Source organism: Oncorhynchus mykiss, unplaced genomic scaffold, assembly GCF_013265735.2.
Source record: "Oncorhynchus mykiss isolate Arlee unplaced genomic scaffold, USDA_OmykA_1.1 un_scaffold_289, whole genome shotgun sequence".
Taxonomy (NCBI): domain Eukaryota; kingdom Metazoa; phylum Chordata; class Actinopteri; order Salmoniformes; family Salmonidae; genus Oncorhynchus; species Oncorhynchus mykiss.
The window spans coordinates 112,511-184,152 of record NW_023493741.1 but is presented as its reverse complement, the minus strand read 5'-3'; the positions used below and the strand labels follow the sequence as shown (position 1 = coordinate 184,152).

At 44.7% G+C, this 71,642-nt stretch overlaps 3 protein-coding genes and 1 long non-coding RNA gene across 8 annotated transcripts in view; 3 read left to right on the top strand and 1 right to left on the bottom strand.

Moving 5' to 3' along the window:
- Nucleotides 1-8,100: 8,100 nt before the first annotated feature.
- On the top strand, nucleotides 8,101-21,931 carry LOC110531313 (phosphatidylcholine:ceramide cholinephosphotransferase 2). The gene is made up of 6 exons (XM_036973671.1): nucleotides 8,101-8,243; nucleotides 11,280-12,046; nucleotides 12,909-13,026; nucleotides 16,749-16,902; nucleotides 17,940-18,106; nucleotides 21,415-21,931. Exons 2-6 carry the CDS (start codon nucleotides 11,511-11,513, stop codon nucleotides 21,607-21,609), a joined length of 1,170 nt encoding a protein of 389 aa, XP_036829566.1. The 5' UTR covers nucleotides 8,101-8,243; nucleotides 11,280-11,510; the 3' UTR covers nucleotides 21,610-21,931.
- A 17,898-nt stretch (nucleotides 21,932-39,829) lies between these two features.
- Nucleotides 39,830-60,683, top strand: LOC110531311 (calcium uniporter regulatory subunit MCUb, mitochondrial). 2 transcript variants are annotated; one of them, XM_036973665.1, is made up of 9 exons: nucleotides 39,830-40,138; nucleotides 43,360-43,429; nucleotides 46,529-46,699; nucleotides 47,232-47,336; nucleotides 53,916-54,070; nucleotides 55,411-55,517; nucleotides 56,476-56,572; nucleotides 57,634-57,750; nucleotides 60,423-60,683. In XM_036973665.1, the coding sequence occupies exons 1-9, from the start codon at nucleotides 40,034-40,036 to the stop codon at nucleotides 60,498-60,500; spliced, it is 1,005 nt and encodes a 334-aa protein (XP_036829560.1). In that variant the 5' UTR covers nucleotides 39,830-40,033; the 3' UTR covers nucleotides 60,501-60,683. The 2 variants fall into 2 exon arrangements, with proteins under 2 accessions (XP_036829560.1, XP_036829559.1); XM_036973664.1 differs by having other exon boundaries at nucleotides 43,360-43,438.
- Nucleotides 47,471-51,955, top strand: LOC118949072. 4 transcript variants are annotated; one of them, XR_005042242.1, is made up of 3 exons: nucleotides 47,471-47,794; nucleotides 51,325-51,520; nucleotides 51,657-51,955. It is a non-coding gene; the product is annotated as an uncharacterized LOC118949072 (long non-coding RNA). The 4 variants fall into 4 exon arrangements; XR_005042243.1 differs by lacking the exon at nucleotides 47,471-47,794 and adding an exon at nucleotides 47,795-47,824; XR_005042241.1 differs by lacking the exon at nucleotides 47,471-47,794 and adding an exon at nucleotides 47,826-47,854.
- Nucleotides 60,684-65,211: 4,528 nt separating the features above from the next.
- Nucleotides 65,212-71,642, bottom strand: part of LOC110513604 (caspase-6) — a 17,435-nt gene continuing 11,004 nt past the window's right edge. Inside the window, exons 7-9 of the mRNA XM_036973674.1 lie at nucleotides 66,910-67,063; nucleotides 66,245-66,423; nucleotides 65,212-65,625 (exon numbers count right to left, since the gene is read on the bottom strand). Coding sequence (XP_036829569.1) covers nucleotides 65,566-65,625; nucleotides 66,245-66,423; nucleotides 66,910-67,063 — 393 coding nt within the window. The 3' untranslated portion in view covers nucleotides 65,212-65,565. The remainder of the gene's footprint in view (nucleotides 65,626-66,244; nucleotides 66,424-66,909; nucleotides 67,064-71,642) is intronic.

The window sequence follows — 71,642 nt, the reverse complement described above, 5'->3', positions numbered from 1 at the left end:
ATCTACAGATGTAGGATCATAATTTGATCACTATTTTGTTGCTGAGAATTTCCTATCAGGATATGCAAACTTGTAAAAAGCCTCGTAAAAGTTTGTAATTTCCACTTTAAAATGTCCGATATGATTTGGTCTCAACGAAAAACGTATCAACCCCTACAAAACATTATAGCTGGATTATGTAACTTTTTTTTGGGGGGGGGGGGGGGGCGACCCCGACCAAATTCACATAGAAATGTGAGTTATAGATCTGTCTCATTCAAAACCAGTCTAAGAAGACAGTTCTATGTGCATTATTTCTACGCTTCCGCGCTCAAGTTCAGTTTTAGATTTATTTTTTTTACTCTAGGTTTTGTCCACCAGCTTTAAACAGCTAAACAATATTTTATATATAATATTTTGATATTTTTGGGTTATGGAAAATATATTTCACAACGGTTTAGATGATACAATGTTGGTTAAGGGGCTTGTAAAGTAAGCATATTCACGGTACGGTCTACCGGTTGTGACAAATACATTTGACAAATTTAATTTGATTTGATTCTCTACACAATAACTGCTTGTTTTGCCACACAAACTGTAACTAGGTGAATTAGTAAAGTTTTGGTAACCAGGAAATGACAAGAGTGATTTCTGCATATAGCACCTTTAATTATAGCCATATCCACATGATAATTCACATTTCCTGTTGCTGCAAGGATTATTTTCCTGCTGTCGTTAACTGGCTCAAATTAAGAGCTTACATCTGTAGGGGGAAGATATGGGGAGACGGGGGACATCGGGACTAAAATAAGACCGCAGCTGTTCTTGAGACCAGAAACTAAGACATCCGTATCTTAAAGAAAAGAACAACTCGCTGGGGCGCACACTGGTTGAATCAAGTGTTTCATTTCAATCAAATTACGTTGAAACAATGTGAAATAGACGTTAAATTGACGTTTGTGCCCCGGTGGGAAAGGTCAACAGGCCTCTAGGTGATATTAAACCTGCTAATACGTACAAGTAGTTCACCTCTATCTCTCTCCATCAGGGTTGGGGTCAATTTGAATTGAAGAAAAAAATCTTTGACGTAAATAGTTTCTCCATTTGAGCTTACTAAATAAGAAGTCATTCAAATATACACTAACATCCCGGAGTCGCCTCTTCACTGTTGACGTTGAGACTGGTGTTTTGCGGGTACTATTTAATGAAGCTAGGGAATTTAGGGAATCTGTTAGTAGCTAACAGCTAGGCATAGTGTTATAGTCTGGATCTGGAGGGAATCTGTTAGTAGCTAACAGCTAGGGATAGTGTTATAGTCTGGACCTGGAGGGAATCTGTTAGTAGCTAACAGCTAGGTATAGTGTTATAGTCTGGACCTGGAGGGAATCTGTTAGTAGCTAACAGCTAGGTATAGTGTTATAGTCTGGATCTGGAGGGAATCTGTTAGTAGCTAACAGCTAGGTATAGTGTTATAGTCTGGACCTGGAGGGAATCTGTTAGTAGCTAACAGCTAGGTATAGTGTTATAGTCTGGACCTGGAGGGAATCTGTTAGTAGCTAACAGCTAGGTATAGTGTTATAGTCTGGACCTAGAGGGAATCTGTTAGTAGCTGACAGCTCGGTATAGTGTTATAGTCTGGACCTAGAGGGAATCTGTTAGTAGCTAACAGCTAGGTATAGTGTTATAGTCTGGACCTGGAGGGAATCTGTTAGTAGCTAACAGCTAGGTATAGTGTTATAGTCTGGACCTGGAGGGAATCTGTTAGTAGCTAACAGCTAGGTATAGTGTTATAGTCTGGACCTGTAGGGAATCTGTTAGTAGCTAACAGCTAGGTATAGTGTTATAGTCTGGACCTGGAGGGAATCTGTTAGTAGCTAACAGCTAGGTATAGTGTTATAGTCTGGACCTGGAGGGAATCTGTTAGTAGCTAACAGCTAGGTATAGTGTTATAGTCTGGACCTGGAGGGAATCTGTTAGTAGCTAACAGCTAGGTATAGTGTTATAGTCTGGACCTGGAGGGAATCTGTTAGTAGCTAACAGCTAGGTATAGTGTTATAGTCTGGACCTGTAGGGAATCTGTTAGTAGCTAACAGCTAGGTATAGTGTTATAGTCTGGACCTGGAGGGAATCTGTTAGTAGCTAACAGCTAGGTATAGTGTTATAGTCTGGACCTGGAGGGAATCTGTTAGTAGCTAACAGCTAGGTATAGTGTTATAGTCTGGACCTGGAGGGAATCTGTTAGTAGCTAACAGCTAGGTATAGTGTTATAGTCTGGACCTGGAGGGAATCTGTTAGTAGCTAACAGCTAGGTATAGTGTTATAGTCTGGACCTGTAGGGAATCTGTTAGTAGCTAACAGCTAGGTATAGTGTTATAGTCTGGACCTGTAGGGAATCTGTTAGTAGCTAACAGCTAGGTATAGTGTTATAGTCTGGACCTGTAGGGAATCTGTTAGTAGCTAACAGCTAGGTATAGTGTTATAGTCTGGACCTGTAGGGAATCTGTTAGTAGCTAACAGCTAGGTATAGTGTTATAGTCTGGATCTGTAGGGAATCTGTTAGTAGCTAACAGCTAGGTATAGTGTTATAGTCTGGATCTGGAGGGAATCTGTTAGTAGCTAACAGCTAGGTATAGTGTTATAGTCTGGACCTGGAGGGAATCTGTTAGTAGCTAACAGCTAGGTATAGTGTTATAGTCTGGACCTGGAGGGAATCTGTTAGTAGCTAACAGCTAGGTATAGTGTTACAGTCTGGACCTGGAGGGAATCTGTTAGTAGCTAACAGCTAGGTATAGTGTTATAGTCTGGACCTGGAGGGAATCTGTTAGTAGCTAACAGCTAGGTATAGTGTTATAGTCTGGACCTGGAGGGAATCTGTTAGTAGCTAACAGCTAGGTATAGTGTTATAGTCTGGACCTAGAGGGAATCTGTTAGTAGCTGACAGCTAGGTATAGTGTTATAGTCTGGACCTAGAGGGAATCTGTTAGTAGCTAACAGCTAGGTATAGTGTTATAGTCTGGACCTGGAGGGAATCTGTTAGTAGCTAACAGCTAGGTATAGTGTTATAGTCTGGACCTGGAGGGAATCTGTTAGTAGCTAACAGCTAGGTATAGTGTTATAGTCTGGACCTGTAGGGAATCTGTTAGTAGCTAACAGCTAGGTATAGTGTTATAGTCTGGACCTGTAGGGAATCTGTTAGTAGCTAACAGCTAGGTATAGTGTTATAGTCTGGACCTGTAGGGAATCTGTTAGTAGCTAACAGCTAGGTATAGTGTTATAGTCTGGACCTGGAGGGAATCTGTTAGTAGCTAACAGCTAGGTATAGTGTTATAGTCTGGACCTGGAGGGAATCTGTTAGTAGCTAACAGCTAGGTATAGTGTTATAGTCTGGACCTGTAGGGAATCTGTTAGTAGCTAACAGCTAGGTATAGTGTTATAGTCTGGACCTGGAGGGAATCTGTTAGTAGCTAACACCTAGGTATAGTGTTATAGTCTGGACCTGGAGGGAATCTGTTAGTAGCTAACACCTAGGTATAGTGTTATAGTCTGGACCTGGAGGGAATCTGTTAGTAGCTAACACCTAGGTATAGTGTTATAGTCTGGACCTGGAGGGAATCTGTTAGTAGCTAACAGCTAGGTATAGTGTTATAGTCTGGACCTGGAGGGAATCTGTTAGTAGCTAACAGCTAGGTATAGTGTTATAGTCTGGACCTGGAGGGAATCTGTTAGTAGCTAACAGCTAGGTATAGTGTTATAGTCTGGACCTGGAGGGAATCTGTTAGTAGCTAACACCTAGGTATAGTGTTATAGTCTGGACCTGGAGGGAATCTGTTAGTAGCTAACACCTAGGTATAGTGTTATAGTCTGGACCTGGAGGGAATCTGTTAGTAGCTAACACCTAGGTATGGTGTTATAGTCTGGACCTGGAGGGAATCTGTTAGTAGCTAACAGCTAGGTATAGTGTTATAGTCTGGACCTGGAGGGAATCTGTTAGTAGCTAACACCTAGGTATAGTGTTATAGTCTGGACCTGGAGGGAATCTGTTAGTAGCTAACACCTAGGTATAGTGTTATAGTCTGGACCTGGAGGGAATCTGTTAGTAGCTAACACCTAGGTATGGTGTTATGAACCCTACTAGTTTAAGTAGTACAAGTCTTCAATACTCACTTGACCTCTTCGTCCCAAATTACTCCCATTTCCCTATATAGTGTACTACTTTTGACCAGGGTGCACTATATAGGGAATAGGGACACATTTGGAATGGAGACACTATCATTCTCTAAAGATATACTGTTTAGTCCTTCCTCATCACTCAGTGAACATCAGCTTGCCTGAGAGAGAGAGAAGGGGTATAGGGGTGGCAGGTAGCCTAGCAGTTAAGAATGTTGGGGCCAGTAACTGAAATGTTCACTGGTTCGAATCCCCGAGCCAACTATGTGAAAAAATCTGTTAATGTGCCCTTGAGCAAGGCACTTAACCTTAATTACTCCTGTAAGTCGCTCTGGATAAGAGCATTTGCTAAACTACTAGAATGTAACATTTAGTGAGGGAGGGAGTGAATACTTAGGTTCCATGTGTAATTGCATGGCACAGTCTGTTCAACACTCCAAATGTATTTTTCATTGACCAATGGCGCCCTCTGATGGTGAAAATATCACAATGCCTCAAAACTCATATCCTCCCTCTTCACTGTATTGAGCCCCCTAAAGGTCAAAAACAGGGGAATGGTTCCAAACCTTACTCCTCCATTAATTTTTTCATAGGGAATTTTTTTGAAACACTTAAAATAAGGGCTGAGTTTTGTGAAGGCTTTACCCTGACCCTTACCCTTTCATGTCAATATCTTTGGACAGGGTGACTTTTATCAATATATTCGGCTCTATTTACTCTCAGATTTGACATGGTAATCAAAACGCCCCGTCAGGGTAGACCTACACGAAACACAGCCCATATTTGAAGTGCTTCTAAAATCCCCTATGGGGGGATATTAATGGTGGAAAAAACAATTGGAACTATTTCCTTGTTTGACCCCTAGGATTTATGGGTATTATGACTCATACTGTGGTACTCTTTAAGTATGCAGTCATATGGTCTATTGTTATACCCTGTAGGTCGAAGCCATAGACATTGAAACCAGTAGCACGTGGTCCTGTGTGACGACAAATGTCAGAATGGATCAGTATTTAATGAAATATCTAGTAGTCAGAATGGATCAGTATTTAATGAAATATCTAGTAGTCAGAATGGATCACTATTTAATGAAATATCTAGTAGTCAGAATGGATCATTATTTAATGAAATATCTAGTAGTCAGAATGATCACTATTTAATGAAATATCTAGTAGTCAGAATGGATCATTATTTAATTAAATATGTAGTAGTCAGAATGCTAACGTATAGAATTGTTTTAAGATGGTCATAAAATAGATCATTTCGACATTTAATGTTTTATCTTAGGACCCCTGTCGGTACAAAAATATATACAAACAGGCCTCCCGAGTGGCGCGGCGATCTAAGGCAATGCATCGCAATGCTTGAGGCGTCACTACAGACCCGGGTTTGATCCCAGGCTGTGTCACAGCCGGGCCGTGACCGGGAGACCCATGAAGAGGCGCACAATTCGCCCAGCGTCGTCTGGGTTAGAGGAGGGTTTGGCCGGTCGGGATTTCCTTGTCCCATGGCACTCTAGCGACTCCTTGTGGCGGGGCTGGGCGCCTTCAAGCTGACTTCGGTTGTCAGCTGGGCGGTGTTTCCTCCGACGCATTGGTGCGGCTGGCTTCTGAGTTAGGTGAGCAGTGTGTCAAGAAGCAGTGGGGGTCGTGCTTGGCAGGGTCGAGCTCTCGACCTTCACATCTCCCGAGTTGCAGCAAGACTGGATATCATGAAATTGGAGGGGAAAAGGATAAAAGTACACACAACAAAAGTATATATAATTATATACAGTACCAAGTAAAAGTTCTAGAACACCTACTCATTCCAGGGTTCTAGAACACCTACTCATTCCAGGGTTCTAGAACACCTACTCATTCCAGGGTTTTAGAACACCTACTCATTCCAGGGTTTTAGAACACCTACTCATTCCAGGGTTTTAGAACACCTAGTCATTCCAGGGTTCTAGAACACCTACTCATTCCAGGGTTCTAGAACACCTACTCATTCCAGGGTTTTAGAACACCTAGTCATTCCAGGGTTCTAGAACACCTACTCATTCCAGGGTTCTAGAACACCTACTCATTCCAGGGTTTTAGAACACCTACTCATTCCAGGGTTCTAGAACACCTACTCATTCCAGGGTTCTAGAACACCTACTCATTCCAGGGTTCTAGAACACCTACTCATTCCAGGGTTTTTCTTTATTTTTACTATTTTCTACATTGTAGAATAATAGTGAAGACATCAAAACTATGAAATAACACATATGGAATCAAGTAGTAAGTAACCAAAAAAAGTGTTAAACAAATTAAAATATGTTTTATATTTGAGATTCTTTCAAAGTAGCCACCCTTTCTTTGCCTTGTATTACTGACAGTAAACCCTGTATGACTGACAGTAAACCCTGTATAAACCCTGTATGACTGACAGTAAACCCTGTATAAACCCTGTATTACTGACAGTAAACCCTGTATGACTGACAGTAAACCCTGTATAAACCCTGTATGACTGACAGTAAACCCTGGATGACTGACAGTAAACCCTGTATAAACCCTGTATGACTGACAGTAAACCCTATATAAACCCTGTATGACTGACAGTAAACCCTGTATGACTGACAGTAAACCCTGTATGACTGACATTAAAGCCTGTATGACTGACAGTAAACCCTGTATGACTGACATTAAAGCCTGTATGACTGACAGTAAACCCTGTATTACTGACAGTAAACCCTGTATGACTGACAGTAAACCCTGTATTACTGACAGTAAACTCTGTATTACTGACAGTAAACCCTGTATAAACCCTGTATGACTGACAGTAAACCCTGTATGACTGACAGTAAACCCTGTATTACTGACAGTAAACCCTGTATTACTGACAGTAAACCCTGTATACACTCTGTATGACTGACAGTAAACCCTGTATAAACCCTGTATGACAGTAAACCCTGTATAAACCCTGTATGACTGACAGTAAACCCTGTATAAACCCTGTATGACTGACAGTAAACCCTGTATACACCCTGTATGACTGACAGTAAACCCTGTATAAACCCTGTATGACAGTAAACCCTGTATAAACCCTGTATGACTGACAGTAAACCCTGTATTACTGACAGTAAACCCTGTATGACGTCATCGTGCAGCCATCTTGGTACTTCCAAGGGGTTTTAAACTCTCGTAGGGGATCTGCTTATACATAATAGTCTAGGTCTGATAACTCACCAGAGTTGGATTCATTCACCTCTAGGAAAAGGATAAAAAAAAAACAGCCAACACTGGAGTCTAGTCGAGGCTACTTTCAGTTTCAACAACCAATAAGAACAACAGTTGACTCCTCCTCATGTTATTCTGTCATTATAACCTGGGAGTGGGCTGCTGGTCAGGATGTGTCACACAGAGTTGTTGGTTATTTACTGGAAATGAGTTATTACCAAATGGCACCCTACATAGGGCTCTGGTCAGAAGTAGTGCACTATATATAGGGAATATGGTGCCATAGGGGTCTGGTCAGAAGTAGTGCACTATATAGGGAATAGGGTTCCATTTGGACTCATGGTGTTGTCCAGTCAGTCACGGGGGTAGCCTCATCTGAAACTAAATTAGAGAGCTGAGGTGAAACGTTAACTAAACAGCTGATCTGAGTGACTTATATTATGCCCCGGAGTCAGGGACAAGACAGTCCCTCATGATGACGGTGAGTCATTTGAGCTCGAGCTTCAACAACGTTCTGGAACGGGCGGATCGTTTAACGAGAAGTGACTCACTGAGAGGGGAGTGGCCTTGGTGTACCTTATTTGGGCCGGGAGAACCAGTTATCTGCAATCTTTTTTTTTAAAGACCTTTAAATTTAATCGACACCTTTTTATATGAAATTGGGCTATTATAAATATATATATATATATATAGAAATGCACATTCTGAATAGTTTTGAAAATGTATCAAATGTAATAGGAAGCTATAGGGGCGTGTTTTGCTGAAGAGGGCGTGTCTTGTCTGACAGGAGGGGAGCTGTGATTTACACACCCAAGGTAAGAGAAGACAACTCAACATAGAGGAGGAAGACAAAAAAGGTCACAGACTTGTTTCGAACTTTCACGTTACTGAACACAGGTAAGCTGTTTTTTTTTTATGTGGGGATACATTGTTTAATTAGCCTAACTTGAGAACGTTTGTTGGTTTCATTTCCCTAAGAGCGCAGGTAAAAAGTTTTAAGAGTTAGAGAAGGTGTTGTCGGTCGCCATAGCTCACCTTTCAACAGGTGAATTGCTTCCGACTGGCTTTGCGGGTCGAATATCCAGTTAATATTAAAGACTTAACTATTTCCAGTACTTAAACACAGAGGACTCCTAATTTATATTTCACCTACGTAAATCCTTCATGTTATTATCGCCCGGTGAGAATGATAATATTTGTTATATACCCGTATGTTGTGATGATGGCGGCGAGAAGGGTTGCTTACTTTGAGCCTGTTCCATTACGCCGATTATGTTGCAAAACGGAATGCCACGGGGAGGGACCTAGCTGAATGTGTCCAATAGAAACTCTGGTTTTGTTTTGTTTGGTTCTTAATTAAACTGTAACCGGTTTGCGTTATGTTTACACTCCTCTCCCTTTGACTGTGGCGTGTGAATGATGCCGCGTTCAAGACAACCGGGAACTCGGTACTCTCCGAATTCCGAGCGTTCAAAACAACTGGGAACTATTTGAATGGTCATCCAACCCACAACTTGGGAACTCGGGTCTTTTGACATTCTAATTGATATTCTAATTGGCATTCTAGTTCTTCTAAACATTCTAAACTATGAGGGAATAATGTGGACATTGCCTGACTATATAGATTGGTTCCTTGGTGATGTTTCTATGTGCCCAACACAGGCACACATAATAAACCCATGAATAGTGGTAGCATTAATCTCACCATTGCTGTTTTTGTCATCACAAAGTGACCAAGGGGGTGATTTCTCAGGGCTATGATAATATCCAGAATCATTATTAGGAAGAGCCTTTGGTGTTGCTGCAATAGTCTATCCGGACAGTAGACGTAGTGTCCAATCCATATGAAAATATGGAGTAATTTACCTTGATGCTGTAAATCAAGCAGACAACAACAGAGGGCCAATATCACTAGGGATCCAGACAACAAGATGATCACTATCACTAGGGATCCAGACAACAACAGAGGGCCTCTATCACTAGGGATCCAGACAACAACAGAGGGCCTCTATCACTAGGGATCCAGACAACAAGATGATCACTATCACTAGGGATCCAGACAACAACAGAGGGCCAATATCACTAGAGATACAGACAACAACAGAGGGCCAATATCACTAGAGATACAGACAACAACAGAGGGCCAATATCACTAGAGATACAGACAACAACAGAGGGCCAATATCACTAGAGATACAGACAACAACAGAGGGCCAATATCACTAGGGATCCAGACAACAACAGAGGGCCAATATCACTAGGGATCCAGACAACAACAGAGGGCCAATATCACTAGGGATACAGACAACAACAGAGGGCCAATATCACTAGGGATACAGACAACAACAGAGGGCCAATATCACTAGGGATACAGACAACAACAGAGGGCCAATATCACTAGGGATACAGACAACAACAGAGGGCCAACTTGGGGACTTGTCTGACAACTAGATCCAGGACTCTTTCAGGGTTCACGTTCACTGCCTAATTTAACTGATTTATGCTTCATATATCAGCTGTACAATGTGATGGAGGAAAGCACTGTGCATGCAGAGGGTTGCACTTCCATTGAATGGCGATAGTTTAACCACAATATGCCACAAGACCTAGAATTGGGGACAGTTTAATCAGAATATATATATAATATATCATAATATACCACAAGACCTAGAATTGAATTGCCTCAAGTTTGCAACCCTATACAAGAGTAATGAGATAAAGACGGTTTATATTAGATGCATGGGAGGAAGACAGACGGTTTATATTAGATGCATGGGAGGAAGACAGACGGTTAGAGGGGGGGTCAGTCACACATTAACACGCAGGCCAGATATGATATGGAGAAAGAGGATTTGTAGCATGAGTACACTCACTCAGTCACTCAGTCACTCACTCACTCAGTCACTTACTCAGTCACTCACTCAATATGCTTTCCTCCAACACTGTGTGTGTTACGTAACGGTGTTGTTTAGTTACCTAGGTAATGTAATTGTTTTAGAGGATTGCATTGGGATTCACATTCTATGAATAGCCCCTCCACCCCTCCCTCCACCCCTTCCTCCCTTCCTCCACCCCTCCCTCCCTCCACCCATCCCTCCCTCCCTCCACCCCTCCCTCCCTCCACCCCTCCATCCCTCCCTCCATCCTGCCAGTTGTTGTAGCAGTCTGAACTCCTCATTGTCCTGCGTCAACAAGACTATTAAAGCACACAGAGGTGTGTGTGTGTGAAATCACCTGTGGTTTAAAGAGTGAGGAATGTGTGTGTGTGTGTGAAGTTAAGGTGTGGCTCTTTCTCTCTGCGCTCTCTCTCTCTCTGGTTTCTCTGAGTCAAAACCAACATTCCTACAGGTAGGATCGGAACATTTCTCACCTGTGTTGACTGAGTGTGACTGTACAGAGAGTGCAGGTAGAAGAGAACACACCTTGTTACCTGCCTGTCCTCTCTGACCACTGATGGCTGGTTTCCCCAGACACAGATCAGTCCAGTCCTGGTCTAAAAAAGCATTTTAAATAAGTTCACAATCCTAGAACTAGGCTTAAAATGTGTCTGGTGAAACTGCCCCCGAGAGCTCTGAAAACAGCCTGTCTTTCTGTGTGTCTGTGGAGGCTGTTGGGGGGGAGGACGGCTCATTATAACGTCTGGAACGGAGCCAATGGAACGGCATCAAATCATGGAAACCATGGAAACCACATGTTTGATGTGTTTGATCCCATGGAAACCATGTGTTTGATGTGTTTGATCCCATTCCACTGACTCCGCTCCAGCCTTTACCACGAGCCCGTCCTCACCAGCCTCCTGAGCTAGCTAGCCTGTCAAACAGGTTTTCACCCCTTCCTCCTCTTTGTACATTTCAGTTCCTTTTAGTTGATCAGGTAGAAACAGGTTCTCGTCTCCTGGACAGTCTCTGATGTCTGTGTATTTGTGTTTTCCAGGTGTTTCCAAAGGTCTCTGACATTGTTGATGACCTCAGAGCTGATAGGATTATTGATCACATTGATCAGGTACCTCTAACCCGCCAAACATTATCGGAGGTCGGAGGTCACACCTTGCTGGAAGTTTCTGGATTATATATTTGTTTTTGGAGGCTGCTGATTGGTTAAAGGACATGTTTGGAGCCTGCTGATTGGCCGGTTGAGTGTCTCAAAATATCCACCCCAGAACTGATGCACGAAAACGAGGCGAGACCGACTGGAGGCCACTCCCACTTTGAGGTCTCCGTGACAATGGAGTCCCAGCCGCCGCCACCAGCTCCTCACATCGTCTCCAACGGCAACCCTCACGGCAACCCTTCGTCATCAACGATAACGGACCACATCCCTAACACTAAGTCCAAGCATAACCAGGACGACCGACGGACCAGCGGCAAATCCAGCCGACTGATCCGGTCGCTTAGCAACGGTCTCCGGAAACACAGTGACTACGTCAAGATTTCGGTACCGGAAGGCCGCGGCAACCGGTTGCCGCGGGAATGGTGGAAAACAGGGGTGGCGTTTGTGTACGCGTTATTCAACCTCATCCTGACCACCGTCATCATCACCGTCGTACACGAACGGGTACCGGATAAATCGGTCAGTCCCCCGTTACCGGATAAATTCTTTGACTATGTGGACCGTGTACCGTGGGCGTTTACGGTCACCGAAGTCAACGGGATGGTGTTGGTGGGACTCTGGTTCATACAGTGGCTGTTCCTCAAACACAAGTACTTTCTTTTCAATTCAAATAACTTTATTGGCACTGGAAACGCATGTTTACATTGACAAAAGCAAAGTGGAAAAAAATTAAATAAACAATAGACCTTAAATATTACACTCACAAAAGTTTTTCAAAGGAATAGACATTTTTAAATGTTATATTATGTCTGTATACGTTGTTATAACCACTGTGACTGAACTGTGTTTTTCGACTATTGGTTTAGACTGCAAGGCTATTGGTGTAGACTGCACGGCTATTGGTGTAGACTGCACGGCTATTGGTGTAGACTGCACGGCTATTGGTGTAGACTGCACGGCTATTGGTGTAGACTGCACGGCTATTGGTGTAGACTGCACGGCTATTGGTGTAGACTGCACGGCTATTGGTGTAGACTGCACGGCTATTGGTGTAGACTGCACGGCTATTGGTGTAGACTGCACGGCTATTGGTGTAGACTGCACGGCTATTGGTGTAGACTGCACGGCTATTGGTGTAGGCTGCACGGCTATTGGTGTAGGCTGCACGGCTATTGGTGTAGGCTGCACGGCTATTGGTGTAGGCTGCACGGCTGTTGGTTTAGACTGCACGGCTGTTGGTTTAGACTGCAAGGCTATTGGTTTAGACTGCAAGGCTATTGGTTTAGACTGCAAGGCTATTGGTTTAGACTGCAAGGCTATTGGTGTAGACTGCACGGCTATTGGTGTAGACTGCACGGCTATTGGTGTAGACTGCACGGCTATTGGTTTAGACTGCAAGGCTATTGGTGTAGACTGCAAGGCTATCTGCAAGGCTATTGGTGTAGACTGCTGTTCTAATTGTGGTGACTTGGTTTAGACTGCTGTTCTAATTGTGGTGACTTCCCCCTCCAGGTCCATCATTGGTCGGAGGTGTTTCTTCATGATCGGAACGTTGTACATGTACCGTTGTGTCACCATGTACATCACCACGCTACCTGTCCCTGGCAAACACTTCACCTGCGCTCCCAAGGTACACAATGATTATCAAATGTATTTATATAGCCCTTCGTACATCAGCTGATATCTCAAAGTGCTGTACAGAAACCCAGCCTAAAAACTAAAAACAGCAAGCAATGCAGGTGTAGAAGCACGGTGGCTAGGAAAAACTCCCTAGAAAGGCCAGAACCCAGAAAGAAACCTAGAGGAACCAGGCTATGTGGGGTGGCTAGGAAAAACTCCCTAGAAAGGCAGGAACCAAATGATGATTCATGATTCACATAGAGACTAGATGACTGATGGGGCACCATTTTGTAAAATATATTTTGAAATCTACAGAAATGCATTTATAGTGAACAAAAAAGTCAACATGCAACAATTTCAAAGATTTTACTGAGTTACATTTCATAATAGGAAATCAGTCAATTTAAATAAATAAATTAGGCCCTAATCTATGGATTTCACATGACATCTGTTGGTCACAGACACCTTTAAAAATAAAGGTAGGGGTGTGGACCAGACAACCAGTCAGTATCTGGTGTGACCACCATTTGCCTCATGCAGCGTGACACATCTCCTTCACATAGAGTTGATCAGGCTGTTGATTGTAGCCTGTGGAATGTCGTCCCACTCCTCTTCAATGGCTGTGTGAAGTTTCTGGGTATTGGCGGGAACTGGAACACGCTGACGTACACGTCGATCCAGAGCATCCCAAACATGCTCAACGGGTGACATGTCTGGTGAGTATTCAGGCCATGGAAGAACTGGGACATTATCATCTTCCAGGAATTGTGTCCAGATCCTTGCGACATGGGGCCGTGCATTATCATGCTGAAACATGAGGTGATGGAGGTGGATGAATGGCAGGACAATGGGTCTCAGGATCTCGTCTCGGTATCTCTGTGCATTCAAATTGCCATTTATAATATGCAATTGTGTTTGTTGTCCGTAGCTTATGCCTGCCAATACCATAACCCCACCGCCACTATGGGGCACTCTGTTCACAACGTTGACATCAACAAACCGCTCGCCCACACCATGCCATACACGTGGTCTGCGGTTGTGAGGCCGGTTGGACGTTCTGCCAACTTCTCTAAAACGGTGTTGGAAGTGGCTTATGGTAGAGAAATTAACATTAATTTATTTGCCAACAACTCTGGTGGACATTCCTGCAGTCAGCATTCCAATTGCAAACTCCCTCAAACCTTCTGACATCTGTGGCATTGGGCTGTGGGACAAAACTACACATTTCAGGGTGGCCTGTTATTGTCCCCAGCACAAGGTGCACCTGTGTAATGATCATGCTGTTTAATCAGCTTCTTGATATGCCACACCTGTCAGGTGGATGGATTATCTTGGCAAAGGAGGAATGCTCACTAACAGGGATGTAAACACATTTGTGCACAACATTGGAGAGGAAGAAAAAATAATTGTGCTCATGGAACAGTTCTGAGATTTTATTTCAGCTCATGAAACATGGGACCAACACTTTACATGTTTGTTTATATAATTGTTTAGTATGTATATATGTCTACATTTAGTTTTAGTCACGCGTTCTATTCCAGAGACACCTTAATCCTTCTAAATTAGATTGTGAGATATACAGTGCCTTGCGAAAGTATTCGGCCCCCTTGAACTTTGCGACCTTTTGCCACATTTCAGGCTTCAAACATAAAGATATAAAACTGTATTTTTTCGTGAAGAATCAACAACAAGTGGGACACAATCATGAAGTGGAACGACATTTATTGAATATTTCAAACTTTTTTAACAAATCAAAAACTGAAAAATTGGGCGTGCAAAATTATTCAGCCCCTTTACTTTCAGTGCAGCAAACTCTCTCCAGAAGTTCAGTGAGGATCTCTGAATGATCCAATGTTGACCTAAATGACTAATGATGATAAATACAATCCACCTGTGTGTAATCAAGTCTCCGTATAAATGCACCTGCACTGTGATAGTCTCAGAGTTCCGTTAAAAGTGCAGAGAGCATCATGAAGAACAAGGAACACACCAGGCAGGTCCGAGATACTGTTGTGAAGAAGTTTAAAGCCGGATTTGGATACAAAAATATTTCCCAAGCTTTAAACATCCCAAGGAGCACTGCGCAAGCGATAATATTGAAATGGAAGGAGTATCAGACCACTGCAAATCTACCAAGACCTGGCCGTCCCTCTAAACTTTCAGCTCATACAAGGAGAAGACTGATCAGAGATGCAGCCAAGAGGCCCATGATCAGTCTGGATGAACTGCAGAGATCTACAGCTGAGGTGGGAGACTCTGTCCATAGGACAACAATCAGTCGTATATTGCACAAATCTGGCCTTTATGGACGAGTGGCAAGAAGAAAGCCATTTCTTAAAGATATCCATAAAAAGTGTTGTTTAAAGTTTGCCACAAGCCACCTGGGAGACACACCAAACATGTGGAAGAAGGTGCTCTAGTCAGATGAAACCAAAATTGAACTTTTTGGCAACAATGCAAAACGTAATGTTTGGCGTAAAAACAACACAGCTCATCACCCTGAACACACCATCCCCACTGTCAAACATGGTGGTGGCAGCATCATGGTTTGGGCCTGCTTTTCTTCAGCAGGGACAGGGAAGATGGTTAAAATTGATGGGAAGATGGATGGAGACAAATACAGGACCATTCTGGAAGAAAACCCGATGGAGTCTGCAAAAGACCTGAGACTGGGACGGAGATTTGTCTTCCAACAAGACAATGATCCAAAACATAAAGCAAAATCTACAATGGAATGGTTCAAAAATAAACATATCCAGGTGTTAGAATGGCCAAGTCAAAGTCCAGACCTGAATCCAATTGAGAATCTGTGGAAAGAACTGAAAACTGCTGTTCACAAATGCTCTCCATCCAACCTCACTGAGCTCGAGCTGTTTTGCAAGGAGGAATGGGAAAAAATGTCAGTCTCTCGATGTGCAAAACTGATAGAGACATACCCCAAGCGACTTACAGCTGTAATCGCAGCAAAAGGTGGCGCTACAAAGTATTAACTTAAGGGGGCTGAATAATTTTGCACGCCCAATTTTTCAGTTTATGATTTGTTAAAAAAGTTTGAAATATCCAATAAATGTCGTTCCACTTCATGATTGTGTCCCACTTGTTGTTGATTCTTCACAAAAAAAATACAGTTTTATATCTTCATGTTTGAAGCCTGAAATGTGGCAAAAGGTCGCAAAGTTCAAGGGGGCCGAATACTTTCGCAAGGCACTGTATGTATCCTTGAAACTTTTAACTGAAATACTGTAGTATTCCATTCATTCCTATTGGCTCCTGCTGGCCAATTTTGCTGACCGGTGGCTTCAACGCCTCTCATTGAATACCACATTATGAGTCATAATACCCATGAAACCTAGCGGTCAAACGGGGAAATAGTCACCTTTTTTACTCGGTTATCAAAACGCCCCGTCAGGGTAGACCTACATGAAACACAGCCCTTATTTTAAGTGTTTCTCAAATCCCCTTTGGGGGAAAATTTAATGGAGGAAAAATTATCTGAACCATTACCCTGTTTGACCGCTAGGTTTTATGGGTATTATGACACCTCCGCTGTGGGGCTATATTTGGCCAATACATAGCATCAGCAATTCAAGGTTTATATATGTCATTGTTAATTAAGCCAGGATCAGTCCATTGCAGTATGTTAATTAAGCCAGGATCAGTCCATTGCAGTATGTTAATTAAGCCAGGATCAGTCCATTGTTAACTAAAACTCTACCCCCCCCCCCCTCCTAGCTTTATGGTGACTCTGAAGGGATGGTGTGGCGTATCCTGGGTCTGATTAGTGGAGGAGGCCTGTCAATCACCGGGGGTCACCTCATGTGTGGAGACTTCCTCTACAGTGGACACACTGTAACACTCACACTGGCATACCTGTTTATCCAAGAGTGTACGTATACACACACACACACACACACACACGTACACACACACTCTCTGTAACACTCACACTGGCATACCTGTTTATCCAAGAGTGTACGTACACACATACACACACACACACACACACACACTCACACTCTCTGTAACCCTCACAATGACATACCTGTTTATTTAGTGTAAGAAATGAGATTCTTATTTTATTAAGGAAATAGAGAAGTGTTACAGAAAGGAGGCCACCCCTCTAGTGGGACCGGGTCGGGGGCCTCTCTAACCTGGGACCGGGTCGGGGGGCCTCTCTAACCTGGGACCGGGTCGGGGAGCCTCTCTAACCTGGGACCGGGTCGGGGGGCCTCTCTAACCTGGGACCGGGTCGGGGGGCCTCTCTAAACTGGGACCGGGTCGGGGGGCCTCTCTAACCTGGGACCGGGTCGGGGGGCCTCTCTAACCTGGGACCGGGTCGGGGGGCCTCTCTAACCTGGGACCGGGTCGGGGGGCCTCTCTAACCTGGGACCGGGTCGGGGGGCCTCTCTAACCTGGGACCGGGTCGGGGGGCCTCTCTAACCTGGGACCGGGTCGGGGGGCCTCTCTAACCTGGGACCGGGTCCGGCGGCTGTAGTCTCTCTAACCTGGGACCGTTCTAGATGATTCTGTGCTTCCAACTTTGTGGCAACAGTTTGGGGAAGGCCCTTTCCTCTTTCAGCATGACAATGTCCCCGTGCACAAAGCGAGGTCCATACAGAAATGTTTTGTCGAGATTGGTGTGAAAGAACTTGACTTGCCTGCTGATTGGAAGCAAGTCCCCACAAAAATGTTCTAATATCTAGTGGAAAGTCTTCCTAGAAGAGTGGAGGCTGTTATAGCAGCAACTCCCATGATTTTGAAATGTTTTATGAGCAGGTGTCCACATACTTTTGATCATGTCGTATATTTACCAGTCCTGTGAGGCTCTGAAAAGTGTATTTTGAATTGGGGGAAAATGGGTGGCAAAAACAATTTGACACATGAGGTTGTGTTGTAACTACGTTAATTTGTTTACCTCCTCAGACTCCCCCAAGAAGATGTGGTGGTACGTGTGGTTGTGCTGGTTGCTCAGTGTTGTGGGCGTGATCTGTATCCTGATTGGTCATGAGCATTACAGCATTGATGTTGTCTTCGCCTACTTTGTTACATCACGCCTCTTCTGGTGGTATCACACCATGGCCAACACACAGGTAAGATATATATATATATTTTTTATATTTTATTTATTTATTTTTTATTTTACCTTTATTTAACCAGGGAGGCAAGTTGAGAACAAGTTCTCATTTACAATTGCGACCTGGCCAAGATAAAGCAAAGCAGTTCGACACATACAACGACACAGAGTTACACATGGAGTAAAACAAACATGCAGTCAATAATGCAGTATAAACAAGTCTATATACTATGTGAGCAAATGAGGTGAGAAGGGAGGTAAAGGCAAAAAAGGCCTTGGTGGCAAGGTAAATACAATATAGCAAGTAAAACACTGGAATGGTAGTTTTGCAATGGAAGAATGTGCAAAGTAGAAATAAAAATAATGGGGTGCAAAGGAGCAAAATAAATAAATAAATTAAATACAGTTGGGAAAGAGGTAGTTGATAGGGCTAAATTATAGGTGGGCTATGTACAGGTGCAGTAATCTGTGAGCTGCTCTGACAGTTGATGCTTAAAGCTAGTGAGGGAGATAAGTGTTTCCAGTTTCAGAGATTTTTGTAGTTCGTTCCAGTCATTGGCAGCAGAGAACTGGAAGGAGAGGCGGCCAAAGAAAGAATTGGTTTTGGGGGTGACTAGAGAGATATACCTGCTGGAGCGTGTGCTACAGGTGGGAGATGCTATGGTGACCAGCGAGCTGAGATAAGGGGGGACTTTACCTAGCAGGGTCTTGTAGATGACATGGAGCCAGTGGGTTTGGCGACGAGTATGAAGCGAGGGCCAGCCAACGAGAGCTAGGAGAGCTAGCTATTTAACTAGGAAAGTCAGTTAAGAACAAATTCTTATTTTCAATGATGGCCTAGGAACAGTGGGTTAACTGCCTGTTCAGGGGCAGAACAACAGATTTGTACCTTGTCAGCTCGGGGGTTTGAACTTACTAGTCCAACTCTCTAACCACTAGGCTACCCTGCCGCCCCATATACACACACACAGGTAGTGTGTATGTATATATATATATATATATATATATATATATATATATATATATATATATATATATATATATATATATATATATATATATATATATATATATATATATATATATATATACTGCTCAAAAAAATAAAGGGAACACTTAAACAACACAATGTAACTCCAAGTCAATCACACTTCTGTGAAATCAAAATGTCCACTTATTGATTGACAATAAATGTCACATGCTGTTGTGCAAATGGAATAGACAACAGGTGGAAATTATAGGCATTTAGCAAGACACCCCCAATAAAGGAGTGGTTCTGCAGGTGGTGACCACAGACCACTTCTCAGTTCCTATGCTTCCTGGCTGATGTTTTGGTCACTTTTGAATGCTGGCGGTGCTTTCACTCTAGCGGTAGCATGAGACGGAGTCTACAACCCACACAAGTGGCTCAGGTAGTGCAGCTCATCCAGGATGGCACATCAATGCGAGCTGTGGCAAGAAGGTTTGCTGTGTCTGTCAGCGTAGTGTCCAGAGCATGGAGGCGCTACCAGGAGACAGGCCAGTACATCAGGAGGCCGTAGGAGGGCAACAAACCAGCAGCAGGACTGCTACCTCCGCCTTTGTGCAGGGAGGAGCAGGAGGAGCACTGCCAGAGCCCTGCAAAATGACCTCCAGCAGGCCACAAATGTGCACGTGTCTGCTCAAACGGTCAGAAACAGACTCCATGAGGGTGGTATGAGGGCCCGACGTCCACAGGTGGGGGTTGTGCTTACAGCCCAACACCGTGCAGGACGTTTGGCATTTGCCAGAGAACACCAAGATTGGCAAATTCGCCACTGGTGCCCTGTGCTCTTCACAGATGAAAGCAGGTTCACACTGAGCACATGTGACAGACGTGACAGAGTCTGGAGACGCCGTGGAGAACGTTCTGCTGCCTGCAACATCCTCCAGCATGACCGGTTTGGCAGTGGGTCAGTCATGGTGTGGGGTGGCATTTCTTTGGGGGGCCGCACAGCCCTCCATGTGCTCGCCAGAGGTAGCCTGACTGCCATTAGGTACCGAGATGAGATCCTCAGACCCCTTGTGAGACCATATGCTGGTGCGGTTGGCCCTGGGTTCCTCCTAATGCAAGACAATGCTAGACCTCATGTGGCTGGAGTGTGTCAGCAGTTCCTGCAAGAGGAAGGCATTGATGCTATGGACTGGGCCGCCCGTTCCCCAGACCTGAATCCAATTGAGCACATCTGGGACATCATGTCTCGCTCCATCCACCAACGCCACGTTGCACCACAGACTGTCCAGGAGTTGGCGGATGCTTTAGTCCAGGTCTGGGAGGAGATCCCTCAGGAGACCATCCGCCACCTCATCAGGAGCATGCCTGGGGAGGTAGGGAGGTCATACAGGCACGTGGAGGCCACACACACTACTGAGCCTCATTTTGACTTGTTTTAAGGACATTACATCAAAGTTGGATCAGCCTGTAGTGTGGTTTTCCACTTTAATTTTGAGTGTGACTCCAAATCCAGACCTCCATAGGTTGATAATTTCTGTGTGATTTTGTTGTCAGCCCATTCAACTATGTAAAGAAAAAAGTATTTAATAAGAATATTTAATTCATTCAAATCTAGGATGTGTTATTTTAGTGTTCCCTTTATTTTTTTGAGCAGTGTGTGTGTGTGTGTGTGTGTGTGTGTGTGTCTCTTTGTGTACACACACACACACACACACACACACACACAGGTAGGATATACAGTGGGGCAAAAAAGTATTTAGTCAGCCACCAATTGTGCAAGTTCTCCCACTTACAAATATGAGAGAGGCCTGTAATTTTCATCATAGGTACACTTCAACTATGACAGACTAAATGGGGGAAAAAAATCCAGAAAATCACATTGTAGGATTTTTTATGAATTTCTTTGCAAATTATGGTGGAAAATAAGTATTTGGTCAAAAAAATATATATATATGTGTATGTAGTATTATTATTATTATTATTATTTTTTATTTTTTTTTACCAAATAGTTAATTATATACACACACACACACACACACACAGAGGTAGGATATATATATATATGTGTGTATACATACATACGTGTATATATATCTCAACCATAATGTCTAGTAATGATGGTTGCTGTGTGAATATAGATAGTTTGTCACACAACAGCCTCAACTGATTTCAAAGCGTTCTCTTTAGTTCAGACTCTGATGAACTCTGACCTTTATGATTTACATCGGTCTCTAGGAATCCAATGGCTTATTATACGATTGTCCTTTAGAAAATAAACCCCTCAATATGTATATTTATTGGTTTTGAAAATAAACAACAATTCTAAACCAATTTTTACATTTTGTGTTCAGGCTCTACGCGGGGCTTCTAACAACTACCTGTCAAGGACCTGGTGGAACCCTGTGTTTAACTTCCTGGAGCGCAACGTCATGGCAACCGTTCCCTGTGTGTTCTCCTGGCCCGTCTCTCTGCCCTCTGCATGGTGTAACATTAACCCCTGTGAGAGATACTCTATGGTAGAGGGGGATGGGAACAGAGACCAGTAGAGGGCCTGTCTCTGCCCTCCTCGTGGTAACAACAACCCCATGGTAGAGGGGGATGGGACTGGAGACCAGTGATCCATTTTTCTATCCCTCCCTCCCTCTGTTCACAGATCACAGGCTGTAGCTTGTAATGAAAGAAACCTTCCTGAAGGCTCGGTCATTACTACCTCTGGTGTTGTTCAGCACGGACGCTACAGGCCAACACACCTGTGTAGGGGATAGGGTTGCACTGTGTAGGGGATAGGGTTGCACTGTGTAGGGGATAGGGTTGCACTGTGTAGGGGATAGGGGTGCACTGTGTAGGGGATAGGGGTGCACTGCGTAGGGGATAGGGGTGCACTGCGTAGGGGATAGGGGTGCACTGCGTAGGGGATAGGGGTGCACTGCGTAGGGGATAGGGGTGCACTGCGTAGGGGATAGGGGTGCACTGCGTAGGGGATAGGGGTGCACTGCGTAGGGGATAGGGGTGCACTGCGTAGGGGATAGGGGTGCACTGCGTAGGGGATAGGGGTGCACTGCGTAGGGGATAGGGGTGCACTGCGTAGGGGATAGGGGTGCACTGCGTAGGGGATAGGGGTGCACTGCGTAGGGGATAGGGGTGCACTGCGTAGGGGATAGGGGTGCACTGCGTAGGGGATAGGAGTGCACTGCGTAGGGGATAGGGGTGCACTGCGTAGGGGATAGGGGTGCACTGCGTAGGGGATAGGGGTGCACTGCGTAGGGGATAGGGGTGCACTGCGTAGGGGATAGGGGTGCACTGCGTAGGGGATAGGGGTGCACTGCGTAGGGGATAGGGGTGCACTGCGTAGGGGATAGGAGTGCACTGCGTAGGGGATAGGGGTGCACTGCGTAGGGGATAGGGGTGCACTGCGTAGGGGATAGGGGTGCACTGCGTAGGGGATAGGGGTGCACTGCGTAGGGGATAGGGGTGCACTGCGTAGGGGATAGGGGTGCACTGCGTAGGGGATAGGGGTGCACTGCGTAGGGGATAGGGGTGCACTGCGTAGGGGATAGGGGTGCACTGCGTAGGGGATAGGGGTGCACTGCGTAGGGGATAGGGGTGCACTGCGTAGGGGATAGGGGTGCACTGCGTAGGGGATAGGGCATCATTTGAGACTGATGCGTTGTGTATTGGGTCAGAGATTGGAACGTCAGAATTGGCAGTGTATTCCCTGTGCACTGTATAGGGTGCCATTTCAGACACCCCACTGTGAGCGAACCCAAGGACCAAATATTTATGTAATGACGATAACATGTTTAAACATTTATGTAAATATTTTGTTAGCCTGATCCCAGATCTGTCTGTGCTCTTGCTAACTCCATTGTTGTCATTGTCAAGCCCACTAGCCTGATCCCAGATCTGTCTGTGTGCTCTTGCTAACTCCAAACTAAAGACGATTTCCGTAAGGAGCAGAAACCGATCCGGCTGTTTTTTGGTTCAGTAAAACACTGAATATAAAGCCGTATCAAATGTAATCCATGTTACTGAAATATGTTTTTGTTCTGTTTTCATTCTTTTTAATCCTATTTAAAGTTGTCGTAACTTGATTGTTGTAATATAATGTTCATTTTGAGGGGAGGTGGTAGGGGGGGGGGGGGGGGGGGACTGAATAAAATGGCCGAACTCGCCTTCAAGACCCGTGTGTGCAGAGATAAGACAATGAAAGCTCTTCAGTGAATCCACAGTGCATTACCGGTTTGTCCGGGACCAAGTTAACAACCTGTTTCATATAAGAAAGGAATGACCAGAATGCCTTTTAGGGAAAGAAGATAGATTTTATTAAATGTATTAAATTGTGAGTTTGATCAATTCCAGTCCTGTTGCCGAGGGGATCCGGGGTACTCCCAGGGATAACTTTTATGTAGAAGGACTGAGAAGCTCAGTTCTGGGGACTTTTTGGAAAGATGTTCTACTCTAAAATGAACCTATAGCCCAACTGATGCAGCATAGTGGCTAGAAAAGGTCCAGAAGCCTGGGGTTGGTGTCACTTCCTGATTGGTATTATATTATTAAAAGGTACAGAAGCCTGGGGTTGGTCTCACTTCCTGATTGGTATTATATTATTAAAAGGTACAGAAGCCTGAGGTTGGTCTCACTTCCTGATTGGTATTATATTATTAAAAGGTACAGAAGCCTGGGGTTGGTCTCACTTCCTGATTGGTATTATATTATTAAAAGGTACAGAAGCCTGGGGTTGGTCTCACTTCCTGATTGGTATTATATTATTAAAAGGTACAGAAGCCTGGGGTTGGTCTCACTTCCTGATTGGTATTATATTATTAAAAGGTACAGAAGCCTGGGGTTGGTCTCACTTCCTGATTGGTATTATATTATTATAAGGTACAGAAGCCTGGGGTTGGTCTCACTTCCTGATTGGTATTATATTATTAAAAGGTCCAGAAGCCTGGGGTTGGTCTCACTTCCTGATTGGTATTATATTATTAAAAGGTCCAGAAGCCTGGGGTTGGTCTCACTTCCTGATTGGTATTATATTATTATAAGGTACAGAAGCCTGGGGTTGGTCTCACTTCCTGATTGGTATTATATTATTAAAAGGTACAGAAGCCTGGGGTTGGTCTCACTTCCTGATTGGTATTATATTATTAAAAGGTCCAGAAGCCTGGGGTTGGTCTCACTTCCTGATTGGTATTATATTATTAAAAGGTCCAGAAGCCTGGGGTTGGTCTCACTTCCTGATTGGTATTATATTATTAAAAGGTACAGAAGCCTGGGGTTGGTCTCACTTACTGATTGGTATTATATTATTAAAAGGTCCAGAAGCCTGGGGTTGGTCTCACTTCCTGATTGGTATTATATTATTAAAAGGTCCAGAAGCCTGGGGTTGGTCTCACTTCCTGATTGGTATTATATTATTAAAAGGTACTGAAGCCTGGGGTTGGTCTCACTTCCTGATTGGTATTATATTATTAAAAGGTCCAGAAGCCTGGGGTTGGTCTCACTTCCTGATTGGTATTATATTATTAAAAGGTACAGAAGCCTGGGGTTGGTCTCACTTCCTGATTGGTATTATATTATTAAAAGGTCCAGAAGCCTGGGGTTGGTCTCACTTCCTGATTGGTATTATATTATTAAAAGGTCCAGAAGCCTGGGGTTGGTCTCACTTCCTGATTGGTATTATATTATTAAAAGGTCCAGAAGCCTGGGGTTGGTCTCACTTCCTGATTGGTATTATATTATTAAAAGGTCCAGAAGCCTGGGGTTGGTCTCACTTCCTGATTGGTATTATATTATTAAAAGGTACAGAAGCCTGGGGTTGGTCTCACTTCCTGATTGGTATTATATTATTAAAAGGTCCAGAAGCCTGGGGTTGGTCTCACTTCCTGATTGGTATTATATTATTAAAAGGTACAGAAGCCTGGGGTTGGTCTCACTTCCTGATTGGTATTATATTATTAAAAGGTACAGAAGCCTGGGGTTGGTCTCACTTCCTGATTGGTATTATATTATTAAAAGGTACAGAAGCCTGGGGTTGGTCTCACTTCCTGATTGGTATTATATTATTAAAAGGTTCAGAAGCCTGGGGTTGGTCTCACTTCCTGATTGGTATTATATTATTAAAAGGTACAGAAGCCTGGGGTTGGTCTCACTTCCTGATTGGTATTATATTATTAAAAGGTCCAGAAGCCTGGGGTTGGTCTCACTTCCTGATTGGTATTATATTATTAAAAGGTACTGAAGCCTGGGGTTGGTCTCACTTCCTGATTGGTATTATATTATTAAAAGGTCCAGAAGCCTGGGGTTGGTCTCACTTCCTGATTGGTATTATATTATATTATTAAAAGGTCCAGAAGCCTGGGATTGGTCTCACTTCCTGATTGGTATTATATTATTAAAAGGTCCAGAAGCCTGGGGTTGGTCTCACTTCCTGATTGGTATTATATTATTAAAAGGTCCAGAAGCCTGGGGTTGGTCTCACTTCCTGATTGGTATTATATTATTAAAAGGTCCAGAAGCCTGGGGTTGGTCTCACTTCCTGATTGGTATTATATTATTAAAAGGTCCAGAAGCCTGGGGTTGGTCTCACTTCCTGATTGGTATTATATTATTAAAAGGTCCAGAAGCCTGGGGTTGGTCTCACTTCCTGATTGGTATTATATTATTAAAAGGTCCAGAAGCCTGGGGTTGGTCTCACTTCCTGATTGGTATTATATTATTAAAAGGTCCAGAAGCCTGGGGTTGGTCTCACTTCCTGATTGGTATTATATTATTAAAAGGTCCAGAAGCCTGGGGTTGGTCTCACTTCCTGATTGGTATTATATTATTAAAAGGTCCAGAAGCCTGGGTTTGGTCCATCTGCATTTACCCCACTGGACACTTCCTGATTGGTATTATTCATATTTTATTATAATTAATTAATCACTCAAATGTTAAACATTTTTTTTATTTTTTTATTACAAATTTATGTTGCCCTTTCTTTTTTTTAACACCTTTGTCCCCTTTGAGCTCTGTGGCATAGTAACAGGCATTCCGAGTCTGTTCTGTGAGCCGTTCAATTAAGAGTCGTTCGTTTGGCTCCGCTCAACTGAAAGAGTCGTTCGTTTGGCTCCGCTCAACTGAAAGAGTCGTTCGTTTGGCTCCGCTCAACTGAAAGAGTCGTTCGTTTGGCTCCGCTCAACTGAAAGAGTCGTTCGTTTGGCTCCGCTCAACTGAAAGAGTCGTTCGGTTGGCTCCCAAACGGGTAAACGGTTCACTACAGGCTTAGAAATGGATAAGCCATTAATAAATAGTCTAAATTTAAAAAAAAAAAAAAAATACTCTGAGAAAATGAGTTTAGATCAGAATGAGGTTCTCTCCTGTCTATATTGTTCCTGCACTGAGGAATTACCATCTTCAGAGAATGTTATTTAAATAATTGATCTGCAGATAAAACATTTAGATTATATATTTTTTAAACAGTAGTGTTTCTTCCCTTTTTCCAGAAGAGTTGCAGCCTGTGGAACTTCCTGAGTAAATCGACCAATCAAATCCAAATCGAATTGATTTATATAGCCCTTCGTACATCAGCTGATATCTCAAAGTGCTGTGCAGAAACCCAGACTAAAACCCCCAAACAGCAAGCAATGCAGGTGTTGAAGCACGTTGGCTAGGAAAAACTCCCTAGAAAGGCCAAAACCTAGGAAGAAACCTAGAGAGGAACCAGGCTATGTGGGGTGGCCAGTCGTCTTCTGGTTGTGCCGGGTGGAGATTATAACAGAACATGGCCAAGATGTTCAAATGTTCATAAATTACCAGCATGGTCAAATAATAGGTCTGGGACAGGTAGCACGTCCGGTGAACAGGTCAGGGTTCCATAGCCGCAGGCAGAACAGTTGAAATTGGAGCAGCAGCACGACCAGGTGGACTGGGGACAGCAAGGAGTTCTGGCATACAGCCGTGGACACCTCCACAAGAGCCCTGGGATTTCACTGTGAATATCGTGTGACTGATTTCACTGTGAATATCATGTGACGGGTATTGTGGGGTATGGTGTGACGTGTATTGTGAGGTATGGTGTATTGTGGGGTATGGTGTGATGTGTATTGTGAGGTATGGTGTGACGTGTATTGTGGGGTATGGTGTGACGTGTATTGTGGGGTATGGTGTGATGTGTATTGTGAGGTATGGTGTGACGTGTATTGTGGGGTAAGGTGTGACGTGTATTGTGGGGTATGGTGTGACGGGTATTGTGGGGTATGGTGTGACGTGTATTGTGGGGTATGGTGTGACGGGTATTGTGGGGTATGGTGCTAAAACACCTTGGCAACTTTCTAGTCTTTTTGGAGAGTATATTTTGTCAAACAGTCCACTTCCTCCCTTCCCTCTTGTCCAATGTTCCCCTCAGTGGTTGCTGGTTTGAAACAAGAAACGCAATAATGTCCACAAATCGGCAACAAATACATGAGATTTTTTTTGCCAGATCAACAAGTGTTGACACCGATGTTCCCATAGCTTTTTTATTTCCACGGTGCAGTACAGATTTTGTGCCAACTTGTCACTCAATCATTTAAAAACTTTGTTGCTATTTTTATACAGGGACATAACTTCACCGACTGGAGTGGAAATCCTGTACACTTTGTGAAACAAAAGGGGACTAACCCTATGCCCATTAAATCCTATTATCCAATATCTAATCCTACGCCCATTAAAACCTCTATTCCACTATCTAACCCTACGCCCATTAAAACCTATTATCCAATATCTAATCCTACACCCATTAAAACCTCTATTCCACTATCTAACCCTACGCCCATTAAAACCTCTATTTCACTATCTAAGCCTACGCCCATTAAAACCTATTATCCACTATCTAACAGAACGCCCATTAAAACCTCTATTCCACTATCTAACCCTACGCCCATTAAAACCTATTATCCAATATCTAATCCTACACCCATTAAAACCTCTATTCCACTATCTAACCCTACGCCCATTAAAACCTCTATTCCACTATCTAACCCTACGCCCATTAAAACCTCTATTCCACTATCTAACAGAACGCCCATTAAAACCTCTATTCCACTATCTAACCCTACGCCCATTAAAACCTATTATCCACTATCTAACAGAACGCCCATTAAAACCTCTATTCCACTATCTAACCCTACGCCCATTAAAACCTATTATCCACTATCTAACAGAACGCCCATTAAAACCTCTATTCCACTATCTAACCCTACGCCCATTAAAACCTATTATCCACTATCTAACAGAACGCCCATTAAAACCTCTATTCCACTATCTAACCCTACGCCCATTAAAACCTCACCACTATTCCACTATATGGCCCAATCTGATCCTACAGCAGGCCGGCAGCCTGGGAGAACGGGACACTATCGTTCATCACACCTTGTAACACTTCTGCTGTAAAAATCTCATAAAAAGAGTTCTCTGCAGCTACCACCACAACATCTATTTTCTGTCATTTATGTTCTATTTCTGCAGTACAGTTGATAACCATGGCCATGAATGCTAAGAAACCAACCATACTGAAACACATATCACTCGTTATCCGATCCCTCTGTTCGGACACGGATCTACTGCTCACAGGGGGATCCTCTCAGAATCCTTCACCCTTGACCCATCCTCCTCTACTTTCTTCACTACCTCAGCATACGACACCTTCTGCACTACTCTGACTCTGGTCAACCTCAACCTGCCTCTCTCGCACCGGACACTTCCGATCCCCAGCAACATGTGCACCCCTACAGTTGACACACAACGTTTTCCACCGAAACTACACATTTCTCTATCACATGTCCTCCTGCACACTTCCCCACATTTTGGAATCTCCCTCCTAACACACTGCTGTGACATGACCACACACTTGGCACCTGAAACACTGTAATGGGTTCAGCACAAAAGCTTGCGTAGAATAACTGATATATCCTTACTTGACTTTGTCAGGTAAAGACTCTGAGTCAAAACTCAAAAGGACAGACAGTGTCTCCTCTGTTTCACCACAGGGTGTGCGTCATGCCAAACTGCAAGCGTCCCAAACACTGGGAATCTTCAACTTCAATTGATCCACCTCCACAAATAACGCTACCCCAAAAATCACTCTTTTCAATGGTGCCCTGTTCCTAAGAGCAGAACAAGGAACAGAGTCGCGTGGCAGATCTCCTGCTCCCTCTGGGCGGAACAAAAAAAACATCACAAGTCCACTTGGGTTTCCCTTCCACAGATTCAACAGTACCAACTTCTTTTCTACCCAACCCGAGACCACATATGGATCAGCCAAAATGGCCTGGATCCACTTTCTTCAAGAATCTCACTCCCACTGGGCCAAAATCATCTTCATCATTGGGGATGAGACACTTCACCATACCTCCCTTCCAACTGAAGCACTAGGTTCGATTTGATTGACAGCTGCTGCGTTCCAATATTGTTCAAAAGCACCTGTCTCTCCTTTCCTTTCCTTTCGCAGCTGGGACCATTGTGAACCTTCCTAACTGTACCATTACGAACTAACCCATGTTCACTGTTCATCAAGGACGTTAGACAGGTAAAGGATATTAGTTTTCATAAGAGTTGAGGCTGAAATGACGTGGTTTCCTTTCCTCCTTTCCTTGTCTCATTTGCTTCATCTGATCTCCATCTCATCTACTCTCCCCATCTTTCATCTCTCACTCCTGCCTCCCTTTATCCAATCCTACCAGGGGCTGTGGAACCCCCAGCTAGCACATTACGTTCTCAGAACCATATGTTTCTTAGAGCTTGGTGAGAGCATGGTTGTCCTGTGGTTATTTTGCATAGAACCTTCCCACAACATTCTGGGAATGGTGCAAGATACCCAGCTAGCACATAATGTTCTGAGAACCATATTTTTTCTTAGGTCGGAATTTCAGTACTTCAGCATAATGCTTCCTACAGATTTCCCCATAGTTCTATTTAAAGTAATGTCATTGTTCAGACAACGTTATTCTGTGGGAATATCAGGACTTCAGCATAATGCTTCCTACAGGTTTCCCCATAGTTCTATTTAAAGTAATGTCATTGTTCAGACAACGTTCAGACAACGTGGGAATATCAGGACTTCAGCATAACGTTTTATGCAGGTTTCCTCATGATTCTATTTAAAGTCACGTTCTCAGAACATTAAGAAAATGTTCTATAAAAAACACAACATTAGTGACGTTCAAAGAATGTTCAAAACAGTTAACCTAAGCTAGCAGTGTTATTAAAATTGTTATTGAAACGTTCTCAGAACGTTATATAATTATGTCAAATAACCAATATTTTCCATTCTCAGAAGTTAAAACCTCCCAGGAAACCTTTCAGGGAACCAGAGTAAAAAGTTCTCAGAACCTCCCTGGAACCAGAGTAAAACATTCTCAGAACCTCCCTGGAACCAGAGTAAAACGTTCTCAGAACCTCCCTGGAACCAGAGTAAAACGTTCTCAGAACCTCCCTGGAACCAGAGTAAAACGTTCTCAGAACCTCCCTGGAACCAGAGTAAAACGTTCTCAGAACCTCCCTGGAACCAGAGTAAAACGTTCTCAGAACCTCCCTGGAACCAGAGTAAAACGTTCTCAGAACCTCCCTGGAACCAGAGTAAAATGTTCTCAGAACCTCCCTGGAACCAGAGTAAAATGTTCTCAGAACCTCCCTACAGCCTAAAAATGACCATTCCCAGAACGGACAGGAAATTTGTGCTTCGTTCCCAGAAGCAATGGGGAAACCAAACATGTACGTTCCCACAACTTCCAAGGAAATAAATGTGCTAACTGGGCTCTGATCAGTCCTGGAGGGATCTATCTCCATCCCCCCTTGGTCAGGGCAGGGTAAAGGGCTATGTGGGAGGCCAGAGGAAAGGGGTGTAGGGGTCTGCCTGTCCCTGGGGCTAGGCCTGCAAGGACTGGGGAGGGATTGTGAAGGGGTGAGTTGCCCTCTAGCCTTCACTGTGTTTTGGGTTTTATTCTGATTGACTACATTATTCCATTCTAATGTCCACCCTGTATAGACCGTTCACTGACGCTGATGGGGATATTAGGCTTTTAATGGCTTAAGCTACAATCTTTAGACCTATCATCATCATCATCTTCCACCTGGTAATCAATCAATTACGATTTTAATTGTATTATTATACAAATAAACATGTCAGTATGTTTTCTTCTTATGAAACAGAAGTGCATCATTTCTAAGATTGTACTGAGTTTCAGTTCATATAAGGAAATCAGTCAATTGAAAAACATTGATTGGGCCCTAATCTATGGATTTCACAGGACTGGGAATGTTCACATTCAATCCCATTTAAAAGTAGATTTATACAGATGTTCATAGAAAGAATATACACAGTTTAGAGATGATCACAGTTTAGAGATGATCACAGTCAGATATGATCACAGTCAGAGATGATCACAGTTTAGAGATGATCGCAGTCAGAGATGATCACAGTCAGAGATGATCGCAGTCAGAGATGATCACAGTTTAGAGATGATCGCAGTTTAGAGATGATCGCAGTCAGAGATGATCACAGTTTAGAGATGATCACAGTTTAGAGATGATCACAGTCAGAGATGATCGCAGTCAGAGATGATCACAGTCAGAGATGATCACAGTCAGAGATGATCACAGTTTAGAGATGATCACAGTTTAGAGATGATCGCAGTTTAGAGATGATCGCAGTTTAGAGATGATCGCAGTCAGAGATGATCACAGTTTAGAGATGATCACAGTTTAGAGATGATCGCAGTTTAGAGATGATCACAGTCAGAGATGATCACAGTTTAGAGATGATCGCAGTTTAGAGATGATCGCAGTTAGATGATCCGAGGGTCTTTACACAAGGTGTTGTTCATATTTTCTCACCCTCTTCAACCCAGTTTGATCTAGATCAAGTAACACTGAAACATGCATGAGATCACCAGCTGTTCCGGACAACTGTGTAATCACTCTCTCCGTAGCCGATGTGTGTAAGACCTTTAAACAGGTCGCCTTTCACAAGGCTGCAAGGCCCGACGGATCATCAGGACGTGTACTGCGAGTATGCGCTGACTAACTGGCAGGTGTCTTCACTGACATTTTCAACCTCTCCCTGTCCGAGTCTGTAATACCAACATGTTTCAAGCAGACCACCATAGTCCCTGTGCCCAAGAACACTAAGGTAACCTGCATGAATGACTACCGACCAGTAGCACTCACGTCTGTAACCTTGAAATGCTTTGAAAGGCTGGTCATGGCTCACATCAACACCATTGTCCCAGAAACCCTAGACCCACTCCAATTTGCATACCTCCCCAACAGATCCACAGATGACGCAGTCTCTATTACACTGCCCTTTCACACCAGGACAAAAGGAACACCTATGTGAGAATGCTGTTCATTGACTACAGCTCAGCGTTCAACACCATAGTTCCCACAAAGCTCATCACTAATCTAAGGATCCTGGGACTAAACACCTCCCTCTGCAACTGGATCCTGGACTTCCTGCTGCTGCTCTCTGTTATTATTTATGCATAGTCACTTTAATAACTCTACCTACATGTACATATTACCTCAATTACCTCGACACCGGTGTCCCTGCACATTGACTCTGTACCGGTACCCCCTGTATATAGCCTCCACATTGACTCTGTACCGGTACCCCCCTGTATATAGCCTCCACATTGACTCTGTACCGGTACCCCCTGTATATAGCCTCCACATTGACTCTGTACCGGTACCCCCTGTTTATAGCCTCCACATTGATTCTGTACCGTAACACCCTGTATATAGACTCCACATTGACTCTGTACCGGTACCCCCTGTATATAGCCTCCACATTGACTCTGTACCGGTACCCCCTGTATATAGCCTCCACATTGACTCTGTACCGTAACACCCTGTATATAGACTCCACATTGACTCTGTACCGGTACCCCCTGTATATAGCCTCCACATTGACTCTGTACAGTAATACCCTGTATATAGCCTCCACATTGACTCTGTACCAGTAGCCCCTGTATATAGCCTCCATATTGACTCTGTACCGGTACCCCCTGTATATAGCCTCCACATTGACTCTGTACCAGTAGCCCCTGTTTATAGCCTCCACATTGACTCTGTACCAGTAGCCCCTGTATATAGCCTCCACATTGACTCTGTACAGTAATACCCTGTATATAGTCTCCACATTGACTCTGTACCAGTAGCCCCTGTATATAGCCTCCACATTGACTCTGTACAGTAATACCCTGTATATAGTCTCCACATTGACTCTGTACCAGTAGCCCCTGTTTATAGCCTCCACATTGACTCTGTACCAGTAGCCCCTGTATATAGCCTCCACATTGACTCTGTACCGGTACCCCCTGTATATAGCCTCCACATTGACTCTGTACAGTAATACCCTGTATATAGTCTCCACATTGACTCTGTACCAGTAGCCCCTGTTTATAGCCTCCACATTGACTCTGTACTGGTACACCCTGTATATAGCCTCCACATTGACTCTGTACCAGTACCCCCTGTTTATAGCCTCCACATTGACTCTGTACCAGTAGCCCCTGTATATAGCCTCCACATTGACTCTGTACCAGTACCCCCTGTTTATAGCCTCCACATTGACTCTGTACCAGTAGCCCCTGTATATAGTCTCCACATTGACTCTGTACCAGTAGCCCCTGTATATAGCCTCCACATTGACTCTGTACCAGTAGCCCCTGTATATAGCCTCCACATTGACTCTGTACCAGTAGCCCCTGTATATAGTCTCCACATTGACTCTGTACCAGTACCCCCTGTGTATAGCCTCCACATTGACTCTGTACCAGTAGCCCCTGTATATAGTCTCCACATTGACTCTGTACCAGTAGCCCCTGTATATAGCCTCCACATTGACTCTGTACCAGTAGCCCCTGTATATAGCCTCCACATTGACTCTGTACCAGTACCCCCTGTATATAGCCTCCACATTGACTCTGTACCAGCAGCCCCTGTATATAGTCTCCACATTGACTCTGTACCAGTAGCCCCTGTATATAGTCTCCACATAGACTCTGTACCAGTAGCCCCTGTATATAGCCTCCACATTGACTCTGTACCAGTACCCCCTGTTTATAGTCTCCACATTGACTCTGTACCAGTACCCCCTGTTTATAGTCTCCACATTGACTCTGTACCAGTGCCCCCTGTATATAGTATCCACATTGACTCTGTACCAGTACCCCCTGTTTATAGTCTCCACATTGACTCTGTACCGGTACCCCCTGTATATAGCCTCCACATTGACTCTGTACCAGTACCCCCTGTTTATAGTCTCCACATTGACTCTGTACCGGTACCCCCTGTGTATAGCCTCCACATTGACTCTGTACCAGTACCCCCCTGTGTATAGCCTCCACATTGACTCTGTACCAGTACCCCCCTGTATATAGTCTCCACATTGACTCTGTACCAGTACCCCCTGTATATAGCCTCCACATTGACTCTGTACCAGTACCCCCTGTATATAGCCTCCACATTGACTCTGTACCAGTACCCCCTGTTTATAGTCTCCACATTGACTCTGTACCAGTACCCCCTGTTTATAGTCTCCACATTGACTCTGTACCAGTACCCCCTGTTTATAGTCTCCACATTGACTCTGTACCAGTAGCCCCTGTATATAGCATCCACATTGACTCTGTACCAGTAGCCCCTGTATATAGCCTCCACATTGACTCTGTACCAGTAGCCCCTGTATATAGCATCCACATTGACTCTGTACCAGTAGCCCCTGTATATAGCCTCCACATTGACTCTGTACCAGTAGCCCCTGTATATATCTCTTACTTTCTTTTGGGGGGATTTTCTTAAAACTGCATAGTTGGTTAAGGGGCTCTTAAATAAGCATTTCACTGTAAGAGCTACACCTGTTGTATTCAGCGCATGTGACAAATACAAATTGATTTGATTTAAAAAAGGTCACCTAAACCAGTTTGAACTAGTTCTATTAAAGGCACCCTTTAGATAAACCAGTTTGATCTAGTTCTATTAAAGGCACCCTTTAGATAAACCAGTTTGATCTAGTTCTATTAAAGGCACCCTTTAGATAAACCAGTTTGATCTAGTTCTATTAAAGGCACCCTTTAGATAAACCAGTTGGATCTAGTTCTATTAAAGGCACCCTCTAGATAAACCAGTTTGATCTAGTTCTATTAAAGGCACCCTCTAGATAAACCAGTTTGATCTAGTTCTATTAAAGGCACCCTTTAGATAAACCAGTTTGATATAGTTCTATTAAAGGCACCCTTTAGATAAACCAGTTTGATCTAGTTCTATTAAAGGCACCCTCTAGATAAACCAGTTTGATCTAGTTCTATTAAAGGCACCCTCTAGATAAACCAGTTTGATCTAGTTCTATTAAAGGCACCCTTTAGATGAACCAGTTTGATCTAGATCTATTAAAGGCACCCTTTAGATAAACCAGTTTGATCTAGTTATATTAAAGGCACCCTTTAGATAAACCAGTTTGATCTAGTTATATTAAAGGCACCCTTTAGATGAACCAGTTTGATCTAGATCTATTAAAGGCACCCATTAGCTAAACCAGTTTGATCTAGTTCTATGAAAGGCCCCCTCTAGATAAACCAGTTTGATCTAGTTCTATTAAAGGCACCCTTTAGATAAACCAGTTGGATCTAGTTCTATTAAAGGCACCCTCTAGATAAACCAGTTTGATCTAGTTCTATTAAAGGCACCCTCTAGATAAACCAGTTTGATCTAGTTCTATTAAAGGCACCCTTTAGATAAACCAGTTTGATATAGTTCTATTAAAGGCACCCTTTAGATAAACCAGTTTGATCTAGTTCTATTAAAGGCACCCTCTAGATAAACCAGTTTGATCTAGTTCTATTAAAGGCACCCTCTAGATAAACCAGTTTGATCTAGTTCTATTAAAGGCACCCTTTAGATGAACCAGTTTGATCTAGATCTATTAAAGGCACCCTTTAGATAAACCAGTTTGATCTAGTTATATTAAAGGCACCCTTTAGATAAACCAGTTTGATCTAGTTATATTAAAGGCACCCTTTAGATGAACCAGTTTGATCTAGATCTATTAAAGGCACCCATTAGCTAAACCAGTTTGATCTAGTTCTATTAAAGGCCCCCTCTAGATGAACCAGTTTGATCCAGTTCTATTAAAGGCACCCATTAGCTAAACCAGTTTGATCTAGTTCTATTAAAGGCCCCCTCTAGATAAACCAGTTTGATCTAGTTCTATTAAAGGCACCCTTTAGATAAACCAGTTTGATCTAGTTCTATTAAAGGCACCCTTTAGATGAACCAGTTTGATCTAGTTCTATTAAAGGCACCCTTTAGATAAACCAGTTTGATCTAGTTCTATTAAAGGCACCCTTTAGATAAACCAGTTTGATCTAGTTCTATTAAAGGCACCCTTTAGATAAACCAGTTGGATCTAGTTCTATTAAAGGCACCCTCTAGATAAACCAGTTTGATCTAGTTCTATTAAAGGCACCCTCTAGATAAACCAGTTTGATCTAGTTCTATTAAAGGCACCCTTTAGATAAACCAGTTTGATATAGTTCTATTAAAGGCACCCTTTAGATAAACCAGTTTGATCTAGTTCTATTAAAGGCACCCTCTAGATAAACCAGTTTGATCTAGTTCTATTAAAGGCACCCTCTAGATAAACCAGTTTGATCTAGTTCTATTAAAGGCACCCTTTAGATGAACCAGTTTGATCTAGATCTATTAAAGGCACCCTTTAGATAAACCAGTTTGATCTAGTTATATTAAAGGCACCCTTTAGATAAACCAGTTTGATCTAGTTATATTAAAGGCACCCTTTAGATAAACCAGTTTGATCTAGTTATATTAAAGGCACCCTTTAGATGAACCAGTTTGATCTAGATCTATTAAAGGCACCCATTAGCTAAACCAGTTTGATCTAGTTCTATTAAAGGCCCCCTCTAGATAAACCAGTTTGATCTAGTTCTATTAAAGGCCCCCTCTAGATAAACCAGTTTGATCTAGTTCTATTAAAGGCACCCTTTAGATGAACCAGTTTGATCTAGTTCTATTAAAGGCACCCATTAGCTAAACCAGTTTGATCTAGTTCTATTAAAGGCCCCCTCTAGATAAACCAGTTTGATCTAGTTCTATTAAAGGCCCCCTCTAGATAAACCAGTTTGATCTAGTTCTATTAAAGGCACCCTTTAGATGAACCAGTTTGATCTAGTTCTATTAAAGGCACCCATTAGCTAAACCAGTTTGATCTAGTTCTATTAAAGGCCCCCTCTAGATAAACCAGTTTGATCTAGTTCTATTAAAGGCCCCCTCTAGATAAACCAGTTTGATCTAGTTCTATTAAAGGCACCCTTTAGATAAACCAGTTTGATCTAGTTCTATTAAAGGCCCCCTCTAGATAAACCAGTTTGATCTAGTTCTATTAAAGGCCCCCTCTAGATAAACCAGTTTGATCTAGTTCTATTAAAGGCCCCCTCTAGATAAACCAGTTTGATCTAGTTCTATTAAAGGCCCCCTTTAGATAAACCAGTTTGATCTAGTTATATTAAAGGCACCCATTAGCTAAACCAGTTTGATCTAGTTCTATTAAAGGCCCCCTCTAGATAAACCAGTTTGATCTAGTTCTATTAAAGGCCCCCTCTAGATAAACCAGTTTGATCTAGTTCTATTAAAGGCACCCTTTAGATAAACCAGTTTGATCTAGTTCTATTAAAGGCACCCTTTAGATGAACCAGTTTGATCTAGTTCTATTAAAGGCACCCTTTAGATAAACCAGTTTGATCTAGTTCTATTAAAGGCACCCTTTAGATAAACCAGTTTGATCTAGTTCTATTAAAAGCCCCCTCTAGATAAACCAGTTTGATCTAGTTCTATTAAAGGCACCCTCTAGATAAACCAGTTTGATCTAGTTCTATTAAAGGCACCCATTAGATAAACCAGTTTGATCTAGTTCTATTCCTGATGGATTAATTGTTTATTTTTCTGCTGAAAGGGTAAGTGTAATTTCCCCCCCCCCAAAAAAAATCTATTTATTCATAAACTCATTTTTTTTTCTCCAAACAATTTTGTTTATTTAGTTCCTTACTCCGTTTTAAAGACGAGATCTCACATTGAATTTAAATCATTCCCAGTTACTCCCATGCGTTGGTTCTATACTATTGGAATGAAACCAGTCCCTCATTTCAGTTCTTGATGCTCTCAGACGGGATCATTTGGGATTTAATTATTACGTTTCCAGTATCCTCGCAACGCCATGTATCGGTCACCTCGCATGCTACTGGATTTTTTCCAGAGTTTTCTAACGTGATAATATCATTTTATGATCCGTCATACTTTAAGGGGGGTAGAAATGAATACGTTCTGGATCTGATCTCCGTTTGAATTAAAGAAACTCCGTGTATCGATCACTGTCAGTTTGAATTAAAGAAACTCCGTGTATCGATCACTGTCAGTTTGTATTAAAGAAACGCCATGTATCGATCACTGTCAGCTTGAATTAAAGAAACGCAGTGTATCGATCACTGTCAGTTTGAATTAAAGAAACGCCGTGTATCGATCACTGTCAGTTTGAATTAAAGAAACGCCATGTATCGATCACTGTCCGTTTGAATTAAAGAAACGCCATGTATCGATCACTGTCCGTTTGAATTAAAGAAACGCCATGTATCGATCACTGTCCGTTTGAATTAAAGAAACGCCATGTATCGATCACTGTCCGTTTGAATTAAAGAAACGCCATGTATCGATCACTGTCCGTTTGAATTAAAGAAACGCCATGTATCGATCACTGTCCGTTTGAATTAAAGAAACGCCATGTATCGATCGATCACTGTCCGTTTGAATTAAAGAAACGCCATGTATCGATCACTGTCCGTTTGAATTAAAGAAACGCCATGTATCGATCACTGTCCGTTTGAATTAAAGAAACGCCATGTATCGATCACTGTCCGTTTGAATTAAAGAAACTCCGTGTATCGATCACTGTCAGTTTGAATTAAAGAAACTCCGTGTATCGATCACTGTCAGTTTGAATTAAAGAAACGCCATGTATCGATCACTGTCAGCTTGAATTAAAGAAACGCAGTGTATCGATCACTGTCAGTTTGAATTAAAGAAACGCCGTGTATCGATCACTGTCAGTTTGTATTAAAGAAACGCCATGTATCGATCACTGTCAGTTTGAATTAAAGAAACGCCATGTATCGATCACTGTCCGTTTGAATTAAAGAAACGCCATGTATCGATCACTGTCCGTTTGAATTAAAGAAACGCCATGTATCGATCACTGTCCGTTTGAATTAAAGAAACGCCATGTATCGATCACTGTCCGTTTGAATTAAAGAAACGCCATGTATCGATCACTGTCCGTTTGAATTAAAGAAACGCCATGTATCGATCACTGTCCGTTTGAATTAAAGAAACGCCGTGTATCGATCACTGTCACTTTAATGCAAAATATCACTTTTCTGAAATCTCGGCGCTATTTAAAAAAAATATATAGTTGAAAGAGTTTTCAGGTATTTCATTAAAGTTTCCAGCTAATATAAGCCATGCATTTTGTATACTTGTTTTGCAGCTCAGTAAGCTCAGTAAGTTTATCAGCAAGATCTGAAAAGAAAATCGTGTTTGGGGTGTGACAATTGTAACCATACACATTGCATACAAAAAAAACAGCATTATCTAGTTTGGAAATCTATATAACCCACCTCCCATATTTGGAAGCGCAAAATCATTATCTACTTTCTGATTTATTGATTAACTTCAGACCTTATCCAACGTCACGTTCTACAGTAAACATTCCACCAATGAGAAGATCTGATTTGACACGGGAGGGAGAGGTGCGCCCTTCAGTGTATTCCATAGCGATGGAAGTTTTTTTATTTTTAAAGTTCCGTATAAACATAACCGGTTCGGTTTAATCGCGTTCGTTCGTTTATACTTTGTCTCGTTTTTTTTTTTTAAATCGTGTTTTTGACCATGATTTGGTTCGGTAGAGTTGCCAAACTTCACTACGGAGTTCTCCGCTGCTCGCTCTCCTCTGCCTCTGGAAAAAGTTCCAGCGCGATTCAAGTTCCCTACTTGGTGAGTTCTTATCAATAGGTTTATATCTTGCATGTTATACATAAATACGGAATTATGCACTTTGTATATGTTACTGTTATACAGTAGCCTTAGTATTCATAACCAAAACTCTCTCTTTCTCCACTCCCCATTTCCGCAGTCTTTTTGGAGAATCAGCTCGAATTAAATGTTAGCCCCATACCGTATACACAGAGTCAGCCCTGAACAAAGAGAACTAGAGCATGGGGATAAAAACCTGTTTTAACATGTGTTTCCATTGTCTCAGAAGGTCAGACACTCCCTTCTCTCGCTTATTGATGAGAACGCGCGCGTCAAGTGTGCACGGCGAAGCGTGGGTGTGTAGGACGGTGGTGAATCATTTGTATGGAAGTGGAGAAGTCTTGGAAAATCACTGACAAAATGGAGTCAAAACTGGCACGAAAATAATCAGCTTCAGCTCAAGAGGAAACATGATATTTTTTTACTGCTTTCAGGAAGCTGATAGTGGCGACACCCATAAACAAGGCCAGGACACAGAAAGTTAGGGCAGGGTTGCGGTTAGCCGGTAATAGCAGGCTTTTTGGCCATTAAAAACATTGAAAAGCAGTGTCAATTCTCCAGGAGAAAATGTTTATTCCATTGTGAACTCGTGCTTTTGTTTTGACGGAAATACATTTGACCGGCCGTGCTTGTCGTTCTCTGGGTAAATCTGCATAATTTAGTGGAATTAAATTGGCACGTATTCCTTATGTATCAAACAGTATACAGACACGGAGCCTTGGAGAGGAACATCCTGTCAAACAGCGCTTTTATAAACCCAATCATTACGCAAGTTGTAAACACAATCGTGTTAAAAAACTATTTTAAAAATAGCTACTATTTTTATTTCTCAACTGGTAGTTGAAGCTTCCCAGACTTCCTCTGTGTGCTTCCCAGGCTTCCTCTGTGTGCTTCCCAGGCTTCCTCTGTGTGCCACCCACCACTTTGCAATGGCCTGGAGGCAGTGTGAAAACATACAGCTACTTAATAATGTTTAAAACCTGAACGTTTCACTATAAAGTAGCATAAAGGGCCCCCGAGTGGCGCAGGGGTGTAAAGGCACTGCATCTCAGTGCTAGTGGCGTCACTACAGACCCTGGTTCAATCCCGGGCTGTGACACAACCGGTCGTGATCGGCAGACCCATAGGGCGGCTGCACAATTGGCCCAGCGTCATCCAGGTTAGGGTTTGGCCGGGGTAGGCCGTCATTGCAAATAAGAATTTGTTCTTAACTGGCTTGCCTCGTTAAATTAACAAATATATTTAAAAAAGCCAAGGCAAAATCCGACCATATCGGTGGAGGAAATTATTTCATAATGACTTCAATACAGTATACCATTTCATAATGACTTCAATAGTATACCATTTCACAACATTTTAACCACTAAACTATTGTTTATTTCTCTCATGTTGTATGTAAGACAGGTCACAGCGCAGTAAGGAGACAGGTCACAGAGCAGTAAGGAGACAGGTCACAGAGCAGTAAGGAGACAGGTCACAGAGCAGTAAGGAGACAGGTCACAGAGCAGTAAGGAGACAGGTCACAGAGCAGTAAGGAGACAGGTCACAGAGCAGTAAGGAGACAGGTCACAGCGCTCAGTAAGGAGACAGGTCACAGAGCAGTAAGGAGACAGGTCATTCCATCCTTGACTTGTATGTTCTGTTAATATTAGTTACCAAAATGGGAAGGAGGGAGTGATGGAGAGTGTCAGGGAGGGAAGGAGAGAGGGAGGGAAGGAGAGAGAGAGGGAGGGAAGGAGGGAGGAGAATGCTGCTGAGGGCTACAGATTGTATCTATGTGTGTCTCGAGTTGGATCAAATCTCTTGCTCTCTGTCTCTCTCTCTCTCTCTGTGTCTGTCTCTCTCTCTCTGTGTCTGTCTCTCTCTGTGTCTGTCTCTCTCTGTGTCTGTCTCTCTCTGTGTCTGTCTCTCTCTGTGTCTGTCTCTCTCTGTCTCTCTCTGTGTCTCTCTCTCTGTCTCTCTCTCTGTCTCTCTGTCGCTCTGTGTCTCTCTCTGTGTCTCTCTCTTTGTGTCTCACTCTCTGTCTGTCTGTCTGTCTCTGTTTGTGTGTGTTGGATGTAACATAAGGAGACAATCTATGTTATCTATGTCTCTTTCTCCCTGCCTTTATCTCACTCATAGTTGGCTATTATCTTCAGGCTTTCAGCCAGCTCTGCTGACTGCAATCACAACCATAATAATTGGGGCAAGAGAACAAAAACTCCAACTCTCTCTCTCTCTGTCTCTCTCTCTCTTTCTCTCTCTCTCTCCTTCCCTAGCTGTGCTGGCTGAACAGTGTGTTGGTATCCTAGTGACAGGTTGGCAGTATGTTGGTATCCTAGTGACAGGGCGGCAGTGTGTTGGTATCCTAGTGACAGGTTGGCAGTGTGTTGGTAACCTAGTGACAGGTTGGCTGTGTGTTGGTATCCTAGTGACAGGTTGGCTGGGTGTTGGTATCCTAGTGACAGGTTGTCAGTGTGTTGGTATCCTAGTGACAGGTTGGCTGTGTGTTGGTATCCTAGTGACAGGTTGGCTGGGTGTTGGTATCCTAGTGACAGGTTGGCTGGGTGTTGGTATCCTAGTGAGAAAGTGTATTGGTACCCTAGTGACAGGTTGGCAGTGTGTTGGTATCCTAGTGAGAGAGTGTGTTGGTATCCTAGTGACAGGTTGGCAGTGTGTTGGTATCCTAGTGACAGGTTGGCAGTGTGTTGGTATCCTAGTGAGAGAGTGTGTTGGTATCCTAGTGACAGGTTGGCAGTGTGTTGGTATCCTAGTGACAGGTTGGCTGTATGTTGGTATCCTAGTGACAGGTTGGCAGTGTGTTGGTATCCTAGTGACAGGTTGGCAGTGTGTTGGTATCCTAGTGACAGGATGGCAGTGTGTTGGTATCCTAGTGACAGGTTGGCAGTGTGTTGGTATCCTAGTGACAGGTTGGCAGTGTGTTGGTATCCTAGTGACAGGTTGGCTGTATGTTGGTATCCTAGTGACAGGTTGGCAGTGTGTTGGTATCCTAGTGACAGGTTGGCAGTGTGTTGGTATCCTAGTGACAGGTTGGCAGTGTGTTGGTATCCTAGTGACAGGTTGGCAGTATGTTGGTATCCTAGTGACAGGTTGGCAGTGTGTTGGTATCCTAGTGACAGGTTGGCAGTGTGTTGGTATCCTAGTGACAGGTTGGTAAATGTTTCTCTCTCTCTCTCCTCCAGTCCAGACAGTGGTGTAGATATGGGGCACCAAGACCAGTTCACTACTACAGCACCCTACCACCTGCCACAGGTAACACAGGTAACACACTGTTTTAAAAGTCTCTGAAATTGTTTTGTTACTTGCCTACCTGTTTCATTTGGATCTACACGACTTTTTGAAATCCATCGCGGAGCCTCTCACATTAGATGACTGTCTTTCCTGTAGTTTTTAGTGTTGCCAACGTGCGCGACACTAAACAATCTGGATGGGGTTGTCACACAGTAGAAGATTCTTCACTTTGGTCGTGAGGATTCTCCATGCCGCCACGCTGTCTCACAAAAAAAACGATGATGTGATGATTAGATTTGTTAGCGTGGCGATAAACGAGTTGTGGCTCAACCCAACCTCCATAAAAGTTCAAAAGTCAGACGTTCTCGACATACAGAGTTGACATTTCCAGTCCAACGTTTTGTTGAATAACTTTGTGAACTTCAGAGCTGTAACGAATTTGACACTTTAGCTTTTGGCTAAAGGCAGTCATCACTCCTGCTCCAGGGGACTTCTGGGTAATGCTCAACATAGGTCATCATCCTCATCTCACTGGCTTCTTCCCTGACCAGCTCTCATTGGCTGATCACCGATCTCAGAACTTGTCTTGGCATAAGATTTGATTTGATCACACTACAAGCACATTGCCAATTTTGTAGAAAACATCGGGACGTCCAGGACTGCTCGAAGACGGGATCGGTAGCGCTCCTATTGCGTCTCTGACCCGCTCACAATAAAAGGGCCGGGCGCCCCGAGTCGCCAACGACATTTGGGTTTTTGTCTCCAATCTCAAAAGCTTGTCCGGATTGTCCCGGGTTTGCGGCTGTCTACATTCCTGCTGTTTAAATCTGACCTGCAACCTGCCCTGTCTGGAACTGTGTTGCTACCAAAGATAAAGGTGGGAGTACTGGAGAGGACAGTGGTGTTTCTACCAAGGTGGGAGTACTGGAGAGGACAGTTTGTTGTTACCAAGGTGGGAGTACTGGAGAGGACAGTGGTGTTGTTACCAAGGTGGGAGTACTGGAGAGGACAGTGGTGTTTCTACCAAGGTGGGAGTACTGGAGAGGACAGTGGTGTTTCTACCAAGGTGGGAGTAATGGAGAGGACAGTGGTGTTGTTACCAAGGTGGGAGTACTGGAGAGGACAGTGGTGTTGTTACCAAGGTGGGAGTACTGGAGAGGACAGTGGTGTTTCTACCAAGGTGGGAGTACTGGAGAGGACAGTGGAGAGGAGGATATCAGACCTGAAGAACAGTCCTCCCAGGGAGAGGAGGATATCAGACCTGAAGAACAGTCCTACCAGGGAGAGGAGGATATCAGACCTGAAGAACAGTCCTTCCAGGGAGAGGAGGATATCAGACCTAAAGAACAGTCCTCCCAGGGAGAGGAGGATATCAGACCTAAAGAACAGTCCTCCCAGGGAGAGGAGGATATCAGACCTAAAGAACAGTCCTCCCAGGGAGAGGAGGATATCAGACCTAAAGAACAGTCCTCCCAGGGAGAGGAGGATATCAGACCTGAAGAACAGTCCTCCCAGGGAGAGGAGGATATCAGACCTGAAGAACAGTCCTCCCAGGGAGAGGAGGATATCAGACCTGAAGAACAGTCCTCCCAGGGAGAGGAGGATATCAGACCTGAAGAACTGTTCTCCCAGGGAGAGGAGGATATCAGACCTGAAGAACCGTCCTCCCAGGGAGAGGAGGATATCAGACCTGAAGAACCGTCCTCCCAGGGAGAGGAGGATATCAGACCTGAAGAACCGTCCTCCCAGGGAGAGGAGGATATCAGACCTGAAGAACCGTCCTCCCAGGGAGAGGAGGATATCAGACCTGAAGAACCGTCCTCCCAGGGAGAGGAGGATATCAGACCTGAAGAACAGTCCTCCCAGGGAGAGGAGGATATCAGACCTGAAGAACAGTCCTCCCAGGGAGAGGAGGATATCAGACCTGAAGAACCGTCCTCCCAGGGAGAGGAGGATATCAGACCTGAAGAACAGTCCTCCCAGGGAGAGGAGGATATCAGACCTGAAGAACAGTCCTCCCAGGGAGAGGAGGTTATCAGAGGGGGGTGCAAGGTGAACGGGGGGGGGGGGGGGGGGGGGGGGGGGGGGGCAAGGAGGGGGGGGCAAGGTGAACGGAGGGGGGGGGGGGGGCAAGGTGAACAGAGGGGAAGTAAGGAACAGATCCAATTGGTTAAAGAAAATTGTGATGAATAAAAAAAGGATCCAAAAATTGACATTTTTGTGCATAATATTTGCAAAATAGTTGGGAAGAGATTTTCGATGTCCCGATTCCACGACACCGATTAACCCATTATCGGTTAACGAACTGATACCCAAAATTACGCCGGATTCCAAAATTAGAATTGTTCAATTAAAATATTACAAAATTCTTGCAACCAATAGAATGGTTTATATATATATATATATAGCGCATTTGAAAGTATTCCGACCCGTTGGCTCTTTCCACATGTTGTTACGTTACAGCCTTATTCCAAAATGGTTATTATTAATTTTTCTTTTTAAAATGTCAAAGCGTCTGTAAATACTTATGTAAATGTCCTTATGTTTTTAATTTTGAATTACATTTGCAAAAATGTCTAAAAACCCATTTTCCACTTTGTCGTTATGGAGTACTGTGTGTAGATTGAGGGAAAACCCAGTCCTGTGAAATCCATAGATTAGGGCCGAATCAATTTATTTCAGTCGATTGATTTCCTTATATGAACTGTAACTCTCCTCTCTCTCCACCCCCCTCTGCTCTCTCCTCCCCCCTCCTCTCTCTCCTCCCCCCTCCTCTCTCTCCACCCCCTTCTTCTCTCTCTCCTCCTCCTCCGTCTCCTCCCTCTCCACCCCCCTTCCCTCTCCTCCCCCTCCGTCTCCTCTCTCTCCTCCCCCCGTCTCCTCTCTCTCCTCCCCCCGTCTCCTCTCTCTCCTCCCCCCTTCTTCTCTCTCCTCCCCCTCCGTCTCCTCTCTCTCCTCCCCCTTCTTCTCTCTCCTCCCCCCACTCCTCTCTCTCCTCCCCCCTTCTTCTCTCTCCTCCCCCCCTCCTCTCTCTCCACCCCCCTTCTTCTCTCTCCTCCTCCTCCGTCTCCTCCCTCTCCACCCCTGCCCCCCCATCTCCTCTCTCCGTCTCCTCTCCAGATATATCTGTACAGTATAAGTATGGACGACCAGTGTTGTCTCTCCCCCTGCCCTCCCGCAGTGAGTTGTGTCAGTTCAGTCTGCGTCCCATGTTGATGACAGTAACAGACTTCCTGTCAGACATACAGAGAGAGGACCCTGGAGTAGCTATCGCAGCTGTACTGAGCACAGGTAGGTGAACACACATACATAAACACACACACCCCTGCATGCTTCAAGACTGCGTTAGCCTGCTGAGCTAAAGCCGAGGCATTAGCTCCAGGAACTAACAGAAGTCTTCAGGTCTCAGGCAAGATCTGTTAAGTTGTGGATTCACAACCATCGTGTAAAAATATCAACATCTCCACTAACCTATTCTGACAGTAACAACATCCCTTTGTCTTCTCTCCTTTCCTCCCCCTCCCCTCCTCTCCCTCCCCTCCTCCCCTCCCTCCCCTCATCTTCCTCTTGTCCTCCTCCTCTCTCTCCCCTCCCACCCCTCCTCTACCTCCCCTCCTCCTCCTCTCTCTCCACTCCTCCCCTCTCTCCCCTCATCTTCCTCTCCTCCTCCTCCCCTCCCTCCCCTCATCTTCCTCCTCTTCTTCCTCCTGCTCCTCTCCCTCCCCTCCTCCTCCTCTCTCTCCCCTCCCTCCCCTCATCTTCCTTCTGCTCCTCTCTCTCCCCTCCCTCCCCTCCTCTCCCTCCCCTCCCCCTCTCCCCTTAGATGGAGAGAAGGTTTGCTCTAGCACCTCTATAGACACAGTTCTCAATCAGGACTTCCAGATCCTCATCAACAGCACCATCTACAGGATACACTCCCCAGGCAGAGGTACCGAACTCTGTGTGTGTGTGTGTGTGTGTGTGTGTGTGTGTGTGGTGTATGTGGTGTGTGTGTGTGTGGTGTATGTGGTGTGTGGTGTGGTGTGGTGTGGTGTGGTGTGTGTGTGTGTGTGGTGACAGTGTAATAACCCATGACCAGGGTAGAGTGTGATGTGTCAGAGTAATCAGACTTATTTTTGTTGTTAACGGACTGATCACAGAGGGGAGCAGAGGGAGCAGAGACGTTTTTAACACTTTAAGTTTAGTTTGTTTTTAAAATATGCAAGTCGCTGCTTTTACAATGTTATATTAACATTTTCTTTGTTAGCACAAATTTTAATAAAATAATGAAAATCCCTCCTACGTTTCGTCGCCGTTGGCGCTCTTCCTGTTTCTGCTCTGGACTCTCTTGACCAATCAACATGATGCAAATGTACATGAGAGGTAAACAGACTGCTGTAGTTTGGGGTTAACAGGGACAGACTGCTGTAGTTTGGGGTTAACAGGGACAGACTGCTGTAGTTTGGAGTTAACAGGGACAGACTGCTGTAGTTTGGGGTTTACAGGGACAGACTGCTGTAGTTTGGGGTTAACAGGGACAGACTGCTGTAGTTTGGAGTTAACAGGGACAGACTGCTGTAGTTTGGAGTTAACAGGGACAGACTGCTGTAGTTTGGAGTTAACAGGGACAGACTGCTGTAGTTTGGGGTTAACAGGGACAGACTGCTGTAGTTTGGAGTTAACAGGGACAGACTGCTGTAGTTTGGAGTTAACAGGGACAGACTGCTGTAGTTTGGGGTTTACAGGGACAGACTGCTGTAGTTTGGGGTTAACAGGGACAGACTGCTGTAGTTTGGAGTTAACTGGGACAGACTGCTGTAGTTTGGGGTTTACAGGGACAGACTGCTGTAGTTTGGAGTTAACAGGGACAGACTGCTGTAGTTTGGGGTTAACAGGGACAGACTGCTGTAGTTTGGAGTTAACAGGGACAGAGGTTAACAGGGACAGACTGCTGTAGTTTGGGGTTAACAGGGACAGACTGCTGTAGTTTGGGGTTAACAGGGACAGACTGCTGTAGTTTGGAGTTAACAGGGACAGACTGCTGTAGTTTGGAGTTAACAGGGACAGACTGCTGTAGTTTGGAGTTAACAGGGACAGACTGCAGTAGTTTGGGGTTAACAGGGACAGACTGCTGTAGTTTGGAGTTAACAGGGACAGACTGCTGTAGTTTGGAGTTAACAGGGACAGACTGCTGTAGTTTGGGGTTAACAGGGACAGACTGCTGTAGTTTGGAGTTAACAGGGACAGACTGCTGTAGTTTGGGGTTAACAGGGACAGACTGCTGTAGTTTGGGGTTAACAGGGACAGACTGCTGTAGTTTGGGGTTAACAGGGACAGACTGCTGTAGTTTGGAGTTAACAGGGACAGACTGCTGTAGTTTGGAGTTAACAGGGACAGACTGCTGTAGTTTGGGGTTTACAGGGACAGACTGCTGTAGTTTGGAGTTAACAGGGACAGACTGCTGTAGTTTGGAGTTAACAGGGACAGACTGCTGTAGTTTGGGGTTAACAGGGACAGACTGCTGTAGTTTGGGGTTTACAGGGACAGACTGCTGTAGTTTGGAGTTAACAGGGACAGACTGCTGTAGTTTGGAGTTAACAGGGACAGACTGCTGTAGTTTGGGGTTAACAGGGACAGACTGCTGTAGTTTGGGGTTAACAGGGACAGACTGCTGTAGTTTGGAGTTAACAGGGACAGACTGCTGTAGTTTGGGGTTAACAGGGACAGACTGCTGTAGTTTGGGGTTTACAGGGACAGACTGCTGTAGTTTGGAGTTAACAGGGACAGACTGCTGTAGTTTGGAGTTAACAGGGACAGACTGCTGTAGTTTGGGGTTAACAGGGACAGACTGCTGTAGTTTGGAGTTAACAGGGACAGACTGCTGTAGTTTGGAGTTAACAGGGACAGACTGCTGTAGTTTGGGGTTTACAGGGACAGACTGCTGTAGTTTGGGGTTAACAGGGACAGACTGCTGTAGTTTGGAGTTAACTGGGACAGACTGCTGTAGTTTGGGGTTTACAGGGACAGACTGCTGTAGTTTGGAGTTAACAGGGACAGACTGCTGTAGTTTGGGGTTAACAGGGACAGACTGCTGTAGTTTGGAGTTAACAGGGACAGAGGTTAACAGGGACAGACTGCTGTAGTTTGGGGTTAACAGGGACAGACTGCTGTAGTTTGGGGTTAACAGGGACAGACTGCTGTAGTTTGGAGTTAACAGGGACAGACTGCTGTAGTTTGGAGTTAACAGGGACAGACTGCTGTAGTTTGGAGTTAACAGGGACAGACTGCAGTAGTTTGGGGTTAACAGGGACAGACTGCTGTAGTTTGGAGTTAACAGGGACAGACTGCTGTAGTTTGGAGTTAACAGGGACAGACTGCTGTAGTTTGGGGTTAACAGGGACAGACTGCTGTAGTTTGGAGTTAACAGGGACAGACTGCTGTAGTTTGGGGTTAACAGGGACAGACTGCTGTAGTTTGGGGTTAACAGGGACAGACTGCTGTAGTTTGGGGTTAACAGGGACAGACTGCTGTAGTTTGGAGTTAACAGGGACAGACTGCTGTAGTTTGGAGTTAACAGGGACAGACTGCTGTAGTTTGGGGTTTACAGGGACAGACTGCTGTAGTTTGGAGTTAACAGGGACAGACTGCTGTAGTTTGGAGTTAACAGGGACAGACTGCTGTAGTTTGGGGTTAACAGGGACAGACTGCTGTAGTTTGGGGTTTACAGGGACAGACTGCTGTAGTTTGGAGTTAACAGGGACAGACTGCTGTAGTTTGGAGTTAACAGGGACAGACTGCTGTAGTTTGGGGTTAACAGGGACAGACTGCTGTAGTTTGGGGTTAACAGGGACAGACTGCTGTAGTTTGGAGTTAACAGGGACAGACTGCTGTAGTTTGGGGTTAACAGGGACAGACTGCTGTAGTTTGGGGTTTACAGGGACAGACTGCTGTAGTTTGGAGTTAACAGGGACAGACTGCTGTAGTTTGGGGTTAACAGGGACAGACTGCTGTAGTTTGGGGTTAACAGGGACAGACTGCTGTAGTTTGGAGTTAACAGGGACAGACTGCTGTAGTTTGGAGTTAACAGGGAAAGACTGCTGTAGTTTGGGGTTAACAGGGACAGACTGCTGTAGTTTGGGGTTTACAGGGGCAGACTGCTGTAGTTTGGTGTTAACAGGGACAGACTGCTGTAGTTTGGGGTTAACAGGGACAGAGGTTAACAGGGACAGACTGCTGTAGTTTGGAGTTAACAGGGACAGACTGCTGTAGTTTGGAGTTAACAGGGACAGACTGCTGTAGTTTGGAGTTAACAGGGACAGACTGCTGTAGTTTGGGGTTAACAGGGACAGACTGCTGTAGTTTGGGGTTAACAGGGACAGACTGCTGTAGTTTGGAGTTAACAGGGACAGACTGCTGTAGTTTGGGGTTAACTGGGACAGACTGCTGTAGTTTGGGGTTAACAGGGACAGAGGTTAACTGGGACAGACTGCTGTAGTTTGGGGTTAACAGGGACAGACTGCTGTAGTTTGGAGTTAACTGGGACAGACTGCTGTAGTTTGGGGTTAACAGGGACAGACTGCTGTAGTTTGGAGTTAACAGGGACAGACTGCTGTAGTTTGGAGTTAACAGGGACAGACTGCTGTAGTTTGGAGTTAACAGGGACAGACTGCAGTAGTTTGGAGTTAACAGGGACAGACTGCAGTAGTTTGGAGTTAACAGGGACAGACTGCAGTAGTTTGGAGTTAACAGGGACAGACTGCAGTAGTTTGGAGTTAACAGGGACAGACTGCTGTAGTTTGGGGTTTACAGGGACAGACTGCTGTAGTTTGGGGTTAACAGGGACAGACTGCTGTAGTTTGGAGTTAACAGGGACAGACTGCTGTAGTTTGGAGTTAACAGGGACAGACTGCTGTAGTTTGGGGTTAACAGGGACAGAGGTTAACAGGGACAGACTGCTGTAGTTTGGAGTTAACAGGGACAGACTGCTGTAGTTTGGAGTTAACAGGGACAGACTTCTGTAGTTTGGGGTTAACAGGGACAGACTGCTGTAGTTTGGAGTTAACTGGGACAGACTGCTGTAGTTTGGGGTTAACAGGGACAGAGGTTAACAGGGACAGACTGCTGTAGTTTGGAGTTAACAGGGACAGACTGCTGTAGTTTGGAGTTAACAGGGACAGACTGCTGTAGTTTGGGGTTAACAGGGACAGACTGCTGTAGTTTGGAGTTAACAGGGACAGACTGCTGTAGTTTGGGGTTAATAGGGACAGAGGTTAACAGGGACAGACTGCTGTAGTTTGGAGTTAACAGGGACAGACTGCTGTAGTTTGGAGTTAACAGGGACAGACTTCTGTAGTTTGGGGTTAACAGGGACAGACTGCTGTAGTTTGGAGTTAACTGGGACAGACTGCTGTAGTTTGGGGTTAACAGGGACAGACTGCCTACTCAACTTTAAAACTCGTGTTTATATCGCTGTCTAAAAGCTCAGCAGTAAATGTCCAAGTTGATTTACAGTGGAATGTCTGACTCGTGTCTTATCTCTGACACTCCCCTGCAGAGTTCTGTCTCAGAGTTCTGTCTCAGAGTTCTGTCTCAGTGTCTCAGAGTTCTGTCTCAGAGTTCTGTCTCAGAGTTCTGTCTCAGTGTCTCAGAGTTCTGTCTCAGAGTTCTGTTTCAGAGTTCTGTCTCAGTGTCTCAGAGTTCTGTCTCAGAGTTCTGTCTCAGAGTTCTGTCTCAGTGTCTCAGAGTTCTGTCTCAGAGTTCTGTCTCAGAGTTCTGTCTCAGTGTCTCAGAGTTCTGTCTCAGAGTTCTGTCTCAGAGTTCTGTCTCAGAGTTCTGTCTCAGTGTCTCAGAGTTCTGTCTCAGAGTTCTGTCTCAGAGTTCTGTCTCAGTGTCTCAGAGTTCTGTCTCAGAGTTCTGTCTCAGAGTTCTGTCTCAGTCATGAATTTCTCTGATCTTTATAAAAGGCAAAAATACCAGAAAACAACTGTAGAACAAATACTAAACCTCTATAATGAATATATATATATATATTGTTAATCTGTAGGACCCTATAAATATAAAGAGGGAGGGGTCTTATAACCCCTCCCCTTCTATTAATACAACATTAGCATAATCAATTATTATAATTCATCGAGCCCCTATCATGACCCCTAGGTGAACCCTTTCAGTGTTTTTGTATTGATCTGTGTATCAGGTGGAAACTCGGTTTGGTCTCCTGTGATTGGAGGAAATAGAGATGTGACGACTGAAGGCCTAATTGTGCAGCAGGAGCTCATCACACTGTTCAAAGACCAACGTTCAAACAACGTTTCTTACAGCAGGAGCTCATCACACTGTTCAAAGACCAACGTTCAAACAACGTTACTTACAGCAGGAGCTCATCACACTGTTCAAAGATTAACGTTCAAACAACGTTACTTACAGCAGGAGCTCATCACACTGTTCAAAAGGTCACAACGTTACTGTGGAAAGTTACAGAACTCTTCTAATGGAAGTAGCGCTGGAACCTAACAAGTCACTGATAAAAATAACGTTCCCCAACTGGCCAGGAACCTTATATCCTTTCTTTCTGCTCCTCTCTCCTCCCTCCCACTGCTCCTCTCTCCTCCCTCTGCTCCTCTCCTCCCTCCCACTGCTCCTCTCTCCTCCCCCCCACTGCTCCTCTCTCCTCCCTCCTACTGCTCCTCTCTCCTCCCTCCCTCCCTCTCTCTGCTCCTCTCTCCTCCCACTGCTCCTCTCTCCTCCCTCCCACTGCTCCTCTCTCCTCCCTCCCACTGCTCCTCCCTCCAACTGCTCCTCTGCTCCTCCCTCCCACTGCTCCTCTCTCCTCCCTCTCTCTGCTCCTCCCTCCCACTGCTCCTCTCTCCTCCCTCTGCTCCTCTCCTCTCTCCCTCTGCTCCTCTCTCCTCTCTCCCTCTGCTCCTCCCTCCCACTGCTCCTCTCTCCTCCCTCCCACTGCTCCTCTCTCCTCTCTCTGCTCCTCTCCTCCACTCTCCTCCCTCTGTTCCTCTCTCCTCTCTCCCCTCCCTCTGCTCCTCTCCTCCCTCTGCTTCTCTCTCCCCTCCCTCTGCTCCTCTCCTCCCTCTGCTCCTCTCTCCTCTCCTCACTCTGCTCCCCTCCTCCCTCTGCTCCCCTCTCCTCCTCTCTCCTCCCTCTGCTTCTCTCTCCTCTCTCCTCCCTCTGCTCCTCTCCTCCCTATGCTCCTCTCTCCTCCTCTGCTCCTCTCCTCCCTCTGCTCCTCCCTCTGCTCCCCTCTCCTCCCTCTGATTCTCTCCTCTCTCCCTCCCTCTGCTCTTCTCTCCTCCCTCCCTCTCCTCCTCTCTCCTCCCCTTTCCGCTCCTCTCTCTGCTCCTCTCTCCTCCTCTGCTCCTCTCCTCCCTCTGCTCCTCCCTCTGCTCCCCTCTCCTCCCTCTGATTCTCTCCTCTCTCCCTCCCTCTGCTCTTCTCTCCTCCCTCCCTCTCCTCCTCTCTCCTCCCCTTTCCGCTCCTCTCTCTGCTCATCTCTCCTCCTCTCTCCTCCCCCTATCAGAGTCTCCAGAACATTCCACCAGTATAGATGACATGAAGACAGTAGTCCACATGCTCCAGTCAGCTCTCAACCTGCCAGAACACCAGCTACTGAGACAGATTCAGCTTCTCCGCAGACTGGATACACTGAAGCAGGAGCTGGGACCTCTGGAGGAGGTACTGTAGACAGACAGACAGACAAACAGACTGGATACACTGAAGCAGGAGCTGGGACCTCTGGAGGAGGTACTGTAGACAGACAGACAGACAGACAGACTGGATACACTGAAGCAGGAGCTGGGACCTCTGGAGGAGGTACTGTAGACAGACAGACAGACTGGATACACTGAAGCAGGAGCTGGGACCTCTGGAGGAGGTACTGTAGACAGACAGACAGACAGACAGACAGACAGACAGACTGGATACACTGAAGCAGGAGCTGGGACCTCTGGAGGAGGTACTGTAGACAGACAGACAGACAGACTGGATACACTGAAGCAGGAGCTGGGACCTCTGGAGGAGGTACTGTAGACAGACAGACAGACTGGATACACTGAAGCAGGAGCTGGGACCTCTGGAGGAGGTACTGTAGACAGACAGACAGACTGGATACACTGAAGCAGGAGCTGGGACCTCTGGAGGAGGTACTGTAGACAGACAGACAGACAGACTGGATACACTGAAGCAGGAGCTGGGACCTCTGGAGGAGGTACTGTAGACAGACAGACGGACTGGATACACTGAAGCAGGAGCTGGGACCTCTGGAGGAGGTACTGTAGACAGACAGACAGACAGACTGGATACACTGAAGCAGGAGCTGGGACCTCTGGAGGAGGTACTGTAGACAGACAGACAGACTGGATACACTGAAGCAGGAGCTGGGACCTCTGGAGGAGGTACTGTAGACAGACAGACAGACTGGATACACTGAAGCAGGAGCTGGGACCTCTGGAGGAGGTACTGTAGACAGACAGACAGACTGGATACACTGAAGCAGGAGCTGGGACCTCTGGAGGAGGTACTGTAGACAGACAGACAGACAGACAGACTGGATACACTGAAGCAGGAGCTGGGACCTCTGGAGGAGGTACTGTAGACAGACGGACGGACATAGAAACTCACGTAGAAACAGACACCATTGTTGTCTATGGGCTTAATAACATGTTAGGTAATGTCTCTGTGTGTCTTTCTCTGTGTGTGTGTGTGTGTGTGTGTGTGTGTCTTTCTGTGTGTGTGTGTCTTTCTGTGTGTGTGTGTCTTTCTGTGTGTGTGTGTGTGTCTTTCTGTGTGTGTGTGTGTGTCTTTCTGTGTGTGTGTGTGTCTTTCTGTGTGTGTGTGTGTGTGTGTCTTTCTGTGTGTGTGTGTGTGTGTGTCTTTCTGTGTGTGTGTGTGTGTGTGTGTGTGTGTGTGTGTGTGTATTTCTGTGTGTGTGTGTGTGTGTGTCTTTCTGTGTGTGTGTGTGTGTGTCTTTCTGTGTGTGTGTGTGTGTGTGTGTGTGTGTGTGTGTGTGTGTGTAGGTGCGGGCCCAAGTGGCTGGGAGGGCGGAGTCTCAGTCGATGCGTGTAGAGTGGGCGGTGCTTGCCTTTCTCTCTCTACAGGGAAGCTTTCTGGGATACCTGACTTGGTGAGACACAAACACAGGGATTACAGACACACACACACACGGGGATTACAGACACACACACACACACACACACACCCACACACAGGGGGATTACAGACACACACAGGGATTACAGACACACACAAACACTGGGATTACAGACACACACGGGGATTACAGACACACACAGGGATTACAGACACACACAAACACTGGGATTACAGACACACACGGGGATTACAGACACACACAAACATGGGGATTACAGACACACACAAACACGGGGATTACAGACAAACACGGGGATTACAGACAAACACGGGGATTACAGACACACACAGGGATTACAGACACACACAGGGGGATTACAGACACACACAAACATGGGGATTACAGACAAACACGGGGATTACAGACAAACACGGGGATTACAGACACACACAGGGATTACAGACACACACAGGGGTTACAGACACAAACACGGGATTACAGACACAAACACAGGGATTACAGACACACACAGGGATTACAGACACACACAGGGATTACAGACACACACAGGGATTACAGACACACACAGGGATTACAGACACACACAGGGGTTACAGACACAAACACGGGGATTACAGACACAAACACAGGGATTACAGACACACACAGGGATTACAGACACACACAGGGATTACAGACACACACAGGGGTTACAGACACAAACACGGGGATTACAGACACAAACACAGGGATTACAGACACACACAGGGATTACAGACACACACACAGGGATTACAGACAAACACGGGGGTTACAGACACACACAGGGAATACAGACACACACAGGGATTACAGACACACACAAACACGGGGATTACAGACAAACACGGGGATTACAGACACACACAGGGATTACAGACACACACAAACACGGGGATTACAGACACACACAAAAATTAATCTGTGCCGTCCCGTCCGTCCCATCCAGGTTTGTGTTTGCCTGGGACGTGATGGAACCAGTCACCTACTTCATCACCTACGCTACCAGCATGGGCTTCCTGGGCTACTACATACTCACTAAACAGGCAAGACAGACAGACAGACGCAGAGACAGACAGACGCAGAGACCGACAGACGCAGAGACCGACAGACGCAGAGACAGACAGACGCAGAGACCGACAGACGCAGAGACCGACAGACGCAGAGACCGACAGACGCAGAGACCGACAGACGCAGAGACCGACAGACGCAGAGACCGACAGACGCAGAGACCGACAGACGCAGAGACCGACAGACGCAGAGACCGACAGACGCAGAGACCGACAGACGCAGAGACCGACAGACGCAGAGACCGACAGACGCAGAGACCGACAGACGCAGAGACCGACAGACGCAGAGACCGACAGACGCAGAGACCGACAGACGCAGAGACCGACAGACGCAGAGACCGACAGACGCAGAGACCGACAGACGCAGAGACCGACAGACGCAGAGACCGACAGACGCAGAGACCGACAGACGCAGAGACAGACAGACGCAGAGACAGACAGACGCAGAGACCGACAGACGCAGAGACCGACAGACAGACCAGACAGAGTGTGATCTGTTGCGTGTGTCAAGCTTCTCCTCTTGTAAAAGTTGAGTCTTAAGAGTGTGTGTTCGTGTCTGTTTTCCTATGTGTTTGTTCTGGTGTGTGTTAACGGTGTGTGTGTGTGTGTGTGTTAACGGTGTGTGTGTGTGTGTTTTAACGGTGTGTGTGTGTGTGTTAACGGTGTGTGTGTGTTAACGTGTGTGTGTGTGTGTGTGTGTGTTAACGGTGTGTGTGTGTGTGTGTGTGTGTTAACGGTGTGCGTGTGTGTGTGTGTGTGTGTGTGTTAACGGTGTGTGTGTGTTAACGGTGTGTGTGTGTTAACGGTGTGCGTGTGTGTGTGTGTGTGTGTGTGTTAACGGTGTGTGTGTGTGTTAACGGTGTGTGTGTGTGTTAACGGTGTGTGTGTGTGTTAACGGTGTGTGTGTGTGTTAACGGTGTGTGTGTGTGTTAACGGTGTGTGTGTGTGTTAACGGTGTGTGTGTGTGTGTGTGTTAACGGTGTGTGTGTGTGTTAACGGTGTGTGTGTGTGTGTGTGTTAACGGTGTGTGTGTGTAGGAGTTACTCTATCCGGATGCTAAGGACCGTCAGTTTCTCCACTTCTTCCACAAGAGAGCAGCAATGGAACACTTTGACACACACAGATACAACGCACTACGAGACCAACTGGCTACGGTGAGGACACACTACCAGGCTATAGTGAGGACACACTACCAGGCTATAGTGAGGACACACTACCAGGCTATAGTGAGGACACAGATACACTACCAGGCTATAGTGAGGACACACTACCAGGCTATAGTGAGGACACACACAGATACAACGCACTACGAGACCAACTGGCTACGGTGAGGACAAACTACCAGGCTATAGTGAGGACACACTACCAGGCTATAGTGAGGACACACACAGATACAACGCACTACGAGACCAACTGGCTACGGTGAGGACACACTACCAGGCTATAGTGAGGACACACTACCAGGCTATAGTGAGGACACACTACCAGGCTATAGTGAGGACACACTACCAGGCTATAGTGAGGACACACTACCAGGCTATAGTGAGGACACACTACCAGGCTATAGTGAGGACACACTACCAGGCTATAGTGAGGACACACTACCAGGCTATAGTGAGGACACACTACCAGGCTATAATGAGGACACACTACCAGGCTATAGTGAGGACAAACTACCAGGATATAGTGAGGACAAACTACCAGGCTATAGTGAGGACACACTACCAGGCTATAGCGAGGACACACACAGATACAACGCACTACGAGACCAACTGGCTACGGTGAGGACACACTACCAGGCTATAGTGAGGACACAGATACACTACCAGGCTATAGTGAGGACACACTACCAGGCTATAGTGAGGACACACACAGATACAACGCACTACGAGACCAACTGGCTACGGTGAGGACAAACTACCAGGCTATAGTGAGGACACACTACCAGGCTATAGTGAGGACACACACAGATACAACGCACTACGAGACCAACTGGCTACGGTGAGGACACACTACCAGGCTATAGTGAGGACACACACAGATACAACGCACTACGAGACCAACTGGCTACGGTGAGGACACACTACCAGGCTATAGTAAGGACACACTACCAGGCTATAGTGAGGACACACACAGATACAACGCACTACGAGACCAACTGGCTACGGTGAGGACACACTACCAGGCTATAGTAAGGACACACTACCAGGCTATAGTGAGGACACACACAGATACAACGCACTACGAGACCAACTGGCTACGGTGAGGACGAACTACCAGGCTATAGTGAGGACACACTACCAGGCTATAGTGAGGACACACTACCAGGCAATAGTGAGGACACACTACCAAGCTATAGTGAGGACACACTACCAGGCTATAGTGAGGACACAGATACACTACCAGGCTATAGTGAGGACACACTACCAGGCTATAGTGAGGACACAGACACACTACCAGGCTTTAGTGAGGACACAGATACACTACCAGGCTATAGTGAGGACAAACTACCAGGCTATAGTGAGGACACAGACACACTACCAGGCTTTAGTGAGGACACAGATACACTACCAGGCTATAGTGAGGACACATACACACTACCAGGCTTTAGTGAGGACACAGACACACTACCAGGCTATAGTGAGGACACACTACCAGGCTATAGTGAGGACACACTACCAGGCTATAGTGAGGACACACTACCAGGCTATAGTGAGGACACAGACACACTACCAGGCTATAGTGAGGACACACACAGACACACTACCAGGCTATAGTGAGGACACAGACACACTACCAGGCTATAGTGAGGACACAGATACACTACCAGGCTAGAGTGAGGACAGAGACACACTACCAGGCTATAGTGAGCACACACTAACAGGCTATAGTGAGGACACAGACACACTACCAGGCTATAGTGAGGACACAGACACACTGCCAGGATATAGTGAGGACACACTACCAGGCTATAGTGAGGACACACTACCAGGCTATAGTGAGGACACACTGCCAGGCTATAGTGAGGACACACTACCAGGCTATAGTGAGGACACACTACCAGGCTATAGTGAGGACACAGATACACTACCAGGCTATAGTGAGGACACAGACACACTACCAGGATATAGTGAGGACAAATATACACTACCAGGCTATAGTGAGGACACACTACCAGGCTATAGTGAGGACACACTACCAGGCTATAGTGAGGACACACTACCAGGCTATAGTGAGGACACACTACCAGGCTATAGTGAGGACACAGACACACTACCAGGCTATAGTGAGGACACAGACACACTACCAGGCTATAGTGAGGACACACTACCAGGCTATAGTGAGGACACACTACCAGGCTATAGTGAGGACACACTACCAGGCTATAGTGATGACACAGACACACTACCAGGATATAGTGAGGACAAACTACCAGGCTATAGTGAGGACACAGACACACTACCAGGCTATAGTGAGGACAAACTACCAGGCTATAGTGAGGACACACTACCAGGCTATAGTGAGGACACAGATACACTACCAGGCTATAGTGAGGACACAGACAGGCACACTACCAGGCTATAGTGAGGACACAGACACACTACCAGGCTATAGTGAGGACACAGATACACTACCAGGCTAGAGTGAGGACAGACATTCTTACAGCTCACCCTGTACCAAGTACTAATGGTGTGTGTCTGTGTGTCTGTGTGATTGTGTGATTGTGTGTGTGTGTGTGTGTGTGTGTGTGTGTGTGTGTGTGTGTGTGTGTGTGTGTGTGTGTGTGTGTGTGTGTGTGTGTGTGTGTGTGTGTGTGTGTGTGTAGGTGGAGAGTGATCTGAAACGCCTGAGGAACCCTATTCAACTGCAGCTACCAGTGGACCCCATTCAGCCCAGCAACTAAACACCGCACACTATACACACACTACAAAAGGAGCAATATTGTAGCACCTTAATTTGTTCCGCGGAACACCAGCTCTACATTACATCTCACGTGGGACTCAGAGGGATATGTCATACGCCTGGGTTCAAAGAACATAATTTCAGAGATTTACTATGTGAAATAAATTCAGCATTTTTATCTGTGCTTGAGTGAGCTTGTCTGGATTAATGGACCAATCGAATAGTCCCAAAACCTTAAACCCCGCCCATTTGGCACTTCAGGCAGGCTAAAACAAATGCTCAAAGTGTTTCAGATATTTGTTTGAACGTCTGGTCTCGGGGTCTCTGTCTGTTGGGAACACTGAAACTAACTCTTCTCAAAAAAAACATTGATATTCACTTCCTGTCCAGGTGTGGTCTATGGGATCTGGTTTCTGTGCAGCATCTGGGTTCTGTGTAGTATCTTTGTTCTGAAGTAGAGTATCTGGGTTCTGTGTAGTATCTTTGGCTCGTGGTTCAGTCAGTGTCTTCAGAAAGCATTCAAACCCCTTGACCTATTCTACATTTTGTTGTGTTAGAGCCTCACTTCAAAATGGATTCAATATAATTATAATATCCTTCTTTTCTCACCCATCTAATAATGACAAAATGAAAACGTGTTTTTATACCCCTTGAATGAAATACAGAAGTATCTAATTTACGTATTCAACCCAGCTGAGTCAATACATGTTAGGATCACCTTTGACAGTGATTACAGCTGTGAGTCTTTCTGGGTCAGTCTCTAAGAGCTGTGAGTCTTTCTGGGTAAGTCTCTAAGAGCTTTGCACACCTGGATTGTTGGTTGTTGATCATTGCTAGACAGCCATTTTCAAGTCTTGACATATATTTTCAAGATGATTTAAGTCAAAACTGCAGTGAAGATTTGGCCTTGTGTTTTAGGTTACTGTCCTGCTGAAAGGTGAATTAATCTCCCAGTGTCTGGTGGAAAGCAGACTGAACCAGGTTTTTTCCTGTCCTTAGCTCTATTCCATTTATTTTTATCCTAAAAAACTCCCTAGTCCTTGCTGATGACAAGCATACCCACGACCTGATGCAGCCACCGCCATGCTTGGAAATAGAAAGAGTTTTACTCAGTGATGTGTTGTATTGGATTTGCCCCAAACATAACACTTTGTATTCAGGACAAAAAGTTAATTTCTTTATCACATTTCTTGCCGTATTTACAGCCTTGTTGTAAACAGGATGAATGTTTTGGAATATTTTTTATTCTGTACAGGCTTCCTTCTTTTCACTCTTTCAATTCGGTTAGTATTGTGGAGTAACTACAATGTTGTTGATCCATCCTCAGTTTTCTCCAATCACAGCCATTAAACTCTGTAACTGTTTTAAAGTCACCATTGGCATCACAGTGCAATCCCTGAGTGGTTTCCTTCCTCTCCAGCAACTAAGGAGGAAGCCTGTATCTTTGTAGTGACTGGGTGTATTGATACACCATCCAAAGTATAATCAAATTATAATTAATTACTTCACCGTGCTCAAAGGGATATTCAATGTCTGCTTTTCATTTTTTACCCATCTACCAATAGGGGCCCTTCTTTGTGAGGCATTGGAAAACCTCCCTGGTCTTTGTGGTTGAATCTGTGTTTTAAATTCCCTGCTCGACTGAGGGACCTTACAGATAATTGTATGTGTGGGGGTACAGAGATGAAAATCGTCATTCAAAAATTAAACACTATTGTTACACACAGAGTGAGTCCATGCAACTTATTATGTGACTTGTTAAGCACATTTTTACTCCTGAACATAGTTAGGCTCCTTACCATAACAAAGGGCTTGAATACATATTGACTCAAGACATTTCAGCTTTTCATTTATGTAGAAATTAATTAACTTGTTTAAGTGGATACTTTCTGAAAGCACTGCTGTAGTGGTGGTGGAGTTACTGTACATTGGGTTCAGTGTATATGGAATCTGGTATAGTATTGTCAATCTGTTGTAGAGTCTCTTGGTTCAGTAGAGTCTCTTGGTTCAGTAGAGTGTCTTGGTTCAGTAGAGTGTCTTGGTTCAGTAGAGTGTCTTGGTTCAGTAGAGTGTCTTGGTTCAGTAGAGTATCTTGATTCAGGAGAGTATCTTGATTCAGAAGAGTATCTTGATTCAGAAGAGTATCTTGATTCAGTAGAGTATCTTGATTCAGTAGAGTATCTTGATTCAGGAGAGTATCTTGATTCAGTAGTTTCTTGGTTCAGTAAAGTATCTTGATTCAGTAGAGTATCTAGGTTCAGGAGAGTATCTTGGTTCAGTAGTTTCTTGGTTCAGTAGAGTATCTTGATTCAGGAGAGCAACTTGATTCAGGAGAGCAACTTGATTCAGGAGAGTATCTTGATTCAGTAGTATCTTGATTCAGTAGTTTCTAGGTTCAGTAAAGTATCTTGATTCAGGAGAGCATCTTGATTCAGTAGAGTATATAGGTTCAGGAGAGTATCTAGGTTCAGGAGAGTATCTTGGTTCAGTAGAGTATCTTGATTCAGTAGAGTATCTAGGTTCAGGAGAGTATCTAGGTTCAGGAGAGTATGTTGATTCAGTAGTTTCTAGGTTCAGTAAAGTATCTTGATTCAGGAGAGCATCTTGATTCAGTAGAGTATATAGGTTCAGGAGAGTATCTAGGTTCAGGAGAGTATCTTGGTTCAGTAGAGTATCTTGATTCAGTAGAGTATCTAGGTTCAGGAGAGTATCTTGATTCAGGAGAGTATCTAGGTTCAGGAGAGTATCTAGGTTCAGGAGAGTATATTGATTCAGTAGTTTCTTGGTTCAGTAGAGTATCTTGATTCAGTAGAGTATCTAGGTTCAGGAGAGTATATTGATTCAGTAGTTTCTTGGTTCAGGAGAGTATCTTGATTCAGTAGTTTATTGGTTCAGTAGAGTATCTTGATTCAGTAGTTTCTAGGTTCAGTAAAGTATCTTGATTCAGGAGAGCATCTTGATTCAGTAGAGTATCTAGGTTCAGGAGAGTATCTTGGTTCAGTAGTTTGTTGGTTCAGTAGAATATCTTGATTCAGTAGTTTCTTGGTTCAGTAGAGTATCTTGATTCAGGAGAACATCTTGATTCAGTAGTTTCTTGGTTCAGTAGAGTATCTTGATTCAGGAGAGCATCTTGATTCAGGAGAGCATCTTGATTCAGTAGAGTATCTAGGTTCAGGAGAGTATCTTGGTTCAGGAGAGTATCTTGGTTCAGGAGAGTATCTTGGTTCAGGAGAGTATCTTGATTCAGGAGAGCATCTTGATTCAGTAGAGCATCTAGGTTCAGGAGAGTATCTAGGTTCAGGAGAGTATCTTGGTTCAGGAGAGTATCTTGGTTCAGGAGAGTATCTAGGTTCAGTAGAGTATCTTGATTCAGTAGAGCATCTAGGTTCAGGAGAGTATCTAGGTTCAGGAGAGTTTCTTGGTTCAGTAGAGTATCTTGGTTCAGGAGAGCACGTGTCAAACTCATTCCACAGAGAGTCGAGTGTCTGCGGGGTTTTTGCTCCTCCCTTATACTTGATTGACAAATTAAGGTCACTGGTTAGTTAGGAACTCCTCTCACCTGGTTGTCTAGGTTTTCATTGATTAGTTAGGAACTCCTCTCACCTGGTTGTCAAGGTCTCAGTAAGGAACTCCCCTCACCTGGTTGTCTAGGTCTCAGTAAGGAACTCCCCTCACCTGGTTGTCTGCGTCTCAGTAAGGAACTCCTCTCACCTGGTTGTCTAGGTTTTAATTGATTAGTTAGGAACTCCTCTCACCTGGTTGTCAAGGTCTCAGTAAGGAACTCCCCTCACCTGGTTGTCTAGGTCTCAGTAAGGGCCTCCCCTCACCTGGTTGTCTAGGTCTTAATTGATTAGTTAGGAACTCCCCCACACCTGGTTGTCTAGTTCTTAATTGATACTTTAGGAACTCCCCTCACCTGGTTGTCTAGGTCTTAATTGATTAGTTAGGAACTCCCCTCACCTGGTTGTCTAGGTCTTAATTGATTAGTTAGGAACTCACCTCACCTGGTTGTCTAGGTCTTAATTGATTAGTTAGGAACTCACCTCACCTGGTTGTCTAGGTCTTAATTGATTAGTTAGGAACTCACCTCACCTGGTTGTCTAGGTCTTAACTGGACACAAATTGAAAGGAAAAAAAGCAAAAACCAGCAGACCAGCCTTTCATGGAATAAGTTTGACACCCTTGCAGTAGAGTAGTTTGTTTCAGTGGAGTATCTTGATTCAGTATAATATCTTGGTTCAGTGGAGTATCTTGGTTCAGTAGAGTATCTTGCCTCAGTGCTTCTTGATTCTGGTGCAGTATTGTGAAAATAGAATTAGAATACTAGAATGGGATAAATGTCAGCCATTTTGGTCAGTTGGTCAACCAGTTTGCCAGTGCTGTGATATTGTTATAACAATTAATTTGAAGAATGTTAACCAGACAGTTTTAGCGAAATTATTCCATAAAATTCTCAAATTAAATGCCATTTTTTTAAAACCTTTATTTACCTAGTCAAGTCAGTTAAGAACAAATTCCTATTTACAATGACAGCCTACCGGGGAACAGTGTGCTTTCGTCTGATAGGCTTTGATTAGACTGAGGTCAGCCAGTGTATGGCTGTGGATTGGCTCCATTGTTTGAATGGAATGTTGACCTATTGGGTTGTCAGGTAGCCTAGTGGTTAGAGCGTTGGACTAGTAACCGAAAGGTTGCAAGATCGAATCCCCGAGCTGACAAGGTACAAATCTGTCATTCTGAACCAAGTGCCTTGTTCAGGGGCAGAAAGACAGATTTTTACCTTGCAGTATCTTGATCTTGTAAAAATATATTTTGTTTTTTAGTGTCTCAGAATATCTTTGTTCAGTGTCTTGATTCTGTAGAGTAGAATGTCTTGTCCCGGGAGTAGATAATGTAGAATGTCTTGCCTCAGTAAAGTAAAAGTAAAGTAAAGTTGCCATCTTGTCTCAGAGCTTCTTGGATCTGAAGTAAAGTTGCCATCTTGTCTCAGAGCTTCTTGGATCTGAAGTAAAGTTGCCATCTTGTCTCAGAGCTTCTTGGATCTGAAGTAAAGTTGCCATCTTGTCTCAGAGCTTCTTGGATCTGAAGTAAAGTTTCTTTGTGAGCATAGAGGTATAGCAGGGGACCTGGGACAGGATGAGTTTGGGAGAGAGAGATTAATGAATAAATGAGTGAGTGACAAAGTGTGTGTGTTGCCTGTCTGACTGTGTGTGTGTTGCCTGTCTGACTGTGTGTGTGAGTGTGTTGCCAGTCTGACTGTGTGTGTGTGTGTGTTGCCTGTCTGACTGTGTGTGTGTTGCCTGTCTGACTGTGTGTGTGTTGCCTGTCTGACTGTGTGTGTGTTGCCTGTCTGACTGAGTGTGTGTTGCCTGTCTGACTGGTCCTAATGACCTGGTACTCAGGGCTCTAACGACCATCATGTCCCAATGACCTGGTACTCAGGGCTCTATTGTCCCTCCATCAGGTCCTAATGGCCTTGAGATGCGAAACGTTTTTTAAAATGTTAATTAACGGTTAATTAGCGTGAGGCAAAATGTCATGAGTATTTCCTGTGCGTGTGTGTGTCTACTTCCTGTGTGTGGGTCTACTTCCTGTGTGTGTGTGTATGTCTACTTCCTGTGTGTGTGTCTACTTCTTGTGTGTGTGTGTACTTCCTGTGTGTGTGTGTGTGTGTGTGTCTACTTCCTGTGTGTGTGTGTCTACTTCCTGTGTTTGTGTGTGTCTACTTCCTGTGTGTGTGTCTACCTGTTTCTTCCCGATGGCGTTGCGGTCGGCACAGTTCTCTACGCGTCGCAGCGACACCCGGCGGTTAACTAGCGTCATCATCTCTGTGATCTCCAGCCGCGTTCCGTACTCCTGGAGCACTTCACATAGGTCCTGGATGTACCACGACCCATTCACCGTCTCTCTGTGGGAGAAATAACCTACACACAGAGAGACACAGAGAGAGACAGACGGAGAGATGGAGACAGAGAGACAGACAGAGAGACACACACAGAGAGATGGAGAGAGACACACACAGAGAGATGGAGAGAGACACACACAGAGAGATGGAGACAGAGAGAGACACAGACAGAGAGAGAGAGATGGAGACAGACACAGAGAGAGAAAGACGGAGAGATGGAGACAGACACAGAGAGAGACAGAGACAGAGAGAGAGAGAGAGAGACAGAGAGACAGAGAGAGAGAGAGATGGAGACCGAGAGAGAGACAGAGAGTGAGACACAGACAGAGAGATAGAGAGAGATGGAGACAGGCAGAGAGTGAGAGACAGAGAGATGGAGACAGAGAGACAGACAGAATGGGAGAAGGGAACAATGTTGAAAGGAAGAGAATGGAAGGTCAATGTGAGAGTCGTACCTATTGAATGGATAGTGTGATGATGGTGTGTGTGGCTTGATCGATCTCACCCTCGGCCACAGAGTAGCACATCAGGAAGTCCGCTCCAGCAGGAAGTGTGTGTACCGTCCCAGCGTCCACAACCAGCTGGTTAGCATGAACCTCACAGTCCACCACGTCTACTATAGGACTGACTGGCTCGTCATGTTTATCCCCACGACACGCCTAGTGGACAGACACAACCAGCTGGTTAGCATGAACCTCACAGTCCACCTACAGGTATATAAACCAGCTGGTTAGCATGAACCTCACAGTCCACCACGTCTACTATAGGACTGACTGGCTCGTCATGTTTATCCCCACGACACGCCTAGTGGACAGACACAACCAGCTGGTTAGCATGAACCTCACAGTCCACCTACAGGTATATAAACCAGCTGGTTAGCATGAACCTCACAGTCCACCTACAGGTATATAAACCGGCTGGTTAGCATGAACCTCACAGTCCACCTACAGGTATATAAACCGGCTGGTTAGCATGAACCTCACTGTCCACCTACAGGTATATAAACCGGCTGGTTAGCATGAACCTCACAGTCCACCTACAGGTATATAAACCGGCTGGTTAGCATGAACCTCACAGTCCACCTACAGGTATATAAACCAGCTAGTTAGCATGAACCTCACAGTCCACCTACAGGTATATAAACCAGCTAGTTAGCATGAACCTCACAGTCCACCTACAGGTATATAAACCAGCTAGTTAGCATGAACCTCACAGTCCACCTACAGGTATATAAACCAGCTAGTTAGCATGAACCTCACAGTCCACCTACAGGTATATAAACCAGCTAGTTAGCATGAACCTCACAGTCCACCTACAGGTATATAAACCAGCTGGTTAGCATGAACCTCACAGTCCACCTACAGGTATATAAACCGGCTGGTTAGCATGAACCTCACAGTCCACCTACAGGTATATAAACCGGCTGGTTAGCATGAACCTCACTGTCCACCTACAGGTATATAAACCGGCTGGTTAGCATGAACCTCACAGTCCACCTACAGGTATATAAACCGGCTGGTTAGCATGAACCTCACAGTCCACCTACAGGTATATAAACCAGCTAGTTAGCATGAACCTCACAGTCCACCTACAGGTATATAAACCAGCTAGTTAGCATGAACCTCACAGTCCACCTACAGGTATATAAACCAGCTAGTTAGCATGAACCTCACAGTCCACCTACAGGTATATAAACCAGCTAGTTAGCATGAACCTCACAGTCCACCTACAGGTATATAAACCAGCTAGTTAGCATGAACCTCACAGTCCACCTACAGGTATATAAACCAGCTAGTTAGCATGAACCTCACAGTCCACCTACAGGTATATAAACCAGCTAGTTAGCATGAACCTCACAGTCCACCTACAGGTATATAAACCAGCTAGTTAGCATGAACCTCACAGTCCACCTACAGGTATATAAACCAGCTAGTTAGCATGAACCTCACAGTCCACCTACAGGTATATAAACCAGCTAGTTAGCATGAACCTCACAGTCCACCTACAGGTATATAAACCAGCTAGTTAGCATGAACCTCACAGTCCACCTACAGGTATATAAACCAGCTAGTTAGCATGAACCTCACAGTCCACCTACAGGTATATAAACCAGCTAGTTAGCATGAACCTCACAGTCCACCTACAGGTATATAAACCTAACACAAATACATAATTGTATTTGGTTCAAAACATTCTCTAAGACCTAAACCTCAGCTGGTGTTGTACATAAAGGGGGGTGTGACCACTTGAACAAGTCGAAGAAGCTGAACTCCCAAGGAGTAACATCAGAGGGTCAGTTATCAAGGTCAAGTCCTATTGACAGAGTTGTTGTGAAGATTGGGGGGGGAGAGAGGTATGTCTGTTATAAAAATAAAAAATATATTATCTTTGTTTTTGACACGAAGATCCACTGTACTGGTTGTTCGGGCTCTGGTCTTGTCCCCCGTATTAATTACTGTCTGGTAATGTGGTCATGTGCAGCAAAGAAAGACCTATCAAAGCTGCAGCTCAGAACAAGAGCAGCACGGCTTGTCCTGAACTGCACACAGAGAACTAACACCGTCTTTCATGGCTGAGGGTTGAAGAGAAATTAACTACTGGATTTGTGTGTTAAAAATGCCTAACCACTTGTATAATCTATTAGCATCCACTTGAAACAGACACACAAACCCAATCAGAAACACCACTATAATACACTGAACACAAACCCCATCAGAAACACCACTATAATACACTGAACACAAACCCCATCAGAAACACCACTATAATACACTGAACACAAACCCCATCAGAAACACCACTATGATGTCATCATGGAATGATCTGTTACCAGAGGTATAGACTCCACATTGACTCTGTACTGGTACCCCCTGTATATAGCCTCCACATTGACTCTATACCGGTACCCCCTGTATATAGCCTCCACATTGACTCTATACCGGTACCCCCTGTATATAGCCTCCACATTGACTCTGTACCGGTACCCCCTGTATATAGCCTCCACTTTGACTCTGTACCGTAACACCCTGTATATAGCCTCCACATTGACTCTGTACCGGTAACCCCCTGTATATAGCCTCCACATTGACTCTGTACCGTAATACCCTGTATATAGCCTCCACATTGACTCTGTACCGTAATACCCTGTATATAGCCTCCACATTGACTCTGTACCGTAATACCCTGTATATAGCCTCCACATTGACTCTGTACCGTAATACCCTGTATATAGCCTCCACATTGACTCTGTACCAGTACCCCCTGTATATAGCCTCCACATTGACTCTGTACCAGTACCCCTTGTATATAGCCTCCACATTGACTCTGTACCAGTACCCCCTGTATATAGTCTCCACATTGACTCTGTACCGGTACCCCCTGTATATAGCCTCCACATTGACTCTGTACCAGTACCCCCTGTATATAACCTCCACATTGACTCTGTACCGTAATACCCTGTATATAGCCTCCACATTGACTCTGTACCAGTACCCCCTGTATATAGCCTCCACATTGACTCTGTACCAGTACCCCCTGTATATAGCCTCCACATTGACTCTGTACCAGTACCCCTTGTATATAACCTCCACATTGACTCTGTACCGTAATACCCTGTATATAGCCTCCACATTGACTCTGTACCAGTACCCCCTGTATATAGCCTCCACATTGACTCTGTACCGGTATTCCTATCTTTCTTTTTTAGGTATTTTCTTAAAACTGCATTTTTGGTTAAGGGCTTGTAACTAAACATTTTATTGTCGGCGCATGTGACAAATAACATTTGATTTGAAATTCCACAACTTTAAAAGCGGCACACCTGTTCATTGAAATGCATTCCAGGTGACTACCTCATGATGCTGGTTGAGAGAATGCAAAGAGTGTGCAAAGCTGTCATCAAGGTAAAGGGTGGCTGCCTTCAAGAATCTAAAATCTAAAATATATTTTGATTTGTTTTACAATTTTTTTGGTTACTACATGATTCCATTTGTGTTATTTTATAGTTTTGATGTCTTCACTATTATTCTACAATGTAGAAAATAGTAATAATAAAGAAAAACCCTGGAATGAGTAGGTGTTCTAGAACCCTGGAATGAGTAGGTGTTCTAGAACCCTGGAATGAGTAGGTGTTCTAGAACCCTGGAATGAGTAGGTGTTCTAGAACCCTGGAATGAGTAGGTGTTCTAAAACCCTGGAATGAGTAGGTGTTCTAAAACTTTTGACTGGTGTATAACTAATATTACATTTTTTATTTTGAATTCAATGTTTATTTTATGTTGTTCTGTACTTTGTCATGTTCAGTAGTTAATGGACCCCAGGAAGAGTAGCTGCTACATGTTAATGGACCCCAGGTAGAGTAGCTGCTACATGTTAATGGACCCCAGGTAGAGTAGCTGCTACATGTTCAGTAGTTAATGGACCCCAGGTAGAGTAGCTGCTACATGTTAATGGACCCCAGGTAGAGTAGCTGCTACATGTTAATGGACCCCAGGAAGAGTAGCTGCTACATGTTAATGAACCCCAGGTAGAGTAGCTGCTATATGTTCAGTAGTTAATGAACCCCAGGAAGAGTAGCTGCTACATGTTAATGGACCCCAGGTAGAGTAGCTGCTATATGTTCAGTAGTTAATGGACCCCAGGTAGAGTAGCTGCTACATGTTCAGTAGTTAATGGACCCCAGGTAGAGTAGCTGCTACATGTTCAGTAGTTAATGGACCCCAGGTAGAGTAGCTTCTACATGTTAATGGACCCCAGGAAGAGTAGCTGCTACATGTTAATGGACCCCAGGTAGAGTAGCTGCTACATGTTAATGGACCCCAGGTAGAGTAGCTGCTACATGTTAATGGACCCCAGGTAGAGTAGCTGCTACATGTTCAGTAGTTAATGGACCCCAGGTAGAGTAGCTGCTACATGTTCAGTAGTTAATGGACCCCAGGTAGAGTAGCTGCTACATGTTCAGTAGTTAATGGACCCCAGGTAGAGTAGCTGCTACATGTTAATGGACCCCAGGTAGAGTAGCTGCTACATGTTCAGTAGTTAATGAACCCCAGGTAGAGTAGCTGCTACATGTTCAGTAGTTAATGGACCCCAGGTAGAGTAGCTGCTACATGTTAATGGACCCCAGGAAGAGTAGCTGCTACATGTTAATGGACCCCAGGTAGAGTAGCTGCTACATGTTAATGGACCCCAGGTAGAGTAGCTGCTACATGTTAATGGACCCCAGGTAGAGTAGCTGCT

Coding starts and splice junctions, on each gene's coding strand:
- LOC110531313 (XM_036973671.1), top strand. CDS start 11,511: ATGCACGAAAACGAGGCGAGACCGACTGGAGGCCACTCCCACTTTGAG. Junction 13,027..16,748: donor ACTTCACCTGCGCTCCCAAG/GTACACAATGAT, acceptor CCCCCCTCCTAG/CTTTATGGTGACTCTGAAGG. Junction 16,903..17,939: donor ATACCTGTTTATCCAAGAGT/GTACGTATACAC, acceptor TTACCTCCTCAG/ACTCCCCCAAGAAGATGTGG.
- LOC110531311 (XM_036973664.1), top strand. CDS start 40,034: ATGATTTGGTTCGGTAGAGTTGCCAAACTTCACTACGGAGTTCTCCGC. Junction 43,439..46,528: donor ACCTGCCACAGGTAACACAG/GTAACACACTGT, acceptor TCTCCTCTCCAG/ATATATCTGTACAGTATAAG. Junction 57,751..60,422: donor TACGAGACCAACTGGCTACG/GTGAGGACACAC, acceptor GTGTGTGTGTAG/GTGGAGAGTGATCTGAAACG.